General features: G+C 53.7%; 19 protein-coding genes across 19 annotated transcripts; 10 read left to right on the top strand and 9 right to left on the bottom strand.

The window, feature by feature from the left end:
- Positions 1-6,155: 6,155 nt before the first annotated feature.
- Positions 6,156-8,966, bottom strand: CCMA1212_008902 (uncharacterized protein; the record flags this gene model as incomplete). Its single annotated transcript, XM_073706007.1, has 2 exons — positions 6,156-6,160; positions 7,643-8,966. 2 exons carry the CDS (start codon positions 8,964-8,966, stop codon positions 6,156-6,158), a joined length of 1,329 nt encoding a protein of 442 aa, XP_073555428.1.
- Positions 8,967-13,125: 4,159 nt separating this feature from the next.
- Positions 13,126-14,616, bottom strand: CCMA1212_008900 (Zinc finger protein zpr1; the record flags this gene model as incomplete). The annotated part of the gene is made up of 2 exons (XM_073706006.1): positions 13,126-14,400; positions 14,467-14,616. 2 exons carry the CDS (start codon positions 14,614-14,616, stop codon positions 13,126-13,128), a joined length of 1,425 nt encoding a protein of 474 aa, XP_073555427.1.
- A 297-nt stretch (positions 14,617-14,913) lies between these two features.
- On the bottom strand, positions 14,914-16,457 carry CCMA1212_008899 (uncharacterized protein; the record flags this gene model as incomplete). Its single annotated transcript, XM_073706005.1, has 6 exons — positions 14,914-15,537; positions 15,764-15,883; positions 15,946-16,068; positions 16,128-16,193; positions 16,250-16,364; positions 16,423-16,457. 6 exons carry the CDS (start codon positions 16,455-16,457, stop codon positions 14,914-14,916), a joined length of 1,083 nt encoding a protein of 360 aa, XP_073555438.1.
- Positions 16,458-16,769: 312 nt separating this feature from the next.
- CCMA1212_008898 (uncharacterized protein) lies at positions 16,770-18,839 on the top strand (the record flags this gene model as incomplete). The annotated part of the gene is made up of 1 exon (XM_073706004.1): positions 16,770-18,839. The coding sequence occupies one exon, from the start codon at positions 16,770-16,772 to the stop codon at positions 18,837-18,839; it is 2,070 nt and encodes a 689-aa protein (XP_073555439.1).
- Positions 18,840-20,835: 1,996 nt separating this feature from the next.
- CCMA1212_008897 (Glycerophosphodiester phosphodiesterase GDE1) lies at positions 20,836-24,589 on the top strand (the record flags this gene model as incomplete). The annotated part of the gene is made up of 4 exons (XM_073706003.1): positions 20,836-20,840; positions 20,919-21,037; positions 21,105-24,298; positions 24,365-24,589. 4 exons carry the CDS (start codon positions 20,836-20,838, stop codon positions 24,587-24,589), a joined length of 3,543 nt encoding a protein of 1,180 aa, XP_073555431.1.
- A 7,184-nt stretch (positions 24,590-31,773) lies between these two features.
- Positions 31,774-32,365, top strand: CCMA1212_008895 (uncharacterized protein; the record flags this gene model as incomplete). The annotated part of the gene is made up of 4 exons (XM_073706002.1): positions 31,774-31,840; positions 31,899-31,993; positions 32,025-32,119; positions 32,362-32,365. Coding segments are annotated over 4 exons (261 nt in total), but the record flags the coding sequence as incomplete, so codon positions are not given.
- Positions 32,366-36,735: 4,370 nt separating this feature from the next.
- On the top strand, positions 36,736-38,009 carry CCMA1212_008894 (Zinc finger protein ZIC 4; the record flags this gene model as incomplete). The annotated part of the gene is made up of 4 exons (XM_073706001.1): positions 36,736-36,816; positions 36,881-37,072; positions 37,138-37,217; positions 37,274-38,009. The coding sequence occupies 4 exons, from the start codon at positions 36,736-36,738 to the stop codon at positions 38,007-38,009; spliced, it is 1,089 nt and encodes a 362-aa protein (XP_073555433.1).
- A 908-nt stretch (positions 38,010-38,917) lies between these two features.
- CCMA1212_008893 (Mitochondrial inner membrane i-AAA protease supercomplex subunit YME1) lies at positions 38,918-41,591 on the top strand (the record flags this gene model as incomplete). The annotated part of the gene is made up of 4 exons (XM_073706000.1): positions 38,918-38,944; positions 39,040-39,192; positions 39,256-41,103; positions 41,163-41,591. 4 exons carry the CDS (start codon positions 38,918-38,920, stop codon positions 41,589-41,591), a joined length of 2,457 nt encoding a protein of 818 aa, XP_073555434.1.
- A 1,155-nt stretch (positions 41,592-42,746) lies between these two features.
- Positions 42,747-43,929, top strand: CCMA1212_008892 (Putative NADPH-dependent methylglyoxal reductase GRP2; the record flags this gene model as incomplete). The annotated part of the gene is made up of 3 exons (XM_073705999.1): positions 42,747-42,768; positions 42,825-42,845; positions 42,950-43,929. The coding sequence occupies 3 exons, from the start codon at positions 42,747-42,749 to the stop codon at positions 43,927-43,929; spliced, it is 1,023 nt and encodes a 340-aa protein (XP_073555435.1).
- A 242-nt stretch (positions 43,930-44,171) lies between these two features.
- Positions 44,172-45,838, bottom strand: CCMA1212_008891 (uncharacterized protein; the record flags this gene model as incomplete). The annotated part of the gene is made up of 2 exons (XM_073705998.1): positions 44,172-45,534; positions 45,585-45,838. The coding sequence occupies 2 exons, from the start codon at positions 45,836-45,838 to the stop codon at positions 44,172-44,174; spliced, it is 1,617 nt and encodes a 538-aa protein (XP_073555436.1).
- A 2,024-nt stretch (positions 45,839-47,862) lies between these two features.
- On the top strand, positions 47,863-48,375 carry CCMA1212_008890 (uncharacterized protein; the record flags this gene model as incomplete). Its single annotated transcript, XM_073705997.1, has 1 exon — positions 47,863-48,375. The coding sequence occupies one exon, from the start codon at positions 47,863-47,865 to the stop codon at positions 48,373-48,375; it is 513 nt and encodes a 170-aa protein (XP_073555437.1).
- A 1,273-nt stretch (positions 48,376-49,648) lies between these two features.
- On the top strand, positions 49,649-50,740 carry CCMA1212_008889 (3-oxoacyl reductase; the record flags this gene model as incomplete). The annotated part of the gene is made up of 3 exons (XM_073705996.1): positions 49,649-49,769; positions 49,877-50,207; positions 50,275-50,740. 3 exons carry the CDS (start codon positions 49,649-49,651, stop codon positions 50,738-50,740), a joined length of 918 nt encoding a protein of 305 aa, XP_073555345.1.
- A 111-nt stretch (positions 50,741-50,851) lies between these two features.
- CCMA1212_008888 (uncharacterized protein) lies at positions 50,852-52,048 on the bottom strand (the record flags this gene model as incomplete). Its single annotated transcript, XM_073705995.1, has 2 exons — positions 50,852-51,803; positions 51,867-52,048. The coding sequence occupies 2 exons, from the start codon at positions 52,046-52,048 to the stop codon at positions 50,852-50,854; spliced, it is 1,134 nt and encodes a 377-aa protein (XP_073555344.1).
- Positions 52,049-52,582: 534 nt separating this feature from the next.
- On the top strand, positions 52,583-53,356 carry CCMA1212_008887 (uncharacterized protein; the record flags this gene model as incomplete). Its single annotated transcript, XM_073705994.1, has 2 exons — positions 52,583-52,797; positions 52,872-53,356. Exons 1-2 carry the CDS (start codon positions 52,683-52,685, stop codon positions 53,354-53,356), a joined length of 600 nt encoding a protein of 199 aa, XP_073555341.1. The 5' UTR covers positions 52,583-52,682.
- Positions 53,357-53,519: 163 nt separating this feature from the next.
- On the bottom strand, positions 53,520-56,753 carry CCMA1212_008886 (Serine/threonine-protein phosphatase SIT4; the record flags this gene model as incomplete). The annotated part of the gene is made up of 5 exons (XM_073705993.1): positions 53,520-54,626; positions 55,336-55,464; positions 55,541-55,970; positions 56,111-56,534; positions 56,603-56,753. 5 exons carry the CDS (start codon positions 56,751-56,753, stop codon positions 53,520-53,522), a joined length of 2,241 nt encoding a protein of 746 aa, XP_073555340.1.
- Positions 56,754-57,705: 952 nt separating this feature from the next.
- CCMA1212_008885 (Regulator of nonsense transcripts UPF3) lies at positions 57,706-59,784 on the top strand (the record flags this gene model as incomplete). Its single annotated transcript, XM_073705992.1, has 3 exons — positions 57,706-57,771; positions 57,830-58,089; positions 58,176-59,784. The coding sequence occupies 3 exons, from the start codon at positions 57,706-57,708 to the stop codon at positions 59,782-59,784; spliced, it is 1,935 nt and encodes a 644-aa protein (XP_073555339.1).
- Positions 59,785-60,919: 1,135 nt separating this feature from the next.
- CCMA1212_008884 (uncharacterized protein) lies at positions 60,920-61,765 on the bottom strand (the record flags this gene model as incomplete). The annotated part of the gene is made up of 1 exon (XM_073705991.1): positions 60,920-61,765. The coding sequence occupies one exon, from the start codon at positions 61,763-61,765 to the stop codon at positions 60,920-60,922; it is 846 nt and encodes a 281-aa protein (XP_073555338.1).
- Positions 61,766-62,088: 323 nt separating this feature from the next.
- Positions 62,089-62,385, bottom strand: CCMA1212_008883 (uncharacterized protein; the record flags this gene model as incomplete). Its single annotated transcript, XM_073705990.1, has 1 exon — positions 62,089-62,385. One exon carries the CDS (start codon positions 62,383-62,385, stop codon positions 62,089-62,091), a length of 297 nt encoding a protein of 98 aa, XP_073555343.1.
- A 165-nt stretch (positions 62,386-62,550) lies between these two features.
- On the bottom strand, positions 62,551-63,728 carry CCMA1212_008882 (uncharacterized protein; the record flags this gene model as incomplete). The annotated part of the gene is made up of 2 exons (XM_073705989.1): positions 62,551-63,548; positions 63,656-63,728. The coding sequence occupies 2 exons, from the start codon at positions 63,726-63,728 to the stop codon at positions 62,551-62,553; spliced, it is 1,071 nt and encodes a 356-aa protein (XP_073555342.1).
- Positions 63,729-67,411: the final 3,683 nt, after the last annotated feature.

Genomic DNA, 67,411 nt, shown 5'->3' with positions numbered 1-67,411 from the left:
AGGTTCCCACGTCTCGGAGACACGAGCAAACCGAACCATAAAAGTCCGCACCCAGTCGCATCGAACAAAGGATCAAAATAGCGGTTGCCCCCCCCGGACGGAATAATATGAACTGCGCCCACAACGAGGCCGTTGGCTCTCGTTTCCTTCTTAGGTTTCGCATTGTCTCCGAGCCTCCGTTTTTTTGCCAGTTACTGGCTATTACGACCGAAACTGTCTAAATAGGACGCCACGCAACCGGGCGCTGCTCGTTCAGAAACGGGGAACTAACTGTATATTAATTCGATTCATGTTGCCAGAGCTAGAGAGGACTTGGCAGAGACAAGAGACCGGTCAGTTGCGCAAGTTCTAACCCATTGTTGCGCACATTACGGAGCATGAAACGACAGGCCACCAAAAGTTACTAGAACCGAACAAGGTCTTTACTTTGATAGGTAGCGAGTACGAAGCACAAAGGGGAGTGATCTTCCTTGTGGATTGTTCGATAGGGGAGTCCTGGTTGAGTCGGGTCAGTGGATGAAGCAAAAAGACGAAAACTTGCCGAAAAGGCATGACGGTGCATAACCCGTCCGTTTCGCGCTGTTGCCTGCAGAAGACAAACGACAGCATGGAACAAGTTGCCGAGGGCAAGAAGGATATACAAGTAGGATTCCGCTTTTTTTCTTCTCTGTTTCTGTTCAGACGGGAACCAACCATCAGCCTCCCATTGTTGGAATGAAGGCCTCGGGTACGGGAACGCAAATCTCCACTACCAAGTAGGAAACTCCAGGTATCGCATGTACTATTTTGCGCGAGAACGACTCCGAAGAAGCTAAAGAAGGTACATACAACATCTATGAATATGCAAGGGTGGGAAGGGGAGGGGAGTGGAGGAGAGAAGGGGGGCGTGCACTGCAAACGTCTGGAACAGGCAATTCGTCGACAGATGGTTGACACAATACAGTGGACGGGCAGATATTTTTTGCAAATATGGCGATGGAGTAAAGGCCCGGATGACGGCGAGTTGCCCGTTTTGACAGAGCAAGTAGTTATCGTTGTCAGGTTACGTTGTCATTGCCTTGATCCTATTGGGAGCGCTGGGCTTTGACGGTTCTGTTCCTCTTTTAATCTTCTCCATTCCTGCGGGCCTTTTGCTTTCCTGTAGGATTGGTACGGTTTTTTTTTTTTTTTTTTTTTTTTTTTTTTTTTTTTTTTTTTTTTTTTTTTTTTTTTTTTTTTTTTTTTTTTTTTTTTTTTTGCACATACCTGATTCGGTAGGATACATGCACATACTCACGCAGTACGGAGTAAGCAGCCCGAGATCCACGCAATGCGACCACAACCAACCCAGGGCCAGCCCGTCTAAAAGCCAATACGATGCTTCGAGTGCGTATCGACAGGCGTATCGCAGATAATACGGCCGGAGGAAGACACAAGAGACTCGGTGGAATGACAAAACACCGTCATAACTTTCAGCACGCGCACATAAAAATAAACATCCTAGAGTTCACATGTTTCCCACATCCTTCTCAGCTCGACGTGCCGCGTCAACTGAGCCGTCTTTGCGACATACCACCTGTTGTCTCTCATTGGCTGCGTCGGCTAACACAGGCATTCGATGATGAGGTTATCATCGCGCTGTATCTCGAATGTACTGTACTTTCAACCCCTTGCTTTATTCTCCTTCGCACGTCTTGCGGCCGAGAGCCGATTGCGTACGGAAAGCCGGTCACAAGAGAAATTTGCAGTGTTCACATTGACTTTCGGCTGTTGGTTGAACTCATCATTTCCCCCTCCGGGCTTTACCTAGTTGCCTTGGCTTCAGGATGGAGGATTCCGGATCCTACAGAAGTGAGTGCCCACTTGGTCGTCACCATCCATCATAATCGCTTAGAGTGAGGTGCATGAACAAAAGGTAGCAGTGCGGTTCAACGGCTACCTGGCAAGGCCTGGCATGAGATTAACACAACAACAAAAAAAAAGCGGCAGCAAATTACATATGCATGCCTCCCTTACAGTACCTTTTGGGCCAACACAACAGAAACTCGGGCCGCCGTCCAATCCCGTGGGAGCAGACACATGCTGCTGCGCTGACGCGAGAGGCCTTCAACCGTAGCAACTACCACTCCGTAACGAAGCCGAACCGCTGGGAGTACGTGTGTGTGTGTGTGTGTGTGTGTGTGTGTGTGTGTGTGTGTGTGTGTGTGTGTGTGTGTGTGTGCGTATTATGAGTCGTTCTCGGCTGGATGAATCCAATTACTACTATACTATCTCATGGGTAGTTCGGACATACGAGTCTACCTGCGAAGGAACTCGCACAACCTAGACAGACACCAGACTACTAGTAGGTCAGCCTAGCAGTAAACATGCCAATGCCAGTCCAGTAACAACCTCCACGTCCCCCATCCTCCAAACAAGTGCCAAATATGATTTATGATTAGTGATTGATGGAAACTCTCAAAGACAAAACAGAAACACGATAAACAAATTACAAAAACCTATTGATGACGGGACTCTGCGCCGAGTCGTACTAGCTCGCCCAGCAGATCCTCGACGTCAGCCCACCCCAGTATGACCTGGGGGGCGCGTTTTCCTTCTTCCATGCATCAGCCCGTCAATGCTTATTTGTACCTACGGCTCACTCAAACCAAAACATTCTTATTTATAATTAAGCAAGGTTCTGCCAAAAAAAAGCTGGGCCGAGTCAACTTGACGCTGGGGAACTATGGCATGCTACCTACGTATAGAGACAAAATCCTGGGCGGCCTTTTGCTCGCAACTAGTATACGGCAATTGAACTATTTTCTCCCTTCTTCTTTCGCTCTTCTTCCCTCCTATCCATGTCCCCCAGCTGCAGCAAACTAGGCAGTAGAGACACTATCCTATCGTATTATCAGCCGTTTCACATGCAACGACCTACACGAACAATGGTCCAAATCGCCCGTAAATGCTCGTAATGACAGATACCTGGCAACTAACTGCGAGAGCCGTTTTATGCCAAGTCACGGGCGATAAAATTAACTCTCTTCATCCTCCCCCTCCCTCCCTCCCATCCATCCTGACCTGATCTGAGCGGTGCCGCTTCAACCTAGTGCAACCTAAGGGGAGGCGGGCAATAAATTACGGAGATGCTTATCGCAGGGCGAGACATTGTTCGGATCGCAATTGGGTACGAGGAATACGCCTCTTTTTTTTTTTTTTGTGCTTGTGCGCCGGTATGGCGCGTTGGGCCGACACGGAGGGCTTTTTGGGAGGAGGCGGATGAGCGTATCAGGCACGGATCGAGATGCTGCATAGCGGTGTTTCAAAGCCGCATTTCGCGTGATGAGATGGGATGGATGCAAAGTGCATCACTGTGGTCGGATATGAGCATGATGCCATTCTGGGCAATTGACGTGGTATATTGTGTCCATCTGCCATGGCGCAGATTCCACCACCAGCTGTAGCAGCAAACGGAAAGGAAACATGTGCATATTAACGGATGGAAATACGGGTGTGAGGATTGCTAGGGAAGCAGCCGAGTCCCGACTGAGTGCGAGGTGAAATACGGAGAGGAAGAAATCCCAGCACATCGATGCTGCGTGCGAGACAAATCACCACTGCCTCAATCGGGAACGGGAGCTTTCTTCTCTGTCATGGTTGACTGGGGTCCTCGGAGCGGAAGTGAAGAAACGGACAATGGCAAGAATAGGAACGACCACGAAAACACCGATTGACCCGCCAAGGTTCTCAACTCGAGGGGACTAAAGGGGAGATGTATAGCAGACCAACGACCTCGCAACCAAGAACAGATAGTAGAGGTGTTTCAAGACCAACAACCTTTGCAGGGGGGTGTGCCGAATAGACAAATTCATCCGGCGCCACCGAATTGATTCCATCTCGTTTACTTCGTATTCTGTCGATAAGTCATCGCGATTGTTGCTGTCCTTGTTGATTATCCCGCAGCTGCCATCGGGCAACTTTTGTCTGTCGGCAATCTCATGTATTACAAAGTCGCTTGTCATGCTGCGTCTGCGATTGCTGGCAACCAANCACCCCCCCCCCCCCCCCCCCCCCCCCCCGGTGTTAACACTACCGAGAAATAGTACTGATACTTCAACTAATAATACTCCATCTTTACCTGCTCAGGAAGTACGAGGTGAGTGTACGAAGAGGTGCTTGTAAGAAGGCGTTTGCAACCAAGTACGGCGTAGAGCAGTTGACAAAGAGATGGCCGTTCCCTGCCACATTGACACTCGTAATTGCTCCGTGATGTAAAATTTTGCAGTTCTTCCTGGTACGAACAAAGTCCCTTGATGGCCTGCTCCATAACTCTGCAGCCTGCTAGTGTGAGTTGATGCTCCTCGTGTGTACATCGTGTCCATCCATGGTGCTTCTTCGCTCTTGGCTCGCAGGCAAAAGTGTCAGCTTTTTGCGAGTCGCTCGATAGAGGAAGCAATAGCATGGAAAATAGCCAGAGAACGCAAATCCCGCTGATGGCTAAGAAGCGCAAAGCAACAATTCATGAATAGTGGTGCCAAAACAACCTGAGGAGATTGGGATTAAGAGAGAAGATGCGATAAAAATGACGGGTAACATGTCCACTTGTTGAGTCTCTTGGTACGCAACACAGTGCATAGCTGCGTTCATCTGCATGCGCGTGTTTTGGCGGCAAGCGTGTGTGTCTCGTTCTTGTTTGCACAACCGACAGTAAAACAATCATCTTTCTCTCTTTCTAGTATCACACAGGTACATGTATTGCAGGAAGCCCACAATCCAACATGGCGTCTTTGACGTCGGACAGCTGGTGTTGCGTGACTGGCTGGTCAACGCCGCACCACAGCAAGCCACACGGGAAACTGATGAGAATATCAACTCGTACCTACACGCCAATTGAGCAACGGGAGAGAAGCCGGAGAGAAATGGGCGTCACATTGAGAGGTTGCAAGATTGCCGAGTGGGTTGACGCAAGCGACTGAAATGCATCGCTAAACCCCTCTAGACAACATTGACACACACACACTCTCTCTCTCTCTCGCACTTCTCGCACGCGCACAGTATGAGAATCGAGAGACACGAAAAAGTTCCTGTTTTTCGCATGTTTCAGAAAAAGGAGGGTGTGTTTTCGTTTGGCGGTTGGCGAGTTGCGAGGTGAGTTGCCTTGGCATTACGCACAAACTGTCTTCTCCTTTCTCACTCGATCTTATTACAGCACGAGTATCCGGCACACCAATGTTTTATACGAGCAACTCTGTGTCATGGTACTGTCTTCAGAACATGCAACCTTTGTCCGACACTTGGCATGGTCATATGCGCCCGCTTCGGCAAACTCACGTCCTTCTCGCTCTTGTCAAGCTCCCCAAAGCGGAGAACATCTCCAACGATCCAGGACAAAATAATGCCCACAACTGTTCATCCTGTCCCGGCTTACACCAGAGCTTTTCCACCTCCAAGTCAGAAAGCAGAAAGAAGTGGGAGGGGTGCATCTCATCAGTCCATCACATCTAAAGAGAGTAGCAACAAATATCCCGAAGGTACCTTTCCCCTCGTTCTCGTTCTCGTTTTGGCTTCAGATCCCCGTTCTACACCGTGAGATACAGCGGCTGTCGTGCTTACGGGAGCAAGTTGTAATGATGTGACAAGCAAGTTGGACAAGGGGGAAATATTTCCGCATAGCTCCGTATGTCGCCTTGGCCTTTTTTGTTTCTTCTTAGGTACGATTGCCGCGCTCTTTGGAATCCAGCATGCAAAGACTGGACCACGTTTGCCGCTTTGCAATTTCCATGCAGATATAGCACCTGGTATGAACCACAATGGGACAGTAAGATTGCATGTTACGATTACGCCGGTATTACTACATCATCTCTCAGCAACTACTAATCCTCCGTGCTTCATGCTCTGCTACAACAATTTACACTTTCAGGTGTTTCTCACCTCTTTATTCTGATCGATCATCGGAGGTTGCCAATATCTCGAGCAGGTAGGACTTATCCACAAGATGCGCGTCTTCCCTTGCTCAGCAGCCAATTTCCACCCCTTGGACTCTACGAAGTCCCCTTCATTGGACATGCAACCTTTAGCAGCCTATTCCGTCAACTACGCCTTGCACGTATCGGTATAGTGGTAGGAGTAGTATCCCGCTCAGCATGTCATCGTTTTCCGAAAACGAACAAGCGTACCTCTTTCTATCTTCACTCTCAAGCTTTCAGTCAGTCAGTCAAGTGCCTGCAGGCCGCCAATCTGACATGTGGATCTCTCCGCCTCTTCTCCCTTCCACTCGCTGTTTTTACCCTTTACAACTCTACTTCCTCATTCCACAAAGTAGTACTTTCACGCTCTCTCAATATGTCTTTCCCCTAGATTGGAGAATAGAGAAAGAGGGGGTGTACTCGTAGTCATTATCTTCCCCTACCTCTACGGAGCATCCTCCTCCATTGGGCATTTCCTAGTGAGTCCAAAGGAGGCTGTGTTTGTCTCTTGACTCCCATGTTTCCGTGCCATATGATGTGTAATCATTGGCAAGAATAGCCGCTAGAGTTGCGGTGCTCACACATGGAGTCATCAACAGTTTCCCATCTCCTCTGGGAACCCAAACAATAAGCGCTTCACAACCATTTCGGCGATAAGCAAAGAATGTTTCAATAACAGAGGCTGATGCTGAGTTTTCTCCAAAGACTAATATGTCCAAGTTGAGAAAAAGCTGCATCAGCTACAACATGTTCGCCAACAGAAACAACCGCATCGCCTGTCATTCCCCTCTTTGGAAACTGCCCAGGATCCAAATCCGTCCATCCTGGTAATACACGCAAACAACATATGCCGAAACGAATCATCAGCACTTATTCCATCATCCTCTTTTCTCAGCAAGCGAACATACCTGTACCCAAAAAGCAAGCAAACGACGCACGGTGATCGCGTCAATCAGGCTGTCTGCTTAGAATCCCAATGGCCATTTGCGGAACATGATACCAACGGAACCATCACCTTTCTTCTACCCTTGTTGCCCGTTTCAGAGCAGTTTCTGCAAACAGGAGCTCCATGACTCGTTTCGTCTTGCCGTTTAGGCGCTCATTTGTGGAACGTCAGTTTTGCGGCACTTGTTCGACTAGATTTGTCCCTTGTCGCAGGTGGACGAACTGTACACACTCGTAGACAAGGCTTCATATCCTGGACCGACAAGAAGTGATGAAGTCGTAGGGACACCCCCTTGTCACGTATTCTGCTTATTACAGAGATGCCACTGACTCGTGAGAAACTCAAAGACGTGTGCCATCCTCAATGGCCCGAATTGTCAATCCTGCCTACCCTCGTGACTCCTTTCCCTTTAATAACATACTCATAACTCACTTTGTAAGGATGAGCTGCGTTCCATGATACCATATGAAAAAGAAGATTGAAGAAGAGACAAAAATAGCACTTGGAGTCGTCTTGTTGCGACAAGACACAGCCCATCACACACCCGTCGAGGAGGCGGTGCCCCGTAAGTAGACGAAAGCATCTCGAAAGACATGTCGAAATCTGTATCTTGTTTGTTAAAAAGCCATTTCCCCAACTCCTTCCATATTCCTGCCCGCCCAGCCCGCAAGTAAAGCAAATCATTCTTCCCAATCCCGTCACCGCCCTCCTCTCCCTCGACCTCTGCCTCGTCCGCGCCCGCGACCACCTCCGCGACCGCCCTTCTTACCACCTCGCCCGGCGTTGCGATTATCAAACCTCTCAAACAACCGCTCCTCCCCAAACGCGCCCTCTCCGAACCTCATAAAGTTGACCAATCCCCTGTCCACCACGGCCACAATGACATTCCTGTGTCCGTGCTTCAGTCGCTGATACAGCTTGCCCGGGTTCCCTCTCCAAGCCTCGGGCGCAGGATCGTATGGTGTCGACTCAAGCAGCGACTCAATCTGCTCCAGCGTGGGAAGACATGAATCTGCCGTGTCCGCCACGGCGATGCGAAAGTCTGGAGGCGGAGGATTCTTCTTGGAGAAGCCACCCGCGCCGGGCTTCCATACGTGGAAATGCACCCGGAAAGGATCCTCCGGCTTGGATGCGCTCGGCGGCACGGGCAGCGGCTTGTGTCGGGGAATGAGAGCGAGTTGCTGGTATATCGGTCGGTAGGCGCGGTACAGGCCTGGGGCGACAAGCGGGCCGAATGGTTGCTGTCGTTGCTTGCCAAATTGTAACACCTCTGGCTTGACAAAAGAGAAAAGCCATTGCCATAGTGTTTGTGACGGCTCTGTGGCTTCTGGTCTTGGTTGTTCTGGCGGTGCCCGGAGAATGTTGAATCCTGCTCGCTTCAGGTGTGCGTAGACCTGGTACTTTGGCAGTGTCGTCTTGCCCTGTTCATCCTCGAACCCGATGAAGAGCGAATATGCAGCTTCAAGACTCAAGGGCAACCCAACATCGTAATCGTCAGGCCCAAACCCAGGCCGAGCTGCCCCTCCACTAGTGCTCCCCTTCGGTAAAAGGGTTTCAAAGTCGGTATATGGCCACCACAGGTCGACGGTGCCTCTCTCAACAAGGTAGATGGCCTCCTCGGGCAGTAGCCATAGCCTTCCCACGCCAAGCTGGTCCTTGCTCCCGGAAGCCACCCGCCCAATGTCCTTCATCCAGCCTCCCTTCTCATGCTCCATCACCACCACACGGTCCTTGAGCCACATGCCCTCGTAATCTACCGCAACGTTCGCCTCATCCGTCCAGAAATCGGGAAAGCACCAGCCACGGGCCCAGGCATCGCCCCGGTGTATCCTCGTGTAGCCCAGCACGTCCTCGAGCGCCCTGCGGCTCGACTCCAGTGCGCCGTCCTGAGCCCTGGTCCCGTGCGTCTCAAAGTCCTTTTCGCCCTTGCGGATGGTCTGGCTGGAGACGCCCTTTTTCGTAAATGAGGATGCGAACAGCTTGTAGTCGGGCATGTCGTCCTCCAGCGCTTCCTCCACAGCCGCGGCGCCGCCTTCGCCATCTGCGATGACTGGTCCTGGGGCCAGCGGACTGTCGTCGTCGTCAAAGGGCATGGCGTCTGTATGAGAAGTGCGAAGTGAGGCTCACTCGCTCGGTGGTTGAGACGTTGGAGAGGACGCTGTGCGGCGCCAAGGGAAGTTTGCTCGGCTTTGCTGCGTTCTAGCTAGGCTTTTGAGCGCCTAAAAGAAGTCGAGCCTGAACCGGAATCGTGTATGAGTTCTCAAAAATGAGATGCACTCAAGTCGAAAGCAGTTGTGCCATCATGAATGCAGAAGTAGGTGAAATAGAAGTGCAAAAATATGAAGAAAACTCAGTCCATGTGATGCTGAAGCGCTCTATCGCGATATCATCAAAGTGGGGTGGATGAGCCATCAGCTCCAGCTAGTAATTTCTTGCAGATAATTGGCAACTGCTACGTCAATGCTGACACGTGACGGCGAATCCGGCCATTATTCCGCCAAGTGCTACCGCTGGAGAACCTCCCAACCAATGCTAGGAGGTAATCTAGGTAGTAGGCAGTCAAAGCAGTCTGCCAAACTCAACAGCAGCACACCTCAAAGAAGAGAGAGAAGAGAAAAATATTGCTTGAGCTGCGGGATCTCAGACACAGTCAACCTGTCTCTTTGAGCTTCCCAGATTTCACTTGTCTGCGATTCTTCACCCACGTCATGAATTCATGTGCTGCCGGCTCGATGCGAAGACTGACAATGCATCTTCCGCAGTCATTCGGGTGATGGACTCTTCCAGTTTGATCTCGATGTCCGGAATTGGTGGGATGGAGCTTGGAGTATGATGCTCACAGTTCAACCATTACCGTCACTTGCGCCTCGCAAAGTCGTTCCACTTCCTTCTATCCCCCAGTCCACAGATGGCATCTCTTCGACTGCCCAAAGTCCTGTTTGGTTCGACTCCTAGTGACTGACGACTGCTCGATTTCAAATTGTAATATTCAACGGCGCCACATTTTGATAGCATTGTATTGAATTCTCGACATCAGCAAGCGATGCCAACGCGCTGGCTAGCATCCCGCCAACTAGGGAGGCCCTTGGAACAGTAAGAAGGAGAGCTGGTATGATTTAGAGCGTGTCTTTCATGGCCCCAAAGGCGGTGAGCCGTCTCCTCCCTGCTTTGCAGACCTATGTGCGTTTGAGCGGCATCCTTGGAAGGGAATATCTTGTGGTTGTTGACTTGAACGCCCTTGGAGACTCCAAGGCTGAAGGGCTCCGAGGTGTACCCTTCAAGGACTGCTCTTTAGCGACGTCATGAGGTGGCCGTGCTTGGGGACCGTCATTGTTGAATTGAACACCGAAAATTAACAATACTGCGTCCGTGGCCTATGCCAGCAGATTCTCGCCATCACCCCAGAGAGCCTGGGCTATGAAGGGCTGCGGTGTGCGGGCGACTCTGTAACCGCCCAGGTATAACTTAAAATGTTTCGTTGAGGCAAACTTGGAAATGACTGGATGCCCTGCAAGATGTTACTAGATTTGCTATGAGTGCGCGTGGACCAAGAACGATTTGCATGCATTCTTCGGCGGGAGCAAACCCAGCGCTTGGTCAGGTGTATACAAGATTCACTACAAAACGATGCATGTGTACCGAGGAGTGCCAGAAACTAGAATTCGAAAGAAAGATCAAGCTTCTTTCGCAAATCATCTTACCTTTCCAGCTACCTCATCGCCCAAGGTTGTTCCTTCGAGCACGGCAATGAAGCAGGCCGTAGCTTCGCCTCGCGCAGGAGCTTCATGAGGTGGAGACTACTGGTACCTATCTCATCCACACATGTACCTGAGGCATAAGCTGCTAAGCAATTAGTAGATGGTCGGACATTTTGCGAAGTCTGTCTGTGTACACCAGAACGGGTTAAAAATGTCCAAGTGGTCGGTAGGGGCCTAAGAATGCTGTAGTCATGGTGTGATGATACCGAGCCATCGAGATTCCGGAAGCTTCGAAGAAACGTACTTCTTATCACCAGGAAGATCGTGGTGAGATCACGAGGCAAATCTTGTTCAAACAGAGTCCATGGTTAAGGAGGGTATGAACAGGAGGTCAGGCAGGTAGATACATGCAGTACAGCGCAGCGGCTTGCTTGCATCTACGAGCGTCCTGGAGACATGTCTGATAACCTATCATTGATCATTAGTCCATGAATCAACACACTCCTTCTCGCCTTTCACATAAAGAAGCCAAGGCTGTGGCCGATTTATCTTGCAAGCTTGAACTGGTGGCCTTTTGCTTCAATGGACTCCAGGTGTCTCGTCCACAGCGAATTATTGTTCTTGTGGCATAAACCAGCAGAGCTGCCAGTAGCAAGCAGTTCAATATCGTTTCGCCATTACTCCATGTAAAATTGACAAATCTCCACCATAGGCCACGACCAGTTGTCCGAATAAAGTGCAAAAAGTGAAGGAAACTCGGTTGATGTGGCGCCGAAGCACTGTCTCGCGATAGCTTCAAGTGGGGTGGATTCCCAGTCGCCACAGAGCCATTTCATGCAGATGATGGAAGGAGCGACTGATGAAGAGTGAATGGACACCCTACGTCAATACTGACACGTGACGGCGAGTCAGAAGAGGGCTAGGAGCCAGCCTGCCGAAGAAGAGGGCCAAAAAAAACCAGCAAAAGTTCTGCGAGCTGCAGGATTCGAACCTGCGCGGGCATGCCCACCGCGGATTGAAAGGACGGTCGTTCCTTCCTTTCCTAAACACGGCGCCTTAGACCGCTCGGCCAAACTCGCTTCTTTCGTTGCAAATGAATGCGTTATTGTGTTATTTGAAGTCCTGCGGCCTTTTGTGGCGGTTTGGCTTGCTTTGGAGGCTGGTCGTTGCATATGCCCCACTCCCGAGGTTCGGGTCGCGCTAGGCAGGGTGGGCCTGACGGGTCCCTCTTGTTTAGCGCCGCGCTACTCCACTATGGGAATGGTTGACCGTTGTACCTCCAGCTGCCAGTACATCAATCAATTGCACAATGCAGCCCGGTTCTACGGTCGGGCAGACAGAAAAGAATGGTGGACTGAATGGCGGAGTGTATGCGACTTCAATACGTTTTGGGATTTATCGCTCAGAGGCTGTGGTGGCGGTGTGGTGATTGTGCGAGCAATGGGAGTACCTGTGTGTGCACAGGAAAATTGGTGGAAGGGGAGGTACTGGTTTCGCGTACTGTACGGAGAACCCTGCAAATCTATTCCTGTTTTGGCAAGCTACCTAATCGGGCGAGTTCGGATTTTGCGGGCAGCTACTTGCAGTACTTTGTAATAGACAGCATTGGGACAGCCAACCTATGGAAAGAAAAAACGTCACACATCCCCCTATCACTGCGATGTCAACAGAACTCCTCTACTGCGACAACAGCTGGAAAAAAAAATCTGTAAAAGCACAGAGGACTATATATGTGTAAAGTAGATATTATTTTCCTGTTTCTGATATTTTACAGGGAGTTTTCGTGGTTGATAGCTAATAAAATCGATCTGAGGTGTTCATAATATCCAGCAGGGTGTGTGACGAGTTTTCTTTCCACCGCATGACAGCTTCATCATCGGACAGCCTTGAGTCAATATAGACTCTCTGCCGGAATCCAAGATCTTCTCCCGGGAGTCCAGGTCTCTACTCTTAGGGCCTTTGACTCTTGACAGTGAAGCTAGGAGGAATCCATTTGCCGTGCTGATGGCCTAGGGTAAGCAAGCCACTTCACGATACTTGTAGAAGACGACCTGGAGTCAGCCGTTGGGACACAACAGGAATCAACGTCATAACACTCGATTTTCGTACCACGTAAGTTGGGTTCTATGAAGGGACAATTTAGGTATGGCACTCGGTGGACTGCCCAGTAGGCAGCCTACAAGCCTCTCGCCTCTCTCTACAAGAGATGCAAGGCAGGTGCTTTGTAGCTCGGCTACGTATCAAGACGCCGAGCAGTTGTGTTTGGAATGACAGTTTTGGACTTCATCTGTTGCGGGTCTGGAGGGCATGTGAAGCTGTGAAATTGATCCATGCCATTATACAATTGCTATATGAGTCTGGAAATGATCTTTAGTGTCATCAAGACATAGCGACGCCCACTTTGCGGGATCACGATTCACTAGGTATCAATTGAAGGAATGAACCAACCTCTACCTAATTTCTTGCGAATCATGCGACCGATATATACCCCAATGTGAAAGTGCATTTACAAAAAGTCTATACTTCATTTTCATCATCATAACACTTACTCCGTCTAAGCCTCCGCCTCCGCCTTAGCTTCGCCCTCCGCCTCCCCCTTCTCAGGCGCCTCATAGCCCTCAGTCTTCATGTCCTTCAATCCCAGCTCCTCCTCCTCCTCCTCCGTCCTCGTGTACCTCTCCCTCTGAATCTTGGGATCGGGCGCCGGCGGGTCAACCAGCGACTGGACATAACTGCTGGCAAAAGGATCCGTCAAAATGACAGTAAAGGGCTTCGAGCCGGCAATGGCGCTGTCGAGGTTCGCAAAGAACTTGTCCCACTGAGACTTTTCGTCCGCTCTCAGTGAGTCGCCGGCGCCCTCGCCGGCCTCAAAGATCTGGCTGTGCAGGTCGTCGCGGACCTGCGTCAAGAGGCCCTCGACGGTAGTGAAGCGGCCGCCGAGGGTGCCTGGGTTGACGTGCAGCTCCAGCTCGGGGCATTCGAGGCCGCAAGTCTCGCTCTTGAGGATGTCGCGTGCCAGGTCGACCCCGCCGTCGACCTGGAGGGTAATCTTCTCGCCGTACTCGGGGATCTCGCCGCCCGTCTTGACGTCGTTGGAGCGGTAGCCGCAGGCGTCGCACACGGTGGACATGAGCACCACCTGCTTGAAGTGCGGGATGTCAACCATCTTCATGTGCGTCGTGCAGTTGTGCATGCAGCCGGGGCATGTCGCCGGGAAGCTGTAGACCTCGTTCGGAATGATGTCTCCGTCCTCGGTCAGACCGGGGTTCGTCAGCCCAGCCTCTGCACTGCCGTCGCTGTCTGCAAGACCGAGGGCGGCATTCTGTTCGGGCGTTCGCGCATACTCGTGCTTCTCCCACTTGCCGACACCGTCCTTGAGGTCGGGCGCGATGAAGGAGTTGCCGGCGGGATCGTCGACGTAGACGCGGAAGGGGAATGCCTCTCCTGCCAGCATGGCCCTGCACTTCTTGATGATCTCTGACACCTTCTCGTAGACCTCAGGGGCCTTCTCTTTGCGCTCCTCCTGTCCCATCTCCAAATCGTCAACAACGCCTGTGAGCAGGCCCTCGACATTTGTCAGCTGGCCGCGGCCTGGGGGAATCTCGAGGTCGATCTCGATGAACTTGACGGTGGCGGTGTCGGACTTGACGACCTGGCGAGAAAAGTCGGCGAGGTCGGTCAGTCGCAGCTCGTAATGCGTGCCCTTGGGCTGAATGGTTCCGGCCGGCTGGATCTCGTTGTTCTGGAAGTTGCAGTGCTCGCAGGAAAAGGACATGATGACGACTTCGCGGAAGTAGGGAATCTGAGTAAGGAGAAGTCTTGTGATGCCCTACACGTCTGGTTAGCCCATGGACAGAGACATCTCGCATAAAGGCTGGAGGATGCAGCGACTCACATTTTCGTGGCAGTTCATGCAGAGGGATTCGATCTCGTCCACCGGCTTGACGTCGTCCTCGTCAACGGTGCCATTTGTGGCAGCGGAGAGGCCCTGCGCCTTTGAGCCGATGGGCTCGAAAAATGTTTGCTTTTCGCTTTCGGCAGCCATGATTGATCTGATTTGGTGAATATACAAGATAGGGAAAAAAAAAAAAAAAAAGAAGTTTGTCGCAAAATGCAGTGTTTTGGATCACGGCGGGGTTCCGAATTTTTTGGAGGGGCAATTAAATGGCTGCGGTTATGTCATGCAGGGCCTGCGCTAGAACATTCCCGATGCATCCTGACGAGCCGAGAGCCAGCACGAGAGAAAGTGCACCTTTTGACGGTCATTTCTCATTGCTGCCAGTGGTTGATATTGAGGAAATCATCTGATGGTGTCGATGTGGTCGTACGTCATTCAGCCGATTCACTTCATCATGAAATCTGCGAGCGACAGCGGGTTCGATGGGCGCTGCTGGCCAGAGAGCAGAGCCTGCAATCCCGCCTTGCGATTTTTGGCGCGCTTCTTGCTGCTCGCGTTCGCCGTGGCTGGTTTTTGGGCCTCAACACTTTCCGCCGCCTTTTGCATCCTTGCCTTGGCCTTTGCAGCTTTCTGGCGCGCGACAGGTTCGGGAGCCGGGAGGGGAATTCTGGTGACTCTGGCGCAGAGACCGCAGGTAAAGTCTTTGGATCGCTGTGGCGGTTTCGCTGGTGGCTGCGTCTTTCTCAATGATGTCCGGCTCTTCGACGCTTTGGCGCCCGCTGCCTTCTTCCTCGATGTTCTCAGCGTCTCGAGCTTCAGCTGCGTCCCTTGCCCCGGAATCATAATGTGCCCACAGGCTGCGCAGACATGCTGTCGCTCGAGATCCGAGGGCGTCAAGTCGTTGGAATAGAGAAGCGCTGCTCTCTGGCTCAGGAGATGCGCCGACGTCTCTGGAGCTGCGAGCCGGAGCAGATGGGCGGCATCGGTGAGGAAAGTAATCGCCGGAGCATTCGCGGCAGCATTTGCGGCGACAGCGGCCATGTTGAGGGTTGCTGGCAGATACACTCCCTACTGGAATAAAAAGTAGGGGAAGAAGTTTGAAGCTTTCAACTCGAGGAACCGTGATGGACAGTTAGTGGGGCAGGGGTGTCTAGATCATGTGGCGGGAGTGCAGTTAACGTGGCGCTCTCCCTCCTACTAGTACATGACGTGAAATTCTACATGGGAGCTGTTGGATGAGCTTTCATAGCTTCAGTTGCATCTTGTACATTTACGCTCTCTTAATCTCCCATACCAGCTCCTTGATGCTGACCTCTTCGCCCGCCTTTTCGTCGTAGTCAAACCATTCCCCCTCTGTCAGATCGATGCCGGTAAACTTGGTGCCCGAGTCGATTCCATCAGCCAGCCAGTCGCCCTGTGGAGGTCAATCGTCAGTCCAAGATGGGTGTCAAAACAATCATTACACGGCTCACGTACCTCTGGCTTGAATTCTACAAACTCCAACCCCCTGCAGTCAAACTCAAACAGCTTCTGTGCCTTTGGAGGCTCGGTCTGTTCGTAAGCTGCTGGAGCTGACTTGATTGTTGCAGAAGACTCTCGCTATCAAAAACACATGAGAACAGGTCGAGAAATATCATCTCGAGGAGTCAAGGATTTACCTTGCAGTTTTTGCACCTCCAGACAAAGTTTGCTTCGCCCCTGCTGCCGCTCATCTCATTCGTTTCCTATGCGAAGCAGTGTGAGAACGTGGAGGGGTGCAAGGGAGATCAGATAAACTCACAAAGCGGTTCACGCCAACATAGTTGTCGTGAGTCTCTCTGCAAGACGTACACTGGACCTTGAACATGTACCAGAACGGGTTGTCCTGCGTATCGTCAGGGCGCAGATTCGTTACGCTAATTGCATGTGGGTGAGCATTCTGAGAGATCGCGGGGCAGACATGGAAGCACAAACCCCGACAGCTCTGCGGTCAGTGTGAGAGCGAACATGGCTATGTGAGATTGACGCTTCGGTATATGGAGAGATAGTAAGAGAAGAACAAGAATTCCAGAAAATGATAAGCCGTCGAGTTGACGCTGAATCTTGAGTCCTGCGGAAATTGGAGATGTAAGAGAGAGCTCTCTGGCTTGGTGGGGGGAGCTGGAAGCTCATCACGTGACCACGGAAACCTCGCAGAAGTGGAAGCATCGTTCGATTTTCGTCGCATCGCTTCCACATCTTGAGCTCCGACGTCAATTGACAACCACAACCGGCCCCGCCGTTGCTCGAAACCACCGAGTCCGCCTTCAGATGCCTCCCTGATGCAGACGATCCTCTCCAGGGCCGGACAGGCCCCGCGCGGCGGGTGCAAAGCCTGCAGCAGCGCCATCAACACCCTGGGCAAGAGACCGGCAGCCGTCCGTCGCAAGCCGACCTTCGCCGAGCTCTTCACAGCATGCTACAGCTCCATGTTTGCTACGGCGGCATTGGTGGATGCCATCAGGAAGGATGACCGCCGGAGAGAGCTGGATCGTCAGCTGGACGAGGTCCGAAAAGAGATAGCCGATCTCCAGGACGGCCGGCAATCACAGAGCTCGGACGGCGAATCGAGGGGTCGATGGCTCGGCCTTGGACAGATGGACGAGCTGTGGAGGAGCTTGAAGAAGATATACAACAGCCGCCCGTATATGAAAGAAATACACCAGCCAGCAACCATTAGCAAATGCGATCTCATCGAAGCTCTAAAGCACGACTACTATGGCTGCTCGAGCAGTCGGCTGCGCAATGCGAAGAGGGAATTGGATTACGAAATACTCGAGAGTGCGATAATGCGGGAAGAGGGCGACACGGGGAGGTTCTACCGAGAGCCTCGAAATCAGGTTCAGCTGCTGCGCGAATCCATGAACACGGAGGCCCTGGTTCGGAAACTCTTGGAGAGGTCAAGGTTCTATGCCAAAGGCGAGCCCGCGCCGTCGCTTGAAAAAGCTCAAACTCTGTTGAGAGAAGGAAGTCCGGGGTTCACATTCCGATCAATTGACGCTGTCAGGGCGCAGGAGAACACCATACTGTTGAACAAGCGCCTGAGAGCCCTGGTTGCTGCTTCGAATCTGAATATGAAGGAAAAGATTGGCAGAATCTGCTATAATCTGCTCATCTCTTCTCACCCGCCCGACGTCCACACCTACAACACGCTCATTGTTGCGTTCAACAAGTCAGGCCACCACTCATTCGCCGAAGCGCTGGTGGCTTCATTCTTCCACGACCGGCTACTACAACCCACACCGTCCACCTTCATCGCCATCTTGAACCATTACCAGTGCACCAATAACCACGGAAAGTTCCTCCGAGCTCTCGCATGCATCACCGGGATCGACAATCGAACCGGTGCCAAAATCCGCCGGAGACACGTGTCAGACATCAACAGGAACCCGACTCTCCTGCCTTGGGCCCTGGATTCCAAACGTCGAACTCTCAACGGTGAATGGATATGGGATCATTTGCCCCTGACCTTGCCGTTGGTAGAAGAAATCTTCAGTGGGCTGCTTCACTTCAAACTCTTTGACCAAGCTGCAACGTTCCTCATGTCATGCATGCAGTGCGGCGTAAGACTGAGCCTCGATTCCGTCAAATACTTTTTCGACGAATGCATCGATGCCCTGGACTGGAAGGCTGCAGCTCGATTGGCCTCCAGCTTGGCACGTTCTCAAACAGCTCTGCAGAGGTTGCTTAGCTACGGAGATGGCGACGAGGACTCGTCTTACATTGTCGGTCGAATACGAGTCTTGTTAGACATTTGTGGCCTTGGTGGTCCGAATCATGTGCCCAAGTCGCTTTTGGCGAACCTTCGGATTTCCGGCCCTGCTTTCGCCAAGCTTCTCGATACATTGGCTGAAGAGGAAGGCCTGCCGCCGGATGCGTCTAGATCTAGGGGAATGACTGACAGGCATAAGAGCAGAGTGCTACAGTTGGAGAGTATATGGAAGGAGTACGAGTTTGTGAGAAAGACGACGCTTTCCATCGAGAGCAAGCTCCTCTACCCCGACTTCTCACCCGCCTTTCGAACATCGATGGCCCTCTACATTGGCCAGAGGGCTGCGCAAAGAAGCGAGCAGCTGAGCCGAGAGTTTACACAGTTCATGGAGACTTGCACCTTGGTTAAAACAGTGCCACAATCGCCTTTGGAAGACGGGGATGCCACCGAGCCATCAGCCGACAGGTCGACGAGCTCTGAGAGTACGGGGTTCTTCAACTATGGGAGCTTTGTTGATGGCAAGCCCGCGGGATCAAGGCTCAGGCAGATGCTACTGGCCTGGTCGAACCCTTTAGAAAGTGAAGCTGGCGTGTTGCGAAGGATAGCTGTGAGCTTTGAGAGGATGATGCGAAGCGGATGATGGGGGCTATCTACTTCTCTGGCGCATACTAGATAGTAGGTAGTATTGGTGTATTTGTATCGTCATTGTATGTATATAGAAAGGTTGGCGGCAGACCAACATGTGCTCAAGCTGTGTGTTTCAATAGGCGCTTTGGCGGGAGGGGAACTATCTAGGGGCTGGGGTAACTAAGTAACTAGTAGTGGCATCTCGTGTTACTGTATGCTATAGAGCATAAGGTAACTTCAGAAGAAGATGACTTATCGTTTGTATCATAGCTTGGCCTAGTTGCCAATCAATGGGTCTCAAGCGTGGTGATTGTGTAATCGACAGGACGCAACTCCGATTCTTGTCGATGCCTCGTGGACCTAACAAAGATAGACCAAGTCCGTACGGCAAGTCAAGGCCTAGCGGGAAGCGGCGGCGGCTAGCGCAGGAATGGTGTTCCAAGCCATACAGTGTCTCCGATACCGTATCCTCTGCACCCAGCATGTTACACGCTCGCAAAACTTGCAGCAATGAACCCAATTCCCATCTCCAGCTCTCAGCGGAGGGAGGACACAGTCCCGACACACTGTAGCGGCGGGCGGCATGGCCGGCAGGACAGAGCCGGGCAAGTCACGAGGCGCAGGCCGTGTCCACTCACGGCGCCGCATGTGCTCCATGTGCTCGACCAGCTGGTGCTGTCGCTGCAAGGAAAATCGCACTTCAGGGGGAGCGAAGCAGAGATTGGGGCTCCTTCAGCCGGCGTTGAAGCTCCACCGGGGCGATTCAGGGTCCTGTTTTCTGCACGGCTTTTCTAGCTGCCCTGTTTGTTCAGAAGATTTGCTGGTATGTATAGGTGGGTTGGTGGATTGTTCCGGGTACGTCGCAACTGCGTGGAGGTTGACGGGTTATCGCCAGTTGGTGGAGGTTACAGTTACTGTGCTCGACGCGGATATGGGCACCTTCCACTTGCTGAGAACTTAACTTGGAACTTTGTCTCCTCAAGGCACCACCGCTGCTGAAGTGGAGAGGAGGTTGTCAATCACCTCCATCACCTTCATCGCCTTCATCCTCCTTCTCCTCTCGAACCCTCTTCATTCCTCATCATTTCGTCCCCTCGCAACCCTCAACTCTGCCCCTCAGACGACTCCCAGCGCGAAAAAGGCGGCGAGACCCTCCGAACATCGCTGTGCCTGTCCCGCTCTGTGGCCCCCGTCTGCCGCATGTCAGATGAACCTTGTCGACATCTAGACCACCCTCGAGAACCCCCGAACAGCTTCAAATACGGGCACGCTGCTCTTGTGACCGACGCCACAGATTTGCTCTGCCTCTGTGCGAGCTGTGCTGCTGCTGGACTCTTGTGAACGAGACGGGCGATCCGCTGCTGGAGCTGGTGGAACAACAGACAGCCGTCAACTGCCTATCATCGATAAACGAGGTATGTCGATCTCGACTGCTGCCAGCCGTGCCTTGTTTGCTTTGCCTTGCACCAACAAGGACGAGCAGGTGGTTGTCGGCTTGGGCTCCCCGCCTTGATCGCTTCCCTCCCCTTGATTCTGGAGCAATCTAGAACTCTCGCAGCGCTGCCGGGCCATGGATTGTTTGGCGGCTATCCGCATATGTCGAGACTCTTGAGGACGTGGAGACTGGTCGCCATCCATCACGCGGTCTGCGCCGCATCTTGCTGCTCTTTCCACCCCGGCCACTTCTAGCTTTCTCCCTGCTATCACTCTCTGACCTTCTTTCTCTCTAGTTCGGCTTCTGATTCTGTTGCTTGAATCTGGCAGCATCGTGCTACTGCTTGGTAAGTACTGCCGACCGTCACCTGTTACCACCGCAATCTGGACCGGCATTCGTACGACGATGTGCTGCGACCTGCCCAAAGCAGGAGCTTGGGAAAACAGGCGTCTGACAGGAGAAACCCCCCACGCAGTTCTGACCAATCGGCAGTGAGCAGACAAGACAACAGAAGAAGGTTCAAAGTGCCGAAGACGACGGTTCGAACCAGCGGGTGGCGTGGAAAGAAGAAATCATGAAGTTTGGACGAAAGTGAGTTGCTTTGGGATCAATTGGCGCCGCAGGGCGGCACTGACTGAAACCGCGCTCTTCCAAAAGCCTCCCGCGAAACCAGGTCCCTGAATGGGCCTCCGCCTACATCAACTATAAGGGCCTCAAGAAGATTGTCAAGGCCGCTGCCGAGAAAGCCCGAAATGGCGAGACGGTAGATCCAGCAGGTGGGCAGTCTTTCTCTCATCTCCTGTCGAGGCCGAGCTTTTGTCTCTAACAGCGCTTCGTCCGCAGAGCTTTCCTTCGCCCTCGATCGCAACCTTGAAGATGTCGACTCCTTCTACAACAAAAAGTACGCCGAGGCCTGCCGACGAGTCAACCTCCTGCAGAACCGCTACGGACGCGTGCCCGATGTTGTTGCGACGCTGGATCAGGACGAGATTGAGGAGGTCATGGGCGCGCTGTTGGAGCTGAGAAGCCAACTGAGGAATCTGCAGTGGTTTGGTGAGATCAACCGCAAGGGCTTCGTCAAGATCACAAAAAAGGCCGACAAGAAGGTGCCGGGGATTGCTTCGCAGCACCGGTTCATCGCGACAAAGGTCGACCCCAAGCCCTTTGCGCGGGACGGGAATGTCGTCAGGCTTCTGAGCGAGATCAACCGCTGGCTTTCGGTGTTGGGAGACGCGCAGAGCAAGGATGATTCAAAGTCGGAGCGGTCTAACCGTTCTTTCAGCCGATCATCGGCCAAGGTGTTTCTACACCTCCCACACGCCCAGCTCGATACGCTGGAGCAGGCCGTCCGCAACGACGACGTTGAGTCGCTCAAGTCCGGATTGGCTGACGCTCACGTTGACTCGTCAGAGGCTTCGTCGCAGCCGTTGTTGCTGAACCTGCTGCAGCGGTCCATCTCGGGACGATCTCGGGCTTGTATCGGCTATCTTCTCCAGAACATCAAAGATCTTGAAGAGCCTGAGGATATCAACGGACGAAACTGCATCCACCGCCTCGTTATTCACATTGGCCGCACCAAGTCTGCGCCCACAAACGAGGATGCCAACACGTATCCTGTCCCGGTCGGCACGCATTTCAACACGAGGCACCTGCAGCCTGCCGTCTCTTCTACCGTCCAGGTCAAGGAGCTCAACAAGCACGAGTCTGCTCTGCTCGGTAAGGATGACGAGGCTGTGCAGATTCTTGAGTTTTTGCTTGACAACATGACGGAGAATCAGCGAGTGGCCCTGAAAAGCCCCGACACTTTTGGTCGGCTGCCGCTTCACTATGCTGCCCAGTTCGGATTCGTTGTCGTGTGCCAGATCATCATGGCCAGGATGCAGCAGTGGGGCCAGTTCGACGTCAAAGACGGCATCGATGCCCCTGAGTGGCAGGACAACGATGGATACGCGCCGCTTCATCTCAGTGTCATTGGCGGCCATCCTCTGACCACGCAGGCCCTTCTGCAAGGCGAGAACTGGCAGGGCAGCAGCGAGGCGAAGACGGAGATCCGCAAGACTGTTGCCAAGTCTGGCGCTGTCCTTGCGCTTGCTACAAAGTCCAACTACGTTGTCATTGTCAAGATGCTCGTCGACGCTGGCGTCAATGTCAACTGGACTGACAAGACGGGTGAGACGGCGCTCCACGTTGCCGCTAGATTCGGACATGATGAGTGTGCCCGCGTCATCCTCGAGAGCAAGCTGCAAAAAGCCGACATCGAAATCGCAGAGAAGTCTTATGCCTGGACTCCGCTGCATGTTGCTGCCGTTGACGGTTCTCTTTCTGTCGTGCAGCTGCTCATCGACGCCGGGGCGGACGTCTCCAAGCCTGATGCATCTGGCTGGACGGCCAAAGAGCATGCGGCGCTGCGTGGACACATGCCAATTGCCAGGCTGCTCGCGGCCCATACGAACGAGTCGGAGACGGCTACACGATCAGTGGCCCCCTCTCCGCCACTCAACCCTACTGAGACGTCTTCCTCCATCGACGGCCGCCGTTCGAATGCATCATCGCCGGCGCCGCGACCGGCCGAGCTTGTCAAGACATTTGGTCATCGCTATCTGACCAACGAGAGCTTGGTCTTGGTGAGCCTTGGGTCTATGGACATCCGAAAGAAGCTCGATGCGGTCACTCTCGACAGCGTGCCGCTCGCGGAGGCGCATAACACGCAGCTCGACACGGCGCTGTCTGTCGTGGTGGCTGCGGACGGCGCTCAGGGGGAACCGACCATCATTGACCTCCCTGTTCACGAGCACATTGCGACCGAGCCGATTGTGTTTACCACGCGAGATGCCTCCAAGGTCAAGCTCCTCTTCGACATTGTGCCGACCTATTCGGGCAACAACAAGAACAAGATTGGGCGTGCCGTGGCCCTCATGTCTTCCATTCGACCGACACTAGGCACCAGCCGCATGAACTTGCAGGGCGATGTGTGCGTGCCCATCATGAACAGCAGTCTCGAGGTGATCGGGACAGTCAACTTCAACTTCTTGGTCATTACGCCCTTCTATCATCCCAACATGGAGATCACCTCCCGACAGACGTACTGGAAGAAGCTCTCGTCGACCATGGTCATCGGCCATCGCGGCCTTGGCAAGAACATCACCTCCAATAAGTCTCTGCAGCTCGGCGAGAACACGCTGCCTTCGTTCATCGCCGCGGCTAACCTGGGCGCCCAATACGTCGAGTTTGACGTGCAGCTCACCAAGGATCACGTCCCGGTCATCTACCACGATTTCCTTGTCAGCGAAACCGGCATTGACGCACCTGTCCACACGCTTACTCTGGAGCAATTCTTGCACATCAACTCGGATTCCAGCAGAAGCAACAAGGGCAAGACCAGCCCGAGCAAGAACGGAAAGTCGGCTGTTGGACGAACGCGCAGCAACAGCTTCACTCCTCAGAGATCGCAGTCCATGGGCTACGCCGGCACCGGTCTGCAGCAGGAGATGGAGGAGCGCATGAAGCACACCCGAGACTTTAAGGAGAAGGGCTACAAGGCCAATTCTCGAGGCAACTTTATCCAGGCACCCTTTGCGACGCTGGAAGACCTGTTCCGAAAGCTGCCGGAGCACATCGGCTTCAACATTGAGCTAAAGTACCCCATGCTCCACGAGAGCGAGGAGCACGAGATGGACACGTATGCGGTGGAGCTGAACTCTTTCTGCGATACCGTTCTGTCCAAGGTCTACGATTTGGCTGGAGAAAGGCACATCATCTTTAGCTCCTTCAACCCGGATATCTGTTTGTGTCTCAGCTACAAGCAGCCCTCGATTCCGATTCTGTTCCTTACAGATGCTGGTGTTTCTCCCGTGGGCGATGTTCGAGCGTCGTCGCTGCAGGAGGCTATTCGATTTGCCAGCCGCTGGAACCTTCTCGGGATCGTTTCCGCGGCTGAGCCATTGATCAACAGTCCTCGTCTGGTGAGGGTTGTCAAGGAGAATGGGTTGGTCTGTGTCAGCTACGGCATGCTGAACAATGATCCGCTGATGGTTCAGGTAAGTAACGCTGACAATCAATATCGTCTCTCATGAGCCTAATGCCGAAGCTAACAAATATTGCAGCGCCAAGTCAAGGAGGGCATCGATGCCGTCATTGTCGACAGCGTCCTGGCTATCCGAAAAGGACTTACGAGCGCCGAGACTGCTGCGGAAACACAAAAGCCAGAAACGGCAGAGACGACAGAAAGCTCGACGGAAGAAGAGACGGTGGTTATTGCTCAGCCCATCACAGAGCCATCACAGAGCTTTAGCCTTGGGAATAGCAACGGCGCACCACTCTCTACTTGAACGCATAGACGAGATAAAGAGAGAAAAGGATATAGAGACGTTGTTTTGTTTTTGGACGCAACTTCAACACATGATTGCCGAGAGCCAGTACGGCCTCTGCTGGTTATGGATTGTACGCATGCATTAGAATTGTTTGAGGGGAGTGGTTTCCCCGTGGCTTGAGCTGGAATCACTCCTGCAGTCTGTGGAGCGAGCATGGTAGATAGAGACGAGCGATGGTAGAGATGCCTGTATGCTTGAACGAGAGATGACTTAGAATAAGAACATGTCCTCCTGCTGCCGTATTATTCTTCACATTATACTTTGAGGGAATGTGAGCCTCGTTTATGCAGGCAATGGATGGACTCTTTCACTGAGGAATGGCAGACTCACCTACCGTGTGATGCAGAAGTCCCATCTCCTGAGAGAACAAACAGCCGTAGTAATCCGTACCTTTCCCTTCCTTCATCTCCATTATACAAGAACTGTCAAGCCTGCAACGTCTCCGCGTTAGAACACCCTATACTACGCGGGCGAAATCGAATAAAGTGCCTCATCACGGCCGACATTCCTCTTCACTCTCATCTTGTAAATACGATACGTGATGTACTGCCTTATAGGGTATCTATTCGCGAGGTAGGAGCACGTACGGCGATCCGCCCATCGTAAACCGGGCGGTCGCAGGATCTCACAACGAAGAGCATCAGAATCCTGAATGCCCTACTACGTGTCAGAGGGATCCCCATCTACCCGCAATATACAACAGATGCCTGCTTACCGCACCAGAGGTATGGAACAAGTATCCCACTTGAGTTCAACAATTGCCGAGCTTCGTTCGCCGCATCAAACACCAGCGATTGTCGAACAATAAGTCAGTTAAGCCGATGGGAAAAAGCATCTGGCGCGGAATATTCTCGTTTCTCAGCGTGTCCACGTCTAGAACCCCAAAGGTAGGCACCACATTTATCTCGTCCTTCACCAAATTCCATGAAATCCTACCCAAAAGACCTTCCTACACGCGCGTCAACTGCATATAGGCAAGGTAGACGCAATAGTGTACCGACTTGGCCTCCCACCCTCCTTCGGGGCAGTTACTGAAACATAACCATCACTGAAAAAAAGAAAAAAAATTAAAAAAAAAAAAATTGGGAAAAAGCACATACCTCCGCGATTTCTAGGCATCTCGGAGATCACCTACTGTACCCAGTCGTTAATCCACGTCGGTATACATCCCCCTTCGGGCACTTCGCATCAAACAAGCCTCACCGTCGAGCAACACCCACCCACCAACTCGCTCACTCACTTACTTACTCAATCAATCCACTTGCTTCCTTTGAGAATCCAACGGGCGGAGCATAATTCCCTTCCATCATTAAGCAATCCAACACCGGAATTCGATGCGCTAACGCAACGACAGGATAAACAAACTTAACCTTCTCTGGAGCTGCAGAGCATCATCTTCCTACCTTGATACAAGCATAAAACCCAAACCGGAAGAAAAAAAAAAAAAAAGGTGCGGAACGGGCTCGGAGAATGTGCCTCCCCGCGGAATGTCTGTGTGCGTTGCTTGCTTCTTGCTTGTGCTTGCTTGCTTCCCTCTTCCTTCTCCTCCCCAACTCACCCGCCAACTTCCCCGTTCTCGGTCCTGAAAGGAATCGACTATAATGAATGATAAGCTGGGGGAATACGCCAGCTAGGTCAGCAAAGGCAAGTCAATGTTCCAGAACCCAAGGCGGGCAACCACTCGGATCCAAGGCAGTCAGCCAGACAGTACGCAATGGAACCTCGCCCACTTCCCTTTTCTCTTCGATAAGGCATGTAATATGATATGCATGGAATGAGTGCAGTGCGCATGCAGAAGGAAAATGCAAAGAACCTCTGACGACCCCGCGCTTCTGCTTCTCTGCATATCCCCGTGCCTATTCTTGGAAAATGTATGTGAGGGGCGGCCTTCCTCAATGGGATTTGCGTGAGCTCATCGGAGCGAAAAGAGGTGTCATCACAACTCGTTTTCGCGTTGTGATGTGCGTAGGCCGTGGTGTGGAATCCTGCACCGGACAACTTCCCCTGCCAGCGGTCCGCTTGCTCCCGTCTCAGCCTCTCTCACCCACCCCCTCAACCCGAGTGCCTGCGCCCTCTTTTCCAGGGAATCTCGCCCAGGGTCGGCAAATGGGATAGTAGCGCAAAGCCAGTGTAGTAGTTGTAGGACCAGTCTAGCCAAACCTCTCCCTTGTCTTGCGAGCGCGAGCGAATGCGCCTGCCCTGTAGGAGAGTGCTGCTATTAGCATCATTCCATACTGGCGCGTTCCCACGATGTGCCTTATGGACCCCTGAACCCTGTCTTTGACGGACCGGTGCAACGCTGAGCAAACAAACGCTATGGGCCGTGTCCTGAGGATGGCGCTTGATGCTTCCTTTGGCTGCCAACATGTGTTGGCTCTGCGCCCGTAGCCAGACTGTCGTCCTCTCAAGCAGGCATCGCCATCTTTGGGCGAAGGCGTGACAGCGGAGTTGGCTTCACCTGTTGGCCGGCATCTGTTGCCGCACAGCCTCAGCCACCGCACTCGTATGTCATTGTTATGCAGGCTCCAGGCAAAGAAGAAAGAGTGGCCGGATCTAAAGCTTAGTCCAACGGGCTGGCGGGAAATCTCCGATCGCAGTGGGGGCGAAACCATCATCGTTCAAGCATCCCTGGCCTCGCCTACCTGTGCAAACGCTCTCATAACCGCGTTCTTGATGCTTGTTTCCTTCTGCTTGCTTCGCAATTCGGACTTCGGCATTTCTTGCTGTTTGAATCGCTCTGCCCATGTCGGCCAATGGATCAGGACTGGCCGTTCACGTGCAGTTTCTTGTCTTTTCTGCGAGAGTCAGTAGGCTGCACTCTTCTCGAGAAACAACGGCAATCTTGGCCGAAACAAATAGACATGGAAACAGTGACAAATATGATGCATTAGCCAGACGCCTCACCATACAACAGTCGCATACACCTGCATATCTGATACACAGGTGTCCGTGTGCGCCAGGTATGGGCACCTATTCTGGCGCTCAGCCGGAGGTATGTCCACCCGAGAGCGTTCCATTAGCAGGTGCCAAAGAGTGGACATCGCTTCGTCTTTTTGAATCCCATCAATGAGCCTCTGTGCGTGTAGGTGTAGTGTCGATTGGTTTGTATTGTGGCGAATCAGGAGCAGCGACCCTCCCTTTCAAGCGCGGCCATTGCCCATCATCGTCCACAACCGTAGCACAAAGTGCGGAGTAGATCAAGATCGCCCGCCAGCCCGTTATGCTCCTGCTGTACAAGCATGATACTATCTCGACAAATCCCGTCATCAAATCAGCAACCTTGGTTGATTGTCTAGCTGATTACCCCCCTTGCAGCTCGCTGGGCAGGGTCAGCGCCATGCCTTGGCGTTCTGGGGTTCGATTTCTTATCCTTGATAGGCAGATGCGAGGACTTCCATCTCCATACCATATTTTCCAAGACTTCGGATACTGTGAATTCATCGATCCACGCAGGCTGGCCTCACCAGTGGCTACTGCTGCGAGTGTGTACGTTTGAGTAAGGTAATTGGACAATGTCTCTCAGCTTTGGCTGAGGCAAACACGTACCGGGCTCCCGGGAGTGATACTATGCAAACTGTGCTGTGATCCTGCAGGCGAAACGTGCAGACGAAGCAGCTGGAGGTCTCGACCGTCTCTGCGCAAAGTGAGGCGCAGCCATATCCGCACGAAAGTGGGAAAATGAAGAGAAACATCCAGGCATCCATGTAGAAAGCCTTTGCACTGCACTATTGCATGGATCTCTGCACCAAGGACGGCTTTTGACCAGCACACCAAGTCCTACCAAACTCCTAGAGCATGCCACATCAGTCTTCGTTTAGTGAAATCGGGTAGCAGGGGAGTCTGCGAGGAAGAACCAGCCATTCTCACCGAGAGAAATAGGAAGGCGGATAACAGCCGTGCAACCATCATCATCCGCCAACCACCAACCATCAGCCGCTAGCTGCATCACGCCCAATCCTTGGACACTCCTTGAATATTCCTCGAGTGTTCCTTGAATGTTCCTTGGACCTTCCTTGACTGCATCCTCGTACGATGTCTGTTTATTCTCCGACGAACTGGGCTAGAGAACGGCGCCCGCTGTAGCGCCCCCTTGCAGCCGAGTGAAACCGGTTGCTTGTTTACCGATGCCAGAGCGAAGTTATTTTGGGTACTAGGTAGCCCGTGGAGGTGTTTGTGTTGTGGAAGAACAATTCCTCCGAGGCGAAGACGACACCGCCTTGGATGCCTGAGGACTGAAGCGTCAACCCTCGCCATGCAAGGTACCGGCTCGTTTCGTTTGCCATTTTGACGCTTGGGAAGCAGCCCGAGGATCCTGCAGCTCCTCTGCGGCATCGCAAAGGAGGTTGACTCGAATAGGTCGATTCTTTCCGAAGTTGGACATGCTTCAATTGCCCTATGCCGTCAAGACGAGGTTTCTGTTTCACTGATGATTCGCCGTTGTGGGATGCCCCTCAGTTCAATGGCAGCTCTTTCGCCACTCCGGCAGCAAAACGAAGCGAAACAGAGAAGCTAAATCTTGGTGTTTGAAGACAGACTCTGCCTTCTGGCTTCTGAATACTTCGGTTCGGATAGTAAGCACCCGGCTGCTGGCCACTTGATATGCTTAACCAATTTGACTGCTTATGAGAGGGTAGTGCTACCCAGTGCCGGCCGGTTTGACGACCCTCGGCCTCGCCGCGAGTGTCTCAGGAACGTCGTCTGGACGGTAACCGCGCGCTTTCCCCTCTCCTCATATCCTCTCTGTTATTGTCTCTCGGAACTCGAACGCCCCGTTTCCCATTTTGGCAGCTCTGCCAACTTTATTGATATCTTCCCATCATCTACGCTGACTGTGCGCGGATAGTACAGAGAGGGTGGAAAAGCTGCTGCTGCATCGATTCGTAAACGGCAATGTCGTATCTCACATCTCATCATGTGCTTTCGCGCATGCTCCAACAAGCCACGAGCAGCTAGCCCGTCGTATGGCTTGACATTTCTGGGGTAGCACAGGCCATATCGAGGCACACCCATACCGACACACCCGGTTGATGCTGGCAGTTTCGGCTCCAAAAGCTCGATGCGTGTTTCAGATGCAGATAATCTTCGACAATCTGCTCTTTCGACGGATTTGCATTCTAGAACGATGTTGCAGCCAAACGATCCCGTGGGTTCTCCCAGCACCTTGCCATCGCAATATAACCAATGTCGTAGCTACTACCCTAGAAGGTAGGCTTTTTTGTCTTTCGAGAAGAACTCGGCGTGTGAACCGCGGTCATCAAAGGTTGCATTGGTGCTTATGAGTTCTAATAGCCGGTGGGATAGAGCAAAGTGCTCCATTCCTCCATCTCCAGGCAAAATCGTCCATTAAGCAAGCTTGTGAGCTCTTCTTCCTAGGCAGCATAATATTATACGGCAGCACGGAAAGAACGTTGCCGCCTTGTCTCCGAGCGAGGCTCATACATGCGCCCGGTGCTGGCTCGGCATCAGAGTCGTCTTCTCATCACGACTCTGTGTTCATTTCGACAACAGGGCCATTGCGTTGACCAGATAAACGCAACAATGGCATGGCTAATTTATCTGCGTCCAGGTCAGCATCGGAGAAAAAGTCTATGTGGAAAATCGACAGAAAAACACTTGGACTTACATAGACTCTCGGCGTCGTCGTTCGGAGACATTCTGTCAGCCATCCAAGATCAAAGCATACACACTTCTCGGTTGGTTTCTGATTGACCTCTGACACCTAACTCCGTGCCCGTACTCCGTACATGTAGTTGCAACGGATACTCTGAAGTGAGTGAGACGCACACGGCGCACGTAGGACTGGATTCAGCGTCCGTAACCCCCAGGCTCAGAGGTAAAACCACGGCGACGGCGTAGACAGCAGCAGAGAGGACAGGGAAGAGCTCGTTCTTGCAAACACGACCGCCGTTCCTTCAGTAACCGTTCTGAGCAACCCTGTGCGTCTCAAAAGGGCATGTCGAACGGCAATAGCAGCACTTTGTCCAAGTAGGCTAGCCGTCATCCTGCGCATGCGGGCCGTCGTCTGGGCCTGCTGCTGCCCTCTGTCCTGGCATTTGCGCGGCAAGTCTCGCAGGGTAGCATCAGGCGCGATGGCGTGGGCCGTGGTCGCAGTGATAGTTGATGCTGACCACCATTTGTCACGGCAGCTGTAACGGGTTCGAGTCGTCGCCTTAGCGCTTCTGAAACGCTTGCTAGTGATTCTGGGGATCGATCTCGCTGGCACTGAGATCCTCCCACGTGGGCAACAAGAGGCTTCGGACCGGTGATGTATGCTCATGTCCGTTGCTGATCGTCAGCAAGACTGCGGAGCGTTCACTATCACACACTGATGAATTCTGTCGCAGTATCAGCCCAACGCAGGGTCGGCCATCATCAGGGCGTTTCGGTATGCCAAATGTCGCCGTGGGAGCAGTTTGGCGAGTAATGGCATGCCTCGCATGCAGACAGGTGATCTGTAGGAGCCATCTGAAACAACGATGTCTCTTCTTCCTTTGTCGTTCCCTCCAGCACGGATGACGTCGCAACTGGAGACTTATGACCGCCCGCAATCACCCTCGACCAAGAGAACCTTGAGGATTTCGCAGGTGAACAGACTCATCTCGGGAGGTGGATTGTGCCGGATTCCCGGAACGTCGTGCAAGAGCTGGCGAGGAAAGTCATTACTGTAAGTAAGTGTATGCGTAGAGGGGGCCAGTCAGCACATGACATCCCAATGCGTCTGCTTAGCCCTATCTGTGAGCCAAGGGGAGTATTGCTGAGGGTCCGCTCGCTTGGAGAGTGATTATTCCCGCTTTGCCTTTGTAGCTTGTCTTGAAGTGGACGAGGCGTATATCGCTACCGGCCCTGTAAGGCCAAGAATGGCTTTCTACCCCGGGAATTGTTCCCTGGTCGGAGCTTGTCGAATGGGATGTTGGTTGGATATTGAACCCTTGCGAAATGCCAAATGCTAATGCAATATCATGGCAATTATTGACATGGATCTCGGACCTGCCCCCACCTTTGTCATGCAGGCCGAGAGGTGGCCCAGCCTCCCATACCTGAAGCTATGGGGATATTTGCCTCACGAGGGTTGTATCCGTGTAACGGTGATTGAGCGCAAGTTGTAGCTGGGAGTGAGACGTAGAGCTGCTGCTTAAGCAACATGCCGACTCAGCAGCTTCGAGAATCCAGCCGTCCAAGCGACCAGTCGCCAGGATCTCAGGGTTCCAAGTGGGATGCTCCAATCCTGTTTGGGGCCTTGCTCAGGTCGCTGACCTTGCAGCAGCATCAGCAACATCGGCAGCAGTAGAGGCCGTGGTCGACACTGAGCCAACCTGGCCTGGCTCTCCGCGATTCTATCGCAATCTGAGCGTACGGCTTGCCGCGATCTTTGCAAGGTGCCAGCTGCCCCGAGCTCGTCTCGCAGGCGTCGACAGGCATCAGGAATTCTTCGCAGCAATGCCCAGTAATAGAGACCTGGTCGAGTCGAGGGGTGTCCTGTCCTTGCCCGTACGGAGGAATACCATGCGATTACCGCCCTGTCCTGGTCGGCCTAGCATCTGCACTGGCCAGCCACGCGAGTGATGGCTGTCATTCACTTGATGCCCATGTCCGCCAGTCGCTGCAAGGGTCGCTGTTCATTGGTTCGCAGGGCGCTGCCGTTGATGATGGCGTTGTCCCGAGCCGTTGTCGAGGTTCATGCAGGATGCAGGTGCTAGCTAGACCTGGCAGCTGCTTGAGGCGAAACTCAGGTGATGGTAACGGAGGGCCAGGGACCTTCGGTCATGTGCGATAAGGGCAACCTGCCTCAGGTCGGTGAGATCAGATCCAACGGCAATTGGATGTTACGGGCTAAGGTACTACAGGAGGTACTGCCTTGATGGTACACGCATGGTCAGGTACCTTGTGGCCGCTCTGCTAAGGCCGTACCTCTCTGGCACTGGACGTGGACAGTGCAATGCCTGTTGATACCTACTTCTAGCTAACATGAACCGGAGTAGTTTCGAACTACTCCAAGCCGTCAAGTATTATAGCCCAACCTAGACTGGGCAGAGGCTCCATGTCCAAAGAATCTTCACATGATGCTCGATTAAATTGCCCAATACGTGGCAGATAACCCATTGCTACCGCCTTTGAGCAACCTCTGATGCTCTGTCGCCCAGCTTGGCCGTGTCAATGAATCGCTACGATGAGAAGAAGGTGGTGTGCCGCATTCGGATGATGGCTCAATGATCGCAGTCGCCAAGAGTGCAACCCAGGCTCGCTCACGCCATATCGTGTACCATCGACTCTTTCCCTGGTCCGTTTACGGGGACTGTTGACAAGAAGACGGGCGTCCTGTATAGCCTGTCCCGATGGCCGAGGAGTTCTGACCCCGAGACTGCATTGGCTACGTAGCAGTCTCGTGGCAGGGATCCCCATGGCTTCTAGAGGGCGCAAGACCCATGGATCATGCTGTCTGGCGATCCCCCATTGTGCACGGCAGCCGAGGTGGAGCAGCATCTTGACCTCTTCTACTTCCCAGGTTACCTTGGATACAACTATAACAGCGATTCCCACGTGTACCTACATGAGGTGGTAGTGCGAATGGGGCATTGGGGAGTATCGACGCGGCATATCCGCAGTCACAGGCCTTCCTGAGCTCTGTGTTTCATCTGCGGCATCGAAACTCGGGCGGGAAATACCAGGATGTCAGTGTGAGGCAGTAGGATTCATCGAGGGCGAAACGGAACAGGCGCAGCATGAAGACAGAATGAGGTCCATCAAGTACCCGGATGGTAAAGCAAGCGAGATCAAGTGTCACGACGGCATCTACACCAGAGGCAAGGATTGGAAGAAGAGGGCAAGGGCTTATGCGTTGCCCAATTCGCGGTGCTATCTAATAATAGATGATGCACCGATGGACAAGCTATTGAAGCAAGGCAACTGCAATTATGAATCCAACGCAAAACATCAGTCGTACTAGCAGATGGTTTCCTTTCCAGTACGAGAATTCTGAAACTCCGGAGCCCTGGCCTTCAGATGAATTGCCGTGATCAAGGTTAGCACAACGACATTGGCCTGTATGCAAGGAGTGACGGCAACCTGAAGGTAGCGGATGTATGCGCGATGATCTAATTGCTGCGCATGTATTGTGGTTCTTACTTTATTATACTGCCAATACTACAACCTACTCGGTTCCGAGCAGCAGCAGCACGACTGCTACCATTACTTCCACTGTAACCCTGGGATAGCAGCGTACTGTTTTCTAAGAGAATGGATGTATTTGAGCGCCTGATGTGCTGGACTCTGCATGCCATCGCGAGATTTGCCCGTATCTGCAACATCCGATATCTGATATTGGTCGTCTCAAGTCCAAGCAGCCTCAGATCACTAATTTGTCGTACATCTGGCATGCCTTGGCTTTTGCTGTGTTAATTAACACCAGCAACCGCTCGAATTTGTCGTAAATACCATCTCCAAATACTGCCACCCTCCAGCTGGCTGCACGCGGCATCTCCTTGGGGACCAGACGGGATGCCGACAGTGCGCTGCATCGCATCATCTGGACTCAACTTATAGCGAACCCCCTGTTGAGCCTCGGTCGGCCACTCCCGAGTGGGGAGGCGTTGCACCTGGCCCTGGCCTAAAGCTTAGCGGCAGATCAAGCGTAATTCCTCTGCAGGTGCTTAGCTGCATGTGCGGCGTCTACGTGCATAGATAGGTACACAGATCTATGCATCTACACAGCCTATGCAGCTACGGCGTGTTTCACCCCACCCCCACGACAGCTTCATCCCCCCCTGTCGAGCCGTTTCCCCTCCTCTTTTCCTACTTCCCGAATACGCCAATGAGAGGCGCCGATCAGCACACCAGGCGCCTCCATCGTCTTCCAGAACCGCTTCCCGCAGAAGCCCAGGACCACCGTACGATCACAGCTTCCAGCACAGACGGCCGTCGCCCATGATTGAAGGGCTGAAGAGTGGATGTCCTTTCTTCGCGAAGCCTTCTAGGGCTCTCGTCCACGTACGAAAAGCAGCGTGGCCACCAGCTCTTCTATGGACCACCAATTGCCGGTGCAGACGACACCTGGAGGAATGTCGGAACGTGACAAAATCCCAAGCGGAACCACTTTCCTCGCTCATCTCCTCGTGCTTGTACGACACCTATACAAGACGGCACCTCCGTCTATTGCGAAGGAGAGCATACCTTTGCGGTTGTAGCATGTACCTGCATGTCATACGGTGTCAGCACAGCCCGCCATCGATGCATTTCTTGCTTCACAGCCGTCTCCACACTCGCTGTTACATCCTGTCGTCTTCTCTTCGCTCGCCCTCCAAGATTTTTCGTCTCTTGTTATGGCCCAAGCTCTGGCGATCCTCGCGGCTGAGCCCCCTTGGCCCTTGGAGAATTAGCCCACTTGCAAGCCTACCAATATGCAATGCAACACATGTCAGGTAACTAATATTACCGCGCAGCAAACATTGAGGGGAAAGAAGAGGTCAAGGAAAAAGAGAGAGAGAGAGGAGTTTCCATGACTCGGTAGGTGAATCCTCCTCCATCTTGGCCAACGCAGGTCGACTAGGTTGACAGAAGCAAGGTAGCCGCGCAGCAACCCCATCAACTCACCCCTTGTCCCGGTCTGTACTGCGTGTAATGCTCAGGCCAAAACCCACATCGTTCGCTCTACCTGCATGGCACACTTTCTCTCTTTGTCTTCGCTGCAATATGGAGCACCTTGGGAATAGTCAGGTGAGCTGCATTCTGAGCTTGGCTGCCCTCCCTCTGGCCCTGCGTATTCCCCGTGCCTCATGATGAAACGGCTGCAAGACGCTCAGGCTCGTCTCCATCCGGGTGCTTGCCCTGACATACAGGCGTGCCTCTAAGCTCGATTGAGCGAGAGCCTCTGGCCGTTGTGTGTCTGAAGACGACCAGCTTGGTTCATGCCGTCCGTTCCCAGACGGTCCGGTCAAGCTCATCCCATATGGTTAATTGAGACGCTTCTCAGACAGGACATGGGTCGGTCTGCTCGTCTCGCATGTACTCGACCCCTGTTCAACACTAATTGCTCCATCTAGACCTGCCAATGTACACACGATTACAGCCGAGGATACCAACTCTGCTTAGCCCGACACAGAGCAGTGGCGACTACCGCTGCTCCAGCAGCGTCTTCGCATGCTTGCCGGCCTCGTGCGTTGGTCGCTGTATAGCTAACTCGAATCGGTTTCTCTCACAGGTCCTGCGTTGCTGGGAAAAGATATATATACATATGGCATCACTTTCTCACTCTCCAGACAGGATCACGGCCCTTACCGAGCACCGACAAGTTTACCTGCCATTTATGCAACACGGGAACATCGCAACGGATAGGCAGCAATTATCCCATCCGTTCCCTCAGCCTTTGAAAAGCTGGGACCAATCCTACCGACACTCCTTTCATGTTGTCCTACCTTGGCTCGATCTTATTCATCTCATCAACCGATTCAGCGACGCTGCGCTTCACACCTCAGAGACCTGATTGTCGCTTGTGCTACCGGATTCCTTCCCCGTCTGAACACACCCCCAGGGCCGACTTTAATAAGAACTGCTCCCACCCTGATACATCTCATCATCAGCACATGTTACACAACGTCTCCGGATCTACTTTTACGCTCATCATCGTATAGCGTCGTTCCGGAGTCCTTCTCTCATCCCGTGGTACCAACCGGCTAGGATCTGGACCCCAAATTTCCACTCGCCGTTACATTCTAAGGATCCGCAATTGGACCGGTGTGAAAACTACCGATATCTTGCATCCTTCGCTCTACATCTGCTCAAGCCGTGCCTTTGACTCCTGCGAGAATAAGAGCACCCCACAGCAATATATATACCTACCTATGTTGTTTGCATCCCTTCACATCCACACATACATATATATATACGCCTCCCTTGGATCACTCACCCGATCCAAGTTTCATCCCGAACCAACCTCAGCCATCCATATCAATTGGTCCAAGGCACATCACATCCATCTAACCACCTACTACCTCAAATACTCGCCACTACAACGATAGTCTCTCGCAAGAGCCTACCATACGACAAACCGTCAACCACATCGTCTTTTAATAACTTAATCATAATACCAGGGTCTTCCCTAATCAGTCGCAATGTCGCAAATGACGTTCAAGGGATTCACAGACGGGCCTGATTTCAGGCCGTTTGCCTGCGATTGGGAGGGATGCAAGAAGGTATGGCACAATTTGTTGTCTGATTACAGACTGTTACAACGCAGACCCACTGACACAATGGCAGGACTTCAAACGAAGATCAGACCTCACAAGGCACTACAAGATCCACACAAATGAGCGACCACACCCGTGTACAGCCCCTGGCTGCGAAAAGAGATTTATCCAGCGGAGTGCTCTCGCCGTCCACATGCGGACACACACTGGCGAGAAGCCGCACAAGTGTAAATTCCCTGGCTGCATCAAACGATTCTCAGATGTAAGTCGACGGCAAAGCATCCCCTCGCCTTTCCACGATAAACAGAAAGCTCACAGAAAATTTAGTCGTCGAGCCTTGCCAGGCACCGTCATGTTCACACAGGGAGCCGTAGTCGCAGATGCGCACACATCGATTGCCCCAAGAGGTATGCCTTTGAGTCCTTCCTTCAAGTACAATGCAGGTGTCACTGACACTTACCAGCTTTTGCCGCAACAAGCTTGCCGTCAAGCAGAAGCAGCATTCTCACCAGCGGGATATCTTTGGCGGAATGATCGATTGTGTCTCCGATTCTGAATCCAGCCGGTCGTCCTCCATGCCGGCTCAACCAACTACACCTCAGCCTCTGCTTAGCATGGGACTGCAGGGTAGCATGTTCCAACACACTTCATCTGCTTCCGATCTTGACGGCCAGGTGCAAATCTGCTACATCGATGAGCCGTTCCACTCGCCCCAAGCTGGTTCTGATGACTTGCATGAAATGACCTCGATGCACCGATTCAACAGCTTGCCTCTCTATGCCATTGGCCAGGGCAATGCCCATCTGGAGACAATGGACCTCGATAGCCCGTATCCCGGCTCAATGGGACATTCCCCAATCGATCCGTCGTATCCAGCTCTAGGCCTCAGCAATAGCCCGGGCAGCAGCCCGACCAGCCTGACTCCGACTTCCAGCCACGGCTCCATGCCACAAAAGAGCTACTTCAAGTATATGGGCCTGCACAATGCCGCATACTCTCTCAAGAACGCATCACCTATGGGCCAGGCTACGCCGATGATGAGCTTCTCTCAACAGCTGGCTCAAGCACGGCAACATATGATCATCAACCCGGGGCATATCCCAAGCCAAACAGTGGCGCGCTACGACTCCCCTCCCGTCACGATGGGGAAGGCTGAGCCGTGGTATGGATACGAGTCCTACGGCGTGTACAACATCTGAGCAGAAGAATTTTCTTTTGTCACTATTTCTACTTCAGCTGCTCTGACTAATAAAACGGGATACAATAAACGGCGAATCAAAAATAAAAGGGAGTTCATGGGGTTGGGCAACTTTTTCCTTTGTTATTAGCGGGAGGCAGTTTAGTCGAGAACGGCACGGCTTTACGAGTTCTACGGAACGAGGCGGTCTTATGGGAAGGTGGCTTCTTAATTGCTTGGACGAATCATGTACATCTATCTCCTGTGTATACTTGTATTTCCTTTGTATATACGCCTTTTAACAGGCTGATGAATGTAGCAACAAATATTCAACATGAACATGTTTGTAAGTCAAGTGTCAAGTCAATTCGTCGGCACGATGACAATGTGCAGTACTCAAGTCCAAGTCATAGTCAGCCACTCAGGATGTGGCTGCGGAACCCCAGACTCAGCTTGCGCCACGTTTCTCTCACGTGATACGCCATGGGAGTGCTGACTAACGCACGGCGAAGGCTCGGAAAAGCCTGGTAGACCGATCGTCGCCGGTAGAACGAGGGCCGCGATTGAGTGGCAAGTTCTCTTCCCATCTCTTTCACTATTACTCGCGACATCAACCGGCATCATGAGGGCGTCGAGGTAGAAGCCTTCTCTTGCATCTGGACAATCTATCTCAGCCCGCGCTTATATAGTTCTTCTTGGCGATTCGGTAGGAGGAGGGATTCTCTTACCGTCGGCATTTGCTGGGCCTGGCCGGCTCCTTCGATAGCGCCAGGTCTTGCCAGGGCAGGCTGCTGCTCCACGTCATACGATCGAACGGCCGTTGAGGCATCCTTGCATCTTGGAATCTGGCTCGTTGACTCTTATTGTCGCCGGATTTTGATATTCGACATCCGATCTAAGCCTTGATACAAGGCGACGTCAACCGTGGCGATGGCGTTCCAAGGTGGTCTGCTGCCTGTAAGTACCTGTGCCGGGTCTCTTGATGGTGGCCGAGCTGGCTTTGAACCTGGAAATCGAGGACGAAATACTGACATAGAACCAACAACGCATAGTCAATGGCAGCAGCCGCAGCGGACACCCTTCCCTCCATCACGAACACCCTCTTGCGACCCTGGCGACCCTCCTCTGTGCCCCGCCAGCCGACTGATGCGACTGTTGAAGCCGAGACTGCGCGGTCCGGTTCCGCGGCCAACGCAGCGGAGAAGGTGAGAAGCTCAACTCTCTATGACTTGCAAATGCCAGCGGCGTTAACTCTGATGATATTGCAGACGGCGCGAGTCCAGTTGCCTGATTTCCTCCAGCAGGCAGCAACTTACGCACCAAAGGCCGTAACTTCTAACGCGTTGGCGACAACCGATGTCCGCGCTTCCGTCTCTGGATTGGGCCGGGTTGGCTTGTCTGCAGCGAATCCGGTTCTTCGCAGACCTTTCTTCCAACCCGTCAACACCGTCTCGTCTCCCCTTGTCCAGCTCTTCATGCGATCTACCCCCGCCGTCTCGACCCCGCTACGCGCCATGTCCACGACACGCATTCTCTCTGGAACACTCGGTCTGCAGCGCAGAGGCTTTGGAACAATGAATGGAATTTCTCGCAGTCAGCTGGCTTCCGTTGAGGAATCGGCAAACAGGAACCCCGGAAACGCAAACCTTCAAAATGCTTTTTACCAGCTTCTGTTGAGGGCCAACATGCCTGGCATCCTGGTGGAACGATATCAAACCGGCCGTTTCGCAACAAACGCAGCCACCGACGACGCTTACAAGAAGGCCCTGGCTGCTCTGAATAGTGGTACGAGCACCGTGGCCACGGCCACGGCTAGCCCTGGATTTGCTCGCGGACAATGGGCCGGCAACGAACAGGCTATTGCCAACGCGGCCCTTAGCGGATCGATGGGCGTCAAGGGCGAGCCAATCCACGTTGTCGTCCAAGAGTCAACGCGATCTCTCGTCTTCCGTTGGGTTAAGTTCTTCGCAACCTTCATCGTCTTCACCTATCTGTGTTTTGCCGCCGTGACGATTCTGATCGAGACGCTCAGCACGTTCAGGCGTGGACCAGGGGCCAAGACGGACTCGGAAGTAAAGGCTGAGAAGCAAACAACCCGATTCGACGATGTCCACGGATGCGATGAGGCCAAGGAAGAGCTACAGGAGGTAGTCGAGTTCTTGCGCAACCCCGACAGCTTCTCCGATCTTGGAGCGAAGCTGCCAAAGGGTGTGCTTCTCGTTGGCCCCCCTGGTACTGGAAAGACGCTGCTCGCTCGCGCCGTGGCTGGAGAGGCGGGCGTTCCCTTCTTCTACATGTCCGGCAGTGAATTCGACGAGATCTTTGTTGGTGTCGGAGCCAAGCGCGTCCGCGAGCTCTTTGCGGCGGCAAAGGCCAAGTCCCCTGCCATCATCTTCATCGACGAACTGGATGCCATTGGTGGAAAGCGTAACCCTAGGGACCAGGCGCACTCAAAACAGACTCTGAATCAGCTTCTGACGGAACTCGATGGATTCGACACGGATACCAAGATTATCATCATGGCGGCCACCAACTTGCCCAAGTTGCTGGACAAGGCTCTCACCCGACCTGGACGATTCGATCGGCACATCAACGTGGACTTGCCGGACGTTCGCGGCCGCATTGCCATTCTGAGACATCACGCCAAGAAGATAAGACTTGCCCCTGACGTCGACCTTGAAGCCATTGCCGCCCGCTCGCCTGGACAATCTGGTGCCGACCTCGAGAACATGCTGAATGTCGCAGCACTGCGCGCTAGCAGAGCAAAGGCTCGTGAGGTTTCCAAGCAGGATATCGACTGGGCATTCGACCGCATCACCATGGGCGCCGAGAGGAAGTCGATGGTCGTGACGGAAAAGGAAAAGGAAATGACGGCATACCACGAAGCTGGCCACGCTCTCGTCCAACTGTTCGAAAAGGAAAGCTCCAACAGGCTGTACAAGGTTACGATTCTTCCCAAGGGCCCGTCGCTGGGCCACACTGCTCATCTCCCCGCCATGGACAAGTACTCGTACACTGCGGCCGAATACATGTCCAACATTCGCGTGCTTCTGGGAGGCAAGATGGCTGAAGAGATGCGATATGGTGACGACAAAGTGACGTCTGGTGTTTCCAACGTAAGTGAATCTTTAGGTCCGACATGGAATATGAACGAGTGCTAACGGTCTGGATGTAGGATTTGGAGAGAGCTACCGATCTAAGCTTCATGATGGTCACCCACTTTGGCATGTCCAGCGTTCTGGGTCCCGTTGAATACGGTAGAAGATACGAGAACCTCAGTTCTGAGACCAAGGCCCTGATTGAGGGCGAGGTCCAGAAGACGCTGAGAAAATCGTACGAAGACGTGAGGAAGGTGTTGACGGAGAAGCGGAAAGAGCTGGACCTGTTAGCACAGGCGCTGGTGCAGTACGAGACACTGGACAAGGATGAGGTCGAAAAGGTTATCCGGGGAGAAAAGCTGCCAGGTCGGACAATAGTGCCCAAGGGACCGCTGACGCTGCCGATCCCAGACGACATTCCTCCGCCCCCAGGGCTGGGAGTGCCGCAGCCTCATCCCCCGCCGTCACCAGCCCCTCCGGCTTCTGCTAGGTCATCTGCTACATGAGGGAGATTGAGAGGATGAAGAGGGTGATACACAATATGGATATGCGATGAAGTGAACAATATCGATATTGGGAGGGTGGAAAACATGTTCCTTCGTTTATGTGCACGGAGCTCAACCCTTGGCTGTGGCCAAGGGGTTGGCTAGCGAGCAAGCCGAAGCGATGTTTTGTGTGATTCGAAATCATTCGAAAAGGGCAGGCCAAAGGAAAGCGACGCAAATGGCCGGGATGGCATTGAGTTGCTCCTGTGGAGGAAGCTTTGTCAAAGTGGCAAGGCGCATTGGGACGGTCTCCTTTGTGAACAGCGTGGTGTGGCTTGGGATGGATGCATTTGGGACAGAAATTGGGTCTTGAAGAAATGCTACTGTATACTTTATTACAACTTTCTATCTTGTACATTGAACGCCGCTGGATTTCCTATATTTCGGAATACCACCGTTTCCTGGTTCCTGTTTCCTGTTTCACGTCACCTGTCTCCATGCCGCTATCTTCTTTTGGAGGTTGAAGTGATGACGACTTTGGATGCGATGCGATTGAGGCTCACGGCACCTTTTGTCTTCCGCCAGGCGCATTGGTGGATATTCCACCTCCCCTCGTCTCTCGAACTAGTCGATCTAGTTGACTTCATAACCCCCATCCAAGTCTATACACCCAGCTAACGATGTGTTTAGGCTAGTTTCAGCTGTCGCCTTATCCCCGAAACAAGAAGTCGGATACAGTCCATGGCGTGACCTTCCGTGCTATCTGGTTCCCTTCCCTCCCTCGTTAACCCCCATGGAGCCAAGATTCGGGGGCTTTCATCACCACTTTCCAGACCCGCTTTGACCCATGGCGGGGGGGAAGAAGCCGATGAACGAGGGGCAAGGCGGGGGAGGGGGAGAGAAGATCGAAGACGTGATTTGACGTCAGGATGGGGGGCTGTTTGTTTGCGCGGGAAGAGCGAGGAAGGAGGAGGAGGAGCTGTTATTGTTCTTTTCCTTCGGCTATTTGATTCAGCTGTTTCTCCTCTTTCTTTCTCTTTTCTTATACTTTTTTTTTCTTTCTCCTGAAAGGGTGTGATTTATCGAGAGATTGTGCCTTGTTCGTTTGTTGTTGAAGCTCGCTTTGTGCGGACATACATTGTTGGTTTTATACGTTCCCGAGGAGACATATTCAGGATGACCAAGGTTCTTCTCACAGGTGAGCTGCTTCGCCATCTCTTGGTATGAATTGGAGTTTTCTAACGAGTTGAATAGGTGGCTCGGGCTTCATTGCCGGTATGTCTGTTCCGCCACAGTCCATCACAGAAACACCACGAGACAATCATACATGTTCAACACGCAAACACACCAAAACAACTAACACATATAACGACACCCAGGCCACATCCTCGAACAACTCCTCTCAAAGAACCACACCGTCGTCACCACCGTCCGCACCGAGGAAAAAGCCCAAAGGCTCCGCGCCGCCCACCCCTCATCCGACCTGACCGTCGCCATCGTCCCCGACATTGCCCTCCCGCACGCCTTCGACGCCGTCGTAGCAGAACACGCCTCAGGCCTCGAAATCGTCCTGCACACCGCCAGCCCCTTCCACTACCGCTGGACAGACGCGCAAAAGGAACTCATCGAGCCGGCGCTCAACGGGACCCGCGGGATCCTCGAGGCCATTCATCGCGATGCGCCGTCCGTGAAGAGGGTTGTCATCACGTCTTCTTTTGCAGCGATCCTTTCGGAGGAGAGGCTTCATGATCCAAAGACTACCTTTACGGAAGAGTCCTGGAACCCGGATGGCGTGGATGACGTCGGACGGTCTCCGCCTACCGCGTACCGCGTGAGCAAGACTGCGGCAGAGCGCCTCGCGTGGGACTTTGTCGCCCAGAAGAAACCCTCCTTTGACCTCGTCACCGTGAACCCTCCCGTGGTATTCGGCCCTGTAGCGCAGAGCCTGGCCTCCCTCGACGCCATCAACACGTCCAACGAGCGCATCGTCGCCCTCCTCAAGGGCGAATGGAAGAACCGCATTGCCGATACAGGGCCCGTCGGTCTGTGGATCGACGTTCGTGATGCGGCGGCCGCGCACATCAAGGCTTTTGAGATTCCCGAAGCTGGAGGACAGCGCCTGTTTACCGTGGCGGGGAGGACGTCGAATCGCGAGGTGGCGAGGATCGTGAGGGAGAATTTCCCAGAGTATGAGGACCGGTTGCCCGGGCCGGAGGTTCCTGGCGGGGAGCCGGCGGATGAGAATGCGACTTTCAAGTATGATAATCAGAAGACGTATAAGTTGCTGGGGATTGAGTGGATTCCGATTGAGAAGAGTGTTGTTGATACGGTCAAGTCGTTGAAGGCTTATGGAATTTAGATGAGGATGGGATGAAGGCGGTTGGAGAGCGTGATGAAGCAAAGTAGATTCCATTAGAATGACAAAGGGAAAGGAAATAGGTAGAAGCGTTAGATCTATGAACCTTGGAGCCGTTCGATATATGATGAAAACCCGCTGACTTTCCTTGTCCCTCCCTTCCACCTCATGTAGCCGGCACATAGATCTTGTACTGCCAGCCGCCTCAATGCCCCNCCCCCCCCCCCCCCCCCCCATCTCACGAATCACTCCGTCTTTGTAGCGCTATTCAAGCAAACCTCATTCAACAAAGGACTCCTCACATGCATCACCCTCCTCAGAGACGACAAGCCCGTCTCCCCCGACGTCCTTCCGGCACCACCACCACTCTCCTCCCTCGATTTCCGGCGAGACCCTCCGTTTCCTTCATTCACCCCCAAAGTCGACCGCGGCGGCGCAGTCCCTGAGTTAGGTGATGCTCGCCGCGTCGGCCTCGTGGGCGATGCCAGCGGCGATCTCAGGGGACTCCTCCGGCCGTCCGCGGGGAGACTCGGAAGCGCCCTGTTCGGAGGAGGCCCGGGACTAGCAAGGCCTCGAATCGAAGGCGGCGTCTCGTACACTCGGGCCGGCTGCCTGGGAAGCTCCACAGCAGTGACGCCGCTGGACTTGATCTGCGTCGAGTCTGAAGATGCGTTCGACGTTGTCGCCCTCAGGGTGCTGGCCCTGCTGAATACGCTCGTGAGGCTGCCTGCCGGCGGGATGTCGCTTCGGGGTGGCCGTGGCGGAGCCGTAGTCGTCATAGAAATCGTCGTCGTCGCCGTGATGCCGCCCGGCTCGTCCTCTTCCAGAGGCCTCTTGGCGGGTCTGGAGGCAGACGGCGGAGTGAGCGGCGGCATGGGGGCCAGCGGCACCGCAGACCATTCTTCCGGTTCCTCCTCATCGCCATGTCGACGGCGGTAGTTGTTCCGGCGAAGGCTCAGGGCTCTGGTCAGCAGGAAGCGGCGTTCCTGCAGCCGTGCGGGTGGCGTCAGGGGGGCGTTTGGCGGTCCGGCGTAGGAGCTCGATGGCGAGATGAGCGGCGTGGGAGGGAGGCTGCTGGGCTTGACGGGGCGGCTGATGCGCTTCTTGTTGCGGAGCCTCATTCGTATTCTTATGTGCCATGCGATGAGGGCGACGACGGCCAGGATCCCGACCATGACGGATACGCCGATGGTGACTTTTGTGCCGGACGGCACTTTGCTTGTGTCTCGGGCTCTCTCGTGAAGAGGCTTTGATGTCTCCGTCGTTGTGGCCAAGTGAAGGACGTGAGATTCTGAGGCAGTCGAGCCATGAGCAATCTCGGACGCAGGAGGCGGGTGTATCTTGGACGTGATGGTGTGGAAACCCTCTATCAGGAAGCCCGATGGAGTGGCTGTTGGGAGAGCGGCGGTGGGTGTAGCGTTCTCCTGACGAGCATGTTCTTTTCCATGTCTGCTCTTTGAGAGAACATGTGCCTGATTTAGGGATGCTGGATCGGTTACAGAATCGTAGCCATCACTGCCAAGATCAGTATCAACAAGTGTGTTCAGCATGTGTGAGTGGAGAGTGTACCATACCTCTGACAGGATCTGAGGACCCTGCTGATGCTCACTAGAAGAACACTTAGCTATATATACACCATTGATCTTGCAAAGGCTGACGCACAGTCAAGATCAGCGGACCCCATGACGTCCATCTCACACAACTGTGAGCCACAACAGTAAAGCACAGCGAGGCCTTGTCCCCCATCCTTGAAGCTGTTCGAAAAAGCCTGGCATAATGTCCCGTATCCATCTACCTTGGGCGCCAGTGATGTCAAGAACTGTGCCCGGCAGTCTGGAGTACAGGTTTGAACATGCTGAGCATTACTTCTAGAGCAGTAAAGAGAGCCGTCGATGCCGTGGTTATCTTCCATGGCGATTGGTATGGTATCAATTATGTGAGTCTAGGTCTCAGACGAAGAAACAGATTCAGCAAAACAAGCCGTGAAGTCGTCAAGGAAATGGCAATGATCGTTGAAAGTCTTTCAGTGAAAGAGGCTGCCTGTAGTCATGTAAAGAGCGAGCGTATATGCTACATGAGCAACAACAATGATGCCGGTGCAAACCGCCGCAAAGTCAAGGATACTGGAGAGCATGGAGGGCAAGGGGTATCATCAAGGTTCACCTGTCGGGGGACTTGAGCGTATACTATATACCCCGTGGATGACGACCTCTCGGTACTGGGAGGAGACACATGTGTGAGGGCGGTCCATGTCCCTTTTGGCAGGGAGCATGGAGCATCTCAGCCTCGAAAGAGAACGAGCAACGGACGGGGCCATGGCCATACGCAGGTGGGTCTCACACGGTTCTGCAGCATACCGCTCCCGACGAGAACAGCCTCGTATGGCCCTCAGGCTCTCGTCAAGTCTCTCAAGAGGTCTCGAAGTACTTTGAGTTGCGCCCTATCAAACGCCCAATAGCCTCCATCCACGGGGCCGTCCGGATACGAAGAGGGCGCTCATGGGATGGAAGCCATGCGAGAGCCTCTGATGGATGTGCCATGTCCGGGGCACAACAACCCGGTCGAGCTGTAGGCTATTCAGCAGCAGCTCGCTTCCATCCCATCTGTGTGCATCGTGGAACCCTCCCAAGTGCCGCTGCGGATGATTGCTTCCCGGTGGCTTCCCTGGGCTCCCCCCTTGTCGGATCATGGCCCCCTCGTGGAAAGATTCAATTAGCATAGCGCGAGTCGTAGATCTCCAGGGACAAACGCGTCTGGTGGCCGTCGGACCCCTGTTGTCCTGATTGCTCGTTCGACGTCGATTCGGGGTGGCAATCTCCAACGGCAAACACACCAGCCATTCGACTCCACGTCAAAGTGGGCGTCTCCGATTCCTTGGAAGCTGGCCGCTCTAGCGTGCTTCGAGGGCTGAATGCAGCATTTAGTATTCTGCCCAATAGCCTGGTAGCAAGCCTGTACGACACGCCTTCAGTTGAATCGGAGTGTATTCTGCAGCTGGAGCTGGTGTTGCTTGACGGCCGGTAACGCCAAGCCGAGGGGGATTTCTCACAGCAGCCAATGGCCTCTACTTACTCGTAAATATGAGAATGGGGAAGTAGTTGGTGCAAAATCGAGGACCAAGCTGCTTCTCCTCTGGAACGGTTGGTGCAGGTAACATTCGACGATGAGACGATATGCGAGTCACCAGGGGCACACTGACCTTGGGAGTTGTCTAGAGTGACAATTTAACAGCATACTATGGTGCTGCTTTCCACTTGGACTCGGGGAAATGGAAGCGAGAGAGAAGGCCGCAGTTGGCCGTCTAGGGGTTACACAATGCCAGCAAGCCATCTGTCCTGTCCCAAGTCCATGTGGCATCATTGTTTGCGATAAGCCGGCACTAGTCCAACAATCTCGGGGATAGACGAGACCTGGCAAACAAGCACAAGACACGCCCACGCGGCGTTTTCCTTTCTCGCAGCTCCCGAGAAGCCTGCAGAGGGTGGCAGCCCTTTATGAGACTGCAATTCGCAGCGTATCGGGAAGCGTGCCCTCCCGGTTCGTAGAAGAAAACACTTGGAAGAGAAAAAGCCAAGCAGTGGTACCATGGGTGATGGCAGAGGAATGAAAAATCCAGTATTACCCATCCACCGCCAGAGCACAAAGAGAGCCTCGATACGCTCACCAGCGAGGCACCGTGGAACCCCGAACCCGGACAGCAGGAGCCACGGAAAAGGTCCTTCTTGTCCCTTGCAGTAGCAGTGGCGCGCTCCGGGCTGCTCGGCACCATCGAGATTGCATCAGGGGAAAAGAGACGCAGAGCAGAATGTTGCCGTGCAGGGGTGCTGCAGCCCGAGCGGCTGAATCGCGTCGTGGAGAGGCCGAAGCGTGCATGATGCTGCAAACAGGTGGCCGGAGAGCCGCCAGTCAGAGCAGAGACAGCTTTTGTTCGTATTCATGCCGCTCGCGATTGAGGTCTGGGGAGTCGGGTCTTTGGAGACCGCAGCTGATCAACGCCTCGGCGGTCTGCGAGGTAACCCTGGCGGAAGACCAGAGGCACCAGGAGGAAGCAATGACGTCTGTTGCCTCGGAAGACGAGCCTGGTCCCTTTGCTCTGTGCCTCTGCCTCTCCCGGGACTCGCGTCCTCTCTTCCTCTGTGTTTGTGCCTCTGTCGCCCTCACGGTCCGTCTCTCGGGTTTCAGTCTCTGTCTTTCCCCTCTGCATCTCACTCTGGCTCTGGTCTCCTCAGCCTTCCTCTCCGGCCATTGAGGCCAAGGCATATCCCAGCCCTGCAAAGGACGCGAAGCCCTCTGGCCGTCCCCCATGCTCTTTCAATGCAGTGGCTCAATCCAAACAATGCGAGGCGCCCGTATACAAAAGCTTGGCTTACGCGAGCTGCAAGCCCCTTCTCATGCACAAAGCCGCCACCCAGGGCGCACAACCACAGTCAGTCCCCTTCAGCGGTGTGACAATTGTCTTCTGTCCTGGAATCAAAGGGTGCAAAAAGGGTATGGAGGTAGAGCAAAGAAAGAGGCGCTGGACGGATCGGAATAGGGGGGAGAGGTCGCTTGCTTCGAATGGCTGGCGTGCGAGTAGTTTGGAGTAAGAAATCGTACGTTAGCTCAGACGCAGAACTGCGAAATTTGGGCGACTCGTATGTTGGCATTCTTTCGCATCTCAGGTCGGTGTGGTCAGCTGAACCGCAGGAATGGTGCATGAATGCAAATTAATTGGCGAGCTGTACGCATTGGCGTACAAAGGTGAGGGAGAGCCAATGATGGTGTTGAGGGCAAGTTGCAACATGAAGTCGTGCAGGATCCATTGCTGCCCGTTATCGGGCTCTCGTTATCGTCGTCCTCGATGGAAGGCACGTACCTGAGTACAAAGGTAGGTGGGTAGGGTGATACTACAGATTCGCGATAGGAACGATGCCAATCATTGCATCCGCTTTAGATTGAAATTTCAATAGGCTGTATAGCAATCAGAAGTTGAACAAAGACCAAGACAGTTGATCTCAAGCCATCAGGGCGAGGTGGTTATCGCGCGAAGATACAGTGCAAGCATGTTAGCTGCAATATCCTGAGCCGGTTGCAACGCAAGAGATGCAATGGGCATGACACTGCATCAAATACAATTGTCATTTCCTGCATGTCTCAAAAGGGTATTTGTCACCGACTTTGCTCATATGAGTCTTTCATGGAACAAGATTTGAGTTTACAGATGCCACTGAGATGGATGATGGAATCTGTATTGGATGCTATGAACTTGCAAATTTAGGTATGGTCGACATCCCTTCATACCCTAAACCATCATGATATTCTTCTCTCATATTCGTAAGCAAACGCAAGGAATGTTCGTCCCTGGAGAAGCCTTGCCTGCTCTTTTGCGGGGGAATCCATCTCTCCCTCTCCATCTTCACCCCAGACCCAAACAGGCCTAGCTCCCTCGGCGCGCCTGAGCCTCGGCACCTTGGCGGAGCTTCGCATCACACTGCCCCGGATCTGGATGCTGGGGAACAACTCCATGCAATCCTGGAGTAAGCATCGTCAGCCATGTAGATTTCAGCTTCAATTCGATCTTTCTCATAAAATCTCAACCTTTCTAGAAATGCCATCGCATTGAACACTCTAACCTGCTTCTTCTATACTAAATTGTATCAGTAAAGGTCCCTGGATCCATCGTCCTCAGAATACCATTATCGCCTTACACGCTCCTCACTCACAACTCCAAACTCTCGCCATCATGTCCGACAAAGCCCAAACCCGCATCCAAGCACTCTCCTCCCACCTCCTCCCCCCCATAGCCAAAGTCGCCCCCGGCTCAAGCAAACCCCGAGTCCAAGACAAAGTCGTCATCATCACAGGTAACCCTCTCTGCCTCTCACCTCATCCCGTCCCATCACCCCCATCATCTCTCAGCTCTCAGTCTCATGCTCAACTCGACTCACTCAAATCTCATATTGTAAAAAAGGGGCCAACTCCGCCCTCGGAATAGGCAGAGCAACCGCCCACCAGTACGCCGAGAGCGGCGCAAAGGCCATCTACCTCTGCGACTTTGACGCCTCCAACCTCGAGGCTCACAAGCAGGAAATCACACAGCTCTACCCCGGCGTCGACGTCCACACGCGCCAGTTCGACGCCTCGGATGAAGCCAAGGTCAAGGCCGTCATCGACGACGCAATGGACCGCTACGGCCGCCTCGACGTCTTCTTCGCAAACGCGGGCATCACCGGTCCGAACCGCGTCTTCACCGACATCAGCGCCGAGGAGTTTATGAACGTGTACAAGGTCGACACCCTTAGGTTCGTTACACTTTCATGCCCTTACATATACAAGCTGCCCAACGCTATGCAAAGATGACTAAATCAGAGCCAACAGCGTATTCCTCGCCGCCAAACACGCCGCCCCAGCCATGGCAAAGACGTCCCCCCAAAAGCCCGCTCCCGGCGGCAGCATCATCGGCACCGCCTCCGTCGCCGGCCTCCGCTCCAACGCCGGCAGCACCGCCTACTCGGCCGCCAAGGCCGGCGTCGTCTCCCTCGCCCAAACAATCTCCTTCCAGCTCGCCGGCTCCGGCGTCCGCGTCAATGCCATCTGCCCCGGCATCATCGAGACGGGCATGACCGCCCCCGTGTACGAGGCTGCGCGCGCGCGAGGCAGCGAGAAGAAGATTGGGCAGCTGAATCCGATGAAGCGGGGTGGACGCGCGGATGAGGTGGCGCGTGTGGTGTTGTTCTTGGGGAGCGATGAGGCGAGCTATGTGAATGGACAGGCCTGGGCTGTGGATGGAGGGTTGAGCGCCGGACATCCCTTTGTCCCAGGCAAGCTAGCCTAATAATGGTACTGAGCCCGGTTGCCGTACGTTGAGATTGTACATTATGTCGATATGAGAGAAGGGGAACCCTGTACATAGCCCTCATAATGTCCGTCGGTTCTGCTTTGCTGCTCATTGGGTATCGTTGCCTCCCCTGCCCTCCAGAGACGCAGACAGCACCGCAATCCGCGCCAAGGTGGCCTCTTTCCACGTCCTGTACTCTGCCCTACGGCTCTCGCTCAAGTAATCGTACTTGTCCTGGAACATGGTATCCGCTCTTTGTTGCTGACCCTGTGCCGCGTCCTCTTCGTCGTGACCATGCTCCATATCGTCATCCTGCGGCAGGTCCCTATCGATGACATCCACAATGCCATGGTACCAGTCGGCCTCTAACCAGCCATTTTGGCGAACCCTTGACACCGCGGCATCGAAATCGTCATTCTCTAGGTCGGTCCAGCCTTCCCAGACGACATCCGGCTCTACTCCTTTGACCTCGACTTCTTGCCGCGCTCGACTAAGCTGACCGAGAACCTCAGCGCGGGCCGGTTCGTAGATATGAGGCTGCACCGCTTGCTCAAGATCCGCATCGCTCACGCGCATCGCGACAAAGAAGATGATGGCCGCACACAACGCTGTCGTGTTCTCCCACGCCCACGCATCCTTCGCTTTCCGTCCCCCAGACAGCAGAATCGATTCCATGCCCGCCAGCATCGAGGGCGCCAGTTTCCTGTGTCCGGACCCAGCACAGAGGTGCCGTATGACGGGCTGCACCCAGGGGTAGATGCCCGACTCTTTGATGCTTAGGTGGCCATTCCTGCGCGACTTGGTCGGTGTATTGGGATTCGAGCCCGCCTGTTTCCGGAACTGCGCAAGGCTGGTTTCCTTGGTGGGCTCGGGCCGTGAAGGGACTGGGCGTGTTTGCGCTGCCGGTGAGTCTCCCACGTCTCGCTGCCTGCGTGTTCTGCGCCCGCTAGCTGACGTGTTGGGCAGGATATTGTCAAGATGTGTGTAGAGGCGCTTGTAGATCTTTGGAGGTACAGGCGGCCGAGGTTCTATCGTCGGGAGGTCGAGCGGGATCTTGAGTCTGCGCGAATTGCAATTGTTCAATGAATCAACTCTTGGAAGCTAAGTTGTTGAAGTCACCTACCGGTTGCAGGCAATGTGCGCACAAGCATAGAGACGGGCAATCTCCTCTTCGGCCTTGAGAGTGCTGGCGAGATGTCGCGACTGGGCGAGGAGGGAGCTGGCGGATTCGACGAGTGATGGCGGCAGGTCGGAGCCGTATGTCGGCATCAGCGAGACGAGGGCGAGCTCGACTGATTTGCTCATTGCGGGAGATTGTGCTGATGATGTTGAAATAGACAGATGGATGAGAAAGCCAGCTTGAATGTTCTGGTGCTGGCTGGAAGAATCGAGTCGTCAAGGGAGACGCGAGGCGGGGCAGAGGGAAACGCGAGATCACGGGGTCCAGCTTATAGAGAGCTGGGCAGCGGATGGTTACAGTTGGTAAAGACACTCACTCTATACCCTGCCTGATGTCTCGCGACTTGACTCATGTTCCAATTCCATTTCTCAGCCTACAATGAGTAGAGACTTACAAGCGTCGAGGTGACCTGGCTCTGTGCGTCAATGTCCATGTGAAGCCACACAAGATAAAGACGTTGCATTGAAGTTGAGCCAACATCCAGATGGTCACCGTAGCTTCAGCGCTGTTCTGGTGCCGCTTTGGCGCCCCCCGCCCCCCTGGGCGTCACCTCCAGTGCCACCATGCGCTCTGCCATGTGCGCCGTAGCTCAAAAGCACAGCCAACGAAGCGCCACCTCTCATCTCGGCATCTTCCCAGCATCGTGTAATACTTGCAATTGTCGCAGCCCATTGCATCGCATCGCGTCGCACTATATCCAGTCTTTTCCTTCTCTCGTCACTACATTCATTCTAGCCGATACTTCTGCTGCGCGACAAGATGCGCTCGTTGCTCCTCTGCTCCGCCATCGCGGGTCTGGCCATCGCCCACGGCTCGCACTCCCAGAAGCCCATTGTCGACCCAAACGCCAACTGGATGACAAAACACATGGCCGGTAAGAGTTCCCCAGCCTCATATCCTCGTCCTTCACAATAAATCCTTGTTACTAAAACTGCCATTGCCTCCCAGAGGAGCACCACGTCGACGGCTGGGACGCCGCCTCCTTCTTCACCCTCCACGACTACGACAGCGACGGCTACTGGAAAGGCGACGAGCTCCTCCGCACCTACGGCCTCATGGACGAGTCCAACAAGCACGTCTCCTGGGAGCGCCGCGACGAGATCCTGCGCGGCCTGCTCGACCTGCTCGACCTCAACCGCGACGGCGTCGTCAGCCGCGACGAGTGGACCGCCTTCACGGCCCAGGGCAAGACGCTGCCCGACATGAACACGGGGCCGGGCCACCACGGCGACGACGAGTACGAGTATGAGATTCACCATTGGGAAAAGTACCATGACGAGAACTCCAAACTGGAGGACTTGACACATCCCGAGGATATTGAGCATTTCAAGAAGCATGAGGAGATGGAGGAGGAGCAGGAGAGGCTGGAGAAGATGGACCAGATGGCCATCATAGAGGAGAATATCCCCAAGAAGTTCTTCAGGGCTAGCTAAAAGAGGTTTTTCTTTTCGGAGGGTAGGTATGTGTGGGAAGCCTGTTTGTGAGAGAACTGTTGGGAAAGCGATGGCGCAAAGGGGGGAGCCGATATGGGCATGATGAAATATGCCATGATGTTTCTATGTTGTATGTTTTTGATGTGCTGCCTATATACATCCTTCATGTACAATTATTACTACTACTGCTTTTACTACCTGTAATACACACATCAAAGACGCAATGCCAGACCCCCGGCGCAAACGTCTTGACCTGCTCAACATGCTCAACCCTCGGCACCCTCGTCTTCACCCCTGAAGAGTCATCCTCGGCAGCCCACGCCTCAAACATGCCCTGAATGGATGCCCTCCGAGACTCGATATCCTCCACCCCAACATTCTCATGCAGATGCAACCAAGCCTCATCCGTCGACCCCGTCATCTCCCACGCACTCTTCCACACTGGCTCGCTCGTAGGCAGAAACCCGCAATTGACATGCTCGATATCGCGAACAAGCGCTTTCTCCTGCGCCTCCTGTATGCGTCCCCCAGCCCTCTCATTGCTCTCCAGAAAGACAACAATCTGCTCCCTCCCAGCCAACAGCGTCTCCATCGACGACTTCAGATCGTCTCCCTGAACGACTTTGACAGTCCACTTGTTCGCCAGCGCACCCCGTCGAAGTCCCTCCACACTCCACGGATTAATCTCCCAGCACAGGACCCTCATCCCCAACTTCGCATAGGAAAACACAAAGTATCCAATCCCGGCATACAGATCCACAGCCCATCTCTCCTCCTCTCCTCCACCTCGTCTCCCAGAACAAGGCCGTTTGAACCCCAAGACGCGGGCCTTCTCCTTGACGTTTCCCCGCGAAAACATGGTCCATCTGGGCGCCCACGTCTGCACAATCCCATTCTGCTTCGTCCCAATCCAAAACGCCCTGTCAAAGTCCCTCTCCGTAGGCTCCTCGCCGACTCCCGCGGGCCCGAAGTCTCCAAAGAGCATCTTCAGTCCGCTTGGACTCCTGCGCACGTTCTCGACTTCTTCTTCTCCGTCCTTGTGCAGCGGGATGCCCTCGTTCACAGCAAGATGCGTGACTTTGCCCTGTCCGGCTTTGGATATCTGCTCCAAGATTGACGTCCATAATGAATTGCGGGCTTCCTCGGAGCAGGTGTTGAGAACAGAGGCCCACGGTTCGCTGGCAAAGCTTCCCGTCGGGAGTAAGGCGAGGGGCTCATAGATGGTGAAGCGCTTCGGCGCCGGGCTCAACAGCCTTTCGGTCTGTGAGTCCTGTTCTTGATTGTCAGGTTTTGTAGAGGCGAGTGTTGTTGCAATCCAGCTTGAGGCTGCGGCTGTGATGGGATTGACTTGACGGGGCTTGGGTTTTCTGCGGCAACTTTCGTCGCCTGATTGCTGAGGCCTCATTGAGCTGACGCCGTTGAGTGGTTCAGATTGAAGATGAGATTAGCATGGAACTCAGGCGTAGGGTATGTGCAGTTCAATTCTCTAGCATGTAAATGCTGGTCGTTGTGCTCGTGGTGAAGGGGATGATTCGATGCGAATGTGAGGTTGAGTTTTATCTAGCCCACTTGATGTTACCTACCTCTATCAATGGCGTCAAGCCTTACTATCAGCACCACCACCTCAAACAACCTCCATCTGCATCACCAATGAAGAAGAAGATGAAAGCAAGACAACGCGTATCAAATACCCGTCTAATGATAATAATCACCGCTATTCGTGTCCGCTAGCCAGATCCCCGTCCATCCTACCCATAATCCTAATGCGTTGTCGATTCTTCAAAGTCATGGATATCTCAACCCGTATGCTAGTAGTTTACATGCAAAATCCCAACCCAACTCGTCCCAATCTAACTCATATTTGTCTTCTGCCCCTTTACTCCCCCCTCTCTCCTTCGCCACTCGCCACGGCCTCATCACAGGAAGTAGTCGCCCGGTGATCTACGACTTGCGGGCACATGCCTCATGTCATCTGGAACCGCGGAGAATATGCTAAACTTGGGAGCCAGGTCGTTGTCGACCGTCATTATTGACGCGACGTTGCCGCATCGGTAGCAGTAGTTTGGAGCCGACCAGACCGTCACGACTGAATTTTCGTCAAAATGATACTGGGAACGGGGTTAGCAACGTCGGCGCAAATGGCGAGGCTTCTCAAATCCACGACAGACGAGGGGGCCAACTCACTTTATATCCCTCATTCACAAGCTGATGCGCTCGCGCAATCAGCTTTAGGCCGTTGACGTGGTTGAACTCGGTGGCCACCTTGTCGCCAAACAGCCACCCTGCTCCTCTCGGGCTCACGGCCCACGTGTCTATGTCATCAGGATCTGACCATACCAGATCGCAAAATGCTCCTTCGTGAGGAATCTCCTGCGCGCGGGCAACGACACGGATCTGATCGATAGTCCGGATCTCGGGACTCAAGCCGCCGTGGACGCAGAGAAGCTCGCCGTCGACGATGGCGGCGAGAACAAGGAAATCGAAGACGTGGCAGCATGCCTTCCATACGGATGCGTTGCCGTATTTCTGCTGACATTCTTCATAGAAGCCGTACACTTGTGTGATCTGGCGGGATTCGTGGTTCCCTCTGACAAGAACAATGCGATCTGGGTATCTATATGGCGTCAGTATGCTTTGGAGGAACAAAGAAGAACAGATAGGACGAGAAGAGGGGTTTTCTCAAGACGCGGCATCCCCTCCCATGCAGTGTTGAGGCAAGGGAGCATTCCAAAGAACCACCGGCAACAAACATACTTTGCCTTCAAGCACATGAGCAATGTAAACGCCTCCAAGCTAAAGTATCCTCTATCGACGTAGTCTCCAAGAAAGACAAAGCGAGTCGCCGCGCTCTGCGACGACGTCACCGTGCTCGTCGCGGGCACATCGCTGACTGCCTGCTGCTGCTGCTCTTCCTCGCCGTCGTCGCCGTCCGCGTCTCCCGCGCTATCGGCGCCGCCCCCGGGCGACTTTAGCTTCTTGCGTAGCTTCGGGTTTGTGATCTCGGTGGGCGGCTCGATGTCCTCGGAGGTGATGACGGTGGTCGCCGACTTGGGCGCCTGGACGTTTGTCTCGCCCGGCATGCCGCCGGCGACGCGGAAGAGCTCGAGCAGGTCGTAGAACTGGCCGTGGATGTCGCCGCAGACGGTGACGGGCGTGCAGACGGGCTGGATGTTGGACTCTGCGACAGCACTCGTGGCGTTAGCGACTGCGTTTGTACCCTTACTGCTCGCCTTGTTCGCTCCATACCCTCCATCAATATCTCCTTGACCTTTTCGCACAGTTCCTTCATGGCCCTCTCGGGCAGGTAGTGGCACTGCTTGGCCTCCTCCAGCCACTCGTCCAGCCCGGCATTGGGGCTCAGGTTGGCAGGCCCTGGTCGAGGAACGTTTGCCGTCATCGTGGCGACTGGAAAAGGCGACGGCGCAAGCTGCTGGGTTGAATACAGCCCGACAGGATTGCCGATATGCGGGTGGTTTGGGGAGGTGGATGGATGAGGGCTGTGATTAGAGATTCTATGCTTTCATCAGCGGCCCAAGATGGATGGCCATCGAGTTTCTGTGGTGGGGGGGGATTTGGCTGCGGCGGTGTTTGGCAGGGCGGTTTCAGGGCGCCAGGGGCTGCGCTTCAGTGGGACGAGGGCGCCGGATCTTCCTCGGAGGGGCCTGTGCGCTTGCTGGACAGTGACGTGCTGCGCTAACGGGAGCTGCTGGTTCATGCCTGTCAGTGGGTGATTGATTGTGATGTTGCTCACTCACCTCTTGCGAGGTGATGATGATGTGATGATACCGCCTCACCGGATACACGCCTCTCTGTTTCGCTTGATTCATGAAAGGCTGTATCGCCCTTTTTTCTGACTTGGTCATCTGGTGAGATATGCAATTCTTCAGACTGCACCCTCTTTTTGTCATCAGTCAACATCTGCATTCCAGCAAACCTCATCTCATCCCCTTCCGCCACGGCACGTGACCGCTCCATCGACCTAAACGCAAGCCGCTGCTCAACGACGATGCAAGAAAAACGAGGCTCGATTAACTCACGGTTCCGAACCTCACTTGAGAGCATTGCCGTCCCACCAGCAACCGCAACAGCCGCCGCCCTGCTTTAATTCTGACACACGCCAATCGTTGCTCCTTACCCTGTGATTAGCGGGCCCGCGTTCTCTCAAATGACGGACGGCTGCGATTTGGTCCCTGATAATTGTTCATCTTCGCCAATCTGACCCTCGCCATCCCGAACCTCAGCCTCGCTCATTGACGGCCACCAAATTGGCTGACCAAGCTCCTTTGATGCTCGCACCTGCTGCTTCAGACTCCTGACGTGACGTCTCCCCAATCTCTGCGACATGCGCAATGTCGTCTCAAGCACCGCAGGTCCTGTCTCGCAGGACAAACGCCTCGGCAGCCGAGTCTACCAAGGTGAGATGATGCCCGGCGCCCTGTCGGGGAACCGCTGAACTGATCCCCCCCTGCTCAGGGTAAAGCTACTGCCGACCGTCCGGGTAAGGCCAAGGGATCGACTGAGAAGCACGGCGATTCTCGAAGCACCGCCCATGACGCGGACACGCCAAAGGCGACCAAGACCAGGGCTCCGCAGGAAGGCGAAAAGGTCATCATCCGCCGCCTGCCTCCAGGCCTGACCGAGGCTGAATGTCTCTCTATCTTGGGGTCTGAGTGGGCGGTGGGTAATGGAAAAGTCGACTGGTTTTCCTATGCCGCCGGCAAGGTTTCTAACGAGTACGTCTCCGAGCCACCAGATGCGAACCCCTTCTCTCCTCCGTTGTCTTGAGGCTTGGACGCACTAACATTGGCGACGTCAAAAGGCTTTCAAAGCCATCGCGACCCGCTAGAGCATACATTCACCTGATGCGCAAGGAGTACATTATGCCGCTTAGCGATGTTGTTCGAAACGCCACCTGGGAGGACGCAAAATCCACCTTCACCAGCCCTTCTCTCATTGGGCCCCCTGTGCTAGAGATTGCCATCTACAAGAAGGTGCCAGGCAATAAGAAGCGGGTAGACGCTCGTCAGGGGACTATTGACCAAGATCCGGAATTCATGGCATTTCTCGAAGACCTCGCCAACCCGGCTCCGCCCAGGGAAAACGCCGAGAATGAGGACGCCGAGGAACCAGCCGAAAGCAAGGTCACCACCACGCCCTTGATTGAGTATCTGAAGGAAAAGAAGGCAAACAAGGCCAAGGAAGCTGCTGCTGCCAAGAGCGCAAAGCACGCGAGGCAGCAAGAGGCCTCGGCGTCAAAGGGCAAATCCACGTCAAAGGAGGACGAGGGCTCCAAGAAGAAGGGCAAGGAGGCAAAGAACCCCAAATCGGAAAAGCCTGCCCCCAAAGAGCCCGTCAAGATCCTCACTAAGAAGGCCGCTGCCGCTGAGCAGTCTGCTGAAACCTCCAAACCGGCCGCAAACCAGGCCAGCAACGCGGGCACGGGTGGTACTGCTGCCGGCACTGCAGAAGCAGCAACTTCTAAAAGTCGCCGTGCTGGCGTCTCGATTGCCGCCCGCATATTGCAGCGAGACCTTGGTCTCAGCCCTGGCAGCGCCTATCGACGAGCCCGACAAGACGCTGCAAAGGCCGAGGCCGGCTCCAAACCCGCGGCAGCCGGCAAGGACAGCAAAGAGCAGCCCAGCGCAGCAAATGAAAGCACGGCGGCCCCCGCGCCGGCTTCGGCTGAACCGACAAGCGCTCAGGCACCTGCCAAAGACAACGTCCCCAAGGGCCAGCAGTCAGCGCGCAAGACCCGTGGAGGTAAAAGTGCCGACAAGGCCAAGGCCTCGGAATCGCCCAGCACGACCACGCCCGTCATTCTCAAAAAGAAGGGTGGCGCCGGCGCCGATGCAGAGGCTGCAAAGTCTACTGCTGAGACGGCCCCCGCCACACAGGCAAACAACAGCTCCAAGTCGGCCACCGGTGCGGCAAACGGCCCCAAAGGTGCTTCCGCCAAGTCTTCGGGTTCTCAGAAGAAATCTGGCGCAGCCTCTTCATCCGCCAGCGCCACTCGCGGCTTTGTCAAGCACGCCAACTCTTCCCAGGGCATCACGGAGCCCGTGTTGAAGCAGGCCCTCGAGGCGTTTGGCACCGTCACGTTCATCGAGGTGGACAAGCGCAAGGGCTTTGCTTATGTCGACTTTGCAGACCACTCTGGTCTTGCCAAGGCCATCTCAGCCAGTCCCATTTCCGTCGCGCAAGGGACGGTCCAGGTCTTGGAGCGCAAGGACAAGAAGCCTGCCGCTGCCCCTTCATCTGGCAGTGGCAACGCTGCTGCCACAACGTCTTCGTCGAACTCAGCCAAGGATGCCGCTGCTCCCGAGAAGAGCTCGAATCCGAATTCCGGACGTGGCAGGCGTGGAAGAGGCGGTAAGGGAGCAGCAGCTTCTACTAATGGAACTGCTGTTGCTGCGACGAGCGGCGGCTGAGCGATTCCACGAATCTGTTCAACCCTTCGACGCCTTTCATATCATTCTGATCTAGCCATTCGTCTTAGCGGATCCGGTCTGACTTGGGTATGCCTCCATATCACGGATGTTTTCCCCCCCTTAGGAAAGGGAAGAACGGCTACCGACTCTTTAAGCGGGATACAAAGGTGAAGAGACTCTCTTCTCACGCCTGACGCTGACGAATCTGGAGAATCTGTGTCCATCTTGAGAGTCGAGCTTCCCATCGTTCGAGACAGCCCTGCTGTAAGGATTTTCTGTGGCCCGGAAACTGGGCAGAAGGAAAGGCACGGTCATCTGCCATTCCGCTGCTGGTCCGATGGTACACGGTACCCGTCCTTTCACGAGGTGAAGTGGTTTTCAGGCCCTAGCGAGATGTATCTAATCAGCATGCATGTATCTGCAATGGGAAGAGCGGGAGAAACGCGGAGGAATGGGGACAAGGAAAACATGCTGATGGGGGAGGAATGGCCTTATCCGTGCAATCACTGAGTATAATTATCGAATCGCGAGTGATCGCGGAGAGCCATTCTCTAATGTGCGAATTTCGGACCTGATAGCAGGCTTCCCAGGCCATTGAGCCCCGTAGCCGAATACCAGCGTTGCAGCGAAACAAAACATTTTTCCGAACTCGTGTAGTCTTTTCCGGTGAATGGTTGGATTTGCCTAGTTACACTTCGCCTTGCGTTGAGTATTATCAACGAATCCTTCAGTCTACCTAAGATGTAGGCAATGGGCATCGCGCTTTACGACAAACTACACCACGCTCGTTTAGATGAAAGTTTTCGAATCCAAGTACAAGCGACATTTTATAAACCTAGATAACCATCTTTCACCCGCAAGGGATCATCCACATACATCTAATATCAAAAACCAAAAAGGCGTTGAGGCAGAAAGGAAATCGAAACATGAAGACGCGCAAACATAGTCGTAGGAGGTTGAAGGCGAAATGAAGAAGATGAAACAAGATAGAAGACGAGAAGAGTGAAAAGTCCAAGAAGAAAGGGGGAATAACAGAAAATGACGAAAGGAAAATGAAACAGGGGTAATAAAAGGAAAACATGATAAAGCCCTCTCATCCTCCGTCTATCTCATACCTAGTAGTGAACAAATACCGTTACATCGTAATCGTAGAAACCCAGCGTACACCTATCCAGGACAAAACAACATACATGACAACCGCCAACAGAAAACCCACCGCAACGGCTTCCCCTTCGGAGGCTATTCTTCGTACCCGAGCCTCCAGGTCGCCCACCCAAAGCCTTTGTCCGGCTTCGCGCCGTGCCGCTCTTAGCCCAGGAAGGCCATCAAGGCTGCTGCAATTGTTGGTGGCTTGATAGCTCAGCGTCTTGTTGTTCTGGAACTGTTTCGCAGAATAGCTGTCCAGGTTGGGGCGTTGTTCAAACACGGAAAGCTCGGTGAGCTTTTCGCCATCCTGAAGCCCTCGACGGAGGATGTCTTCGACATTACCAGAGACACCAGCATTGCTCGAGTCGTCCCCGTCACCCTCAGAAGTGTAGAGTTCCTTCTTAACGCGTGGGACACCAAAGCCACAACTGGTTTGGGTCTGCCAAATATCGCAAAGAATGACGGCGCGAGCACCATCGAACACCTCTCGCTTGCCCTTGGCAATCCTGCGCACCAGGTCAGGGAAAGCAGGCTGATCCCACTCAACAACCGTAGCACGACAGAAAAGTCTTAGGATGCCCGGTGAAGGCCCAAAGCTCATAAACATGAGACAGAGGCGGCCGTTTTCATACGCATGAGAAATCGTCTCGCAGCCCGACCCAGTGCGGTCAATGTAGGCGCATTGGTTGGGGCCGAAGACGGCAAAGTGCGCATCAAGTCCTTTGGGTGAGACGTTGACGTGACGGCCATGAGTAGAAGCCGATCCAGTGAAGAAGACGGGCTGCTGCTCTGCCCAACGAGCATGCTCATCGGAGAGTGAAGGAGAAAGCTTCATGATGCCAGGGAGCGATGGTGTGGTTTCAGCAAGGTATACTAGAAATCGACACCACTTACAAGTGAACCCGTAGGCAGAACAACCAAGGGGGGTGAATAGGCGGCAGGAGAGGGCGCGCTGGCCAAATATAGAGCTAATTGTCGCGAAACAATGTGAAGAATAAAAAATGGCGACCAGGGAAGAAAAGAAGAGTGAGAAGAAGAAAACCAGGAAGAGACCGACATCGACGACCTAGCCGAGCCGTCTTGCAGTCGGACATTTCTCTTTAGAGTCGACGGCATCCCGAGCGGGTCGCAATGCGTCAATCCAAAGGGTCGCAGTCATCAGGATTTGATGCTAACATCCAAGCAGCATAGTGCCCCAGAATAGCCGGGGGGGTAAAAGACAAAGCGGAGAAAGGCATTGGTCCACGATGCACGATCCAGGGCCGAGAGCGGCAGAGGGCCTGATACAGTACCCGCAGAAAACCCCGGGGCGAGATCGGATAAGTGGAACCAGGGCCGTAAGAAAAGTATATCCGGATTGTTGAAATGCCCGAAGCCGATGTCCGAGACCGACGGGTGCAGAAGAGTAAGACAAAGAAGTGTTGGAATAGAAAAGGCAGCCCAAGTGGGCATCATGAGGTGAAGGAGGACGCAAATCGAAACGAACTCGCCAAAGAGCAACTGGCTCCATAGCGAGGGCCACGATGCAGCCTGCAGGCATGCATGTGGCTGTCTAGGCAACCAATAGTTTTTTCTTTCCTTTTCGAGTTGCCGCTGAGTGACACCCAGGCAGACCCAGACCTACTCAGCCCTGGGCTGAGGGATGGGGTAGGGATGGTAGTTGCCGTCCTCGTAGCTCCCGTCGTCGTCGAACACGGCGGCTGTGCTTCCAGCAACGCTGAAGATCCGAGGAGTCATTGGATCTGTTGCCGTCCGGGGAATACTGGCATAGACTGGCTTGCCGTTTGGTGTGACAGCGGGCACTTGCACGTGTCCCCTGTGTCCGTTGTGGCCAAGAGGCCCGCCATGGGGGCCGTGGAGTCCATTGGGTCCAGTGATTCCGTTGGGCCCATTGGTGTAACTGCGAGTGGAGGATCCCGAGGCCGACGACGACCGGCCGCCGGGGCCCCAGCCCTCGATGAAGCTGTTGCGCCGGTTGGCCATCGGGGGAGGCGGAGGCGCCGGAGCAGGCGGGGCCGGACGCCTCTCTTCGAAGCGGCGGGAGAGGCGCTCCTTTTCCGCCTTGTGCTCCTTCTTCTCCTTCTCCCTTTCTCTGTCCTTTTCCTTTTCCTTCTCCCGCTCGCGCTTCTCGTCCCTGGTACGGTCGCGCGACTTCTCCCTGTCTCGGACACGGCTACGTTCCTCGCGGTCCTCCTTGCGCTCCTTCTTACTAGAGGAGCGGGAGACCTTGGGACGCTCCGGCACCGAGCCGGACAGACCGCTGCCGGCGTTGGAAGAATGGGCGGGAGAAGCGCTGTTCAGCGTGTTGTACCGGTGGGAGAGGTCGCTGTACTTGGCCTTGAGATCGTCAAAGCCCCGGGCCAGCTCGCCGTTCTCCTGGCGGAGCCGATCATTTTCCTTCATGAGGAGCTCATACCTTTCCTGGAAAGAGATGGCGCTGTCCTTCAAAGTCTGGTTCTGGGCCTTGAGGTCGGTGATGGTGGCCGTCGCCTCAGCAAGCTTCTTGTCGGCCTGGTTGTACAAGCTGAGGTAGCGGTCCCTTTCTGAGTTAGTCTTGTTCAGCTCGGTGTGAGCATTGTTGAGGGAGTCGAGCAGGTGACGGTCAAAGTCGGGTGATACTGCAAGAGAGTAAGTACAGGTAAGCGACAAGATCGGTAGACTCCGACTCGTAGAGGAGGGAGAGGATGTTTGATGAGGCAGAAAAGGGAAGATGAGGTAGACGAACCGTAAGGCGATTGCGCCTGCGACACCGAGGCCCTGCGCGCCGAATTGGCGGAGACTCGCTGATGCAGAGACATGGCTGGCGATATGATTGCGACCGATAGACAGACGCAAGATGACTCTTATCGAGTAACTTTTTTTTCCCTCTGTTTCTTTTTATCCTTTTTTTTTTTTCCCAATCGCAGGTGGGATGCGACGCTGCCCAACGCTTGTGCGGCAGGGGTGGGAAAAGACGCAGGCGACAAGCAGCCGAGGCACCAAAAGCCCTTTTTTTTCACCCAAGGATCATTCGTCAACCCAAGCGCGCTATGCACCGGGCGCTGTGGGATATGCAGGTCGAGGGCAGAGATGTGTCTCCAAATGCAAAAATGCTCATGTGCGTCTGCAAGATCCGCACGTTTTCAGATGGGGTCGCGTGTCGGAGGTGCAAGGGACAGGATTTGATGCGTGTAAGTTGCTTGTCTTGATATGTCGAAAGGCGATGTCGCGCGAGATGTATGAAGGAAGAGAAGATGAGAAGATGAGGTAGAAGAGGAGAAAGAGATGAGAAGATGAAAGGGTTGAAAAGGAGAAGATAGGGAGAGAGAGGAAGGAAAGAATTTTCTCTCTCTGTCTGCTCTTTCCTTTGCAGCACCCGGCAGAATGCGGAATAAAACAGGTGGTAGGTGGAAGGTACGGTCCTCAGCCCGGTTGCGCCTGGCCTGTCAGACAGCAAAAAGGCCCGTTCACACACACTCACGCACGCACGTACGCAGGATGTATGTAAGTAATATTGCGTGTGAGGTAAGGTAAGATGGTAAGAGGAGAAAGAAAAAAAAAGTGGGAGGAGGATCAGGAGTAGATATTGAAAGAAGACGGAATAAAAAGAGAGAAGAGAGGGAGGAAACGGCCGAGACGAGAGGACCTGATCGGTGACGGTTTCCTGCCTTGGGAGAGACTCTGGATAACGCCTGGGAGGATTTCAGGGCAGGACAGGACAGGACCAGGGGCTGAGGAAATCACCACAAAGTGGCCGGACGGGAGGGAGGGTGTGGCGCCATACAGGTGCTAATGCCGATAATGAGAGGTGTCAGCAGAGAGAAAGAAAATGGATAATCCATCAACAGACAAAGGCGTTTACCTAGACACTGCAACAAGGACGAGGAACAAAAAGGAGCATCGAGTATCGAGTACATGGACCTGCGGTATCACTCCGTGTAAGCCGCCCCGGCAAAGGCACGCCTCCAGCTCAGCAAATCCCGCGAGAATACACGCGTGCATACACGGCTTCACCTCCAGCCCACGGCAATCCCTCACGGCTCCCTCTCACACGCCCGTCGTGTATCTGCTACAACGCCAAGCATCCTACGGACTGACACCTCCAGCGTCTCCCAAAACCCCCCCCGAGTCCCTGTCACGGCCGTCTTCTGTCCTACGATTGGCCACGCCGCGGGCTGTGTCGCTTTGTTTGTCGAGGCATCGACGGCTGCCTTCGTCCAGAAGGTTTTTTTTTTTTTACAGCCCCCAACAATGAATGGTGCTGCCGCTAAATTTGAAATGAAGGCGAGCCAAAGATGCGATTGGACTGGTGAGCTGGTCATTTCCTTCTTCCTCGGACTCGCTGCAGCCTGCCGCGGACCAGGTGAGCTGGCATGAGAGAAGCGGATGGAAGACGGTGAGTCACCCAGGACTTTGCAAATGAGGTAAGCTGGCTGGATATCACGAGATGGTGTTGAATGTCTTGATGCTGTCTTGAGCTGAGCTTTGAAGGTATCTCTGCGATACGAATACTGCAGTTGATACTCGAGAACGACATCTCCGGTACATCAACAGTTGCTCAACATTTTTCTATTCTGTTGTCGCGTGTGAGCCCCGGTCCAGCCACCTCATTCAGTTCAACTCGTCCTTGATGCCGGTGACGATGCTGCTGCTGCGACCCGAACGTCACCGCCTTCAAATCACCACGCGCGACCGCTCTCAAGGCAGCCTCCCGTCGGTTCCATTCCATTCCCGCATCGTAGTGGCTGCCTCTTCACCGGTCTTGCAATTCAATGGTGGTGTTCCTGCTTCCTCGCACGCACCGCAGCGCCGTCACGGCTCAAGAGGTCAATGCATGTAGGGCTCAAACTTGACAGCGCATGTCGCATCCTATCGATCCGATAGACGCACGGGAAGCTGCAGAAATCGGAGTGTCACAGCCGCAGAGGTGCATATACATACATACATACATACATACATACATACATACATACCTCTGAGACACGTTCAGATTTGATCATCATCATCTATCCTTTTTTTCCATTGTGAATCTCTACACCGACAACCAGGAGAATCTCATGGAGACCGCCTTTCTACGCCAAACTCCCACTAACAGCGTCTAGGCAACAACTCGGCGGATCGGGCCGCTCTCACCAAACACCAGCGCTGACTTGGACGCCGTGGCTTGGGCCCAGTCTGTGGCAGTGTCGCAGCGACAAGTGATGGTAACCAAGAGACTACCAGAGATGCCTTTGTCTTGTCGTTGCACCTTGGTTGACCACTTCATTGTCCATGCAATACTCCTGTTCCCAATCCAGGATCTAAATCCTCGCTCAAAACGCATACAAGTGGCAAAAAAGCTGCCCAAGCAACTCAACCCTCCGTAAAACCACGTCCACTCCTTCAAATTTCTTCGTACAACCAGCCACCTCATCACCGTGGCTTTGGGACCAAAAACGCCTTAAATGAACGCCTAAACCAACCCCATCCCCCCAGCCCAAAAGCGGACATCTTCGTCATCGCTTCAAGCAAACAAACCCATTTCGTCACCTTTTTTTTTTCTTCTTCTTCAAACGTTTCACGTCATTTCAAAGTTGAAAATAGTGTAACACTCTGCGTTGTCCTTTGAGCCCCTGAACACACCGAGAAGAAAATTCCGTCGTCTTTCGGTTATGGTGGTTCAATCGCACAGCACCCAACAACTCCATCTGGTGCACCATTAACAGGCTAAGACGCTCCTCATTCCAACACCGTAATCTGTACATCAACTCAGAAGCAAACGAACACGGAAAATCAGAAAAGGGGAAGACAAAACCAGGCTTTGATAAGGCACTCATGCACATACTCGCACCGCAGCTATGACAATGAAGTAGGTAATCGACGCGCGTCCCTTTGTGTACCAACAGCCCTATTTCTCGTGCGAGTACGGATATTACGATCAGACGTGAAACGCAAATGTCTGAATATAGCACCGAACACAAAGGAACTTGTCCACATACTCATTCTCTTTCCTACAATTAGTGCCTAAGAATTTTTCTTTTTTCTTCTTATACAAGGGTTTATTATGCTTGTCATATTCTGTGCTTGTATGAACCTTAATAGCATCGCGTGATGCCATACCGACCGGACGGCATACCCGAGAATAGTGTTCAGGTTAGGTATATACATATAGTTCACATGACGACGCTTCAGAAGACTGTTCTGAGACTCGATGCCATTCGACTACATCACGAGTCAAACGAGATTGATTGGTCGCATTTAGCTCTCATTCTACAAAAGAAAGAAAAAGAGTGATGTATATATTTCAGGTATCATGTAGAAACCCGGCGCTTCAAGTCGTAAAAACAAGTTATAGGAAGTTCGTACACAAAACCCGTAATATAGAAACAAAATACCGTGAATCCTTCATCAATTCCAGGAGACATATGAGACGTGATATCATATCCTAATCCCACGCCCAATCCAACCAAATAAATCCCGATACAAAAGAAAAAAAAAAAAAAAAAAAAAAAAAAAAAAAAAA

Source organism: Trichoderma ghanense, assembly GCF_004382785.1.
Source record: "Trichoderma ghanense strain CCMA-1212 chromosome Unknown scaffold_14, whole genome shotgun sequence".
Classification (NCBI taxonomy): domain Eukaryota; kingdom Fungi; phylum Ascomycota; class Sordariomycetes; order Hypocreales; family Hypocreaceae; genus Trichoderma; species Trichoderma ghanense.
Note: the sequence above shows the minus strand (reverse complement) of the source record. Positions and strands in the feature narration are given on the sequence as shown.